The following is a 60,948-nucleotide window of genomic DNA, read 5'->3' as shown; positions in this document are numbered from 1 at the left end:
GTCCAGTTTGGCCAATGTACATGGCAGAGGGGCATTGCTGGCACATGATGGCATATATCACATTGGTAGATGCGCAGGTGAACGAGCCTCTGCAGAGACAAACACCTACAAGATCTCTATCATGCATTCCTACAACTACAATACCCACCTGCTGAAGTGAAGAAACAGATTGACAGAGCCAGAAGAGTACCCAGAAGTCACCTACTACAGGACAGGCCCAACAAAGAAAATAACAGAACGCCACTAGCCATCACCTTCAGCCCCCAACTAAAACCTCTCCAACGCATCATCAAGGATCTACAACCTATCCTGAAGGACGAGCCATCACTCTCTCAGATCTTGGGAGACAGACCAGTCCTTGCTTACAGACAGCCCCCCAATCTGAAGCAAATACTCACCAGCAACCACACACCACACAACAGAACCACTAACCCAGGAACCTATCCTTGCAACAAAGCCCGTTGCCAACTCTGTCCACACATCTATTCAGGGGATACCATCATAGGGCCTAATCACATCAGCCACACTATCAGAGGCTTGTTCACCTGCGCATCTACCAATGTGATATATGCCATCATGTGCCAGCAATGCCCCTCTGCCATGTACATTGGCCAAACTGGACAGTCTCTACGTAAAAGAATGAATGGACACAAATCAGACGTCAAGAATTATAACATTCAAAAACCAGTTGGAGAACACTTCAATCTCTCTGGTCACTCGATCACAGACCTAAGAGTGGCTATACTTCAACAAAAAAGCTTCAAAAACAGACTCCAACGAGAGACTGCTGAATTGGAATTAATTTGCAAACTGGATACAATTAATTTAGGCTTGAATAGAGACTGGGAATGGATGAGTCATTACACAAAGTAAAACTATTTCCCCATGGTATTTCTCCCTCCCACCCCACCCCCCACTGTTCCTCTGATATTCTTGTTAACTGCTGGAATTAGCCTACCTGCTTGTCACCATGAAAGGTTTTCCTCCTTCCCCCCCCCTGCTGTTGGTGATGGCTTATCTTAAGTGATCACTCTCCTTACAGTGTGTATGATAAACCCATTGTTTCATGTTCTCTGTGTGTGTGTGTATATAAATCTCTCCTCTGTTTTTTCCACCAAATGCATCCGATGAAGTGAGCTGTAGCTCACGAAAGCTTATGCTCTAATAAATTTGTTAGTCTCTAAGGTGCCACAAGTACTCCTTTTCTTAATTCAAAAGGTGTACCTTAATTTATCAAATATCTCCAGATTTTGGCTAAGTACAAGCTTTTTGTACGGAGTTTGATGAGTTGCAGGCATTTGAATATAACTCATGGGAGTCCTTCAGGAAGGCAGCCAGCCCATTCATTCCTAGCTGATCAAGTCAAAGATTAAAGAGGAACACTAGGAGAAAAGCAACTCCAGGAAGAAGCAATTTTCATGGCCTTCATATTGCCCACCATATGCCTTATGGAGATAGAGGATTTCTAATCATTTACTGTCCTGTCACCACAGGGAGCTCATGAGGCCCCTCTGAAGTATTATGGACCACTGCAGTCTAATAATCTTGGGGAAGGTCACACAAGAGAGGTAAATTCCCTTAACTAGAAATGTTTTTTTAAGAAACAGCAAGGAGATTGAGACAGTGCTTTGACATTTGTATGAATATACACTATCAGGAATGTCAGCTATAGTTCAGACAAACTTCTGAATTTCACATGTCAAAACTATTTGTCAGAACTACTGGAAAACCCACTATGCAGGCATTTCACTGACAGCAGTTATCAGTTGTAGGAATCCTCATTCAGCACCTAATATCCTCAGCCTCCTGTATCACAGAATCATAGGCATTAGAGATGGAGAAGAAACACTAGGTCATCAGCCCTTCTCCCTGTAAGATTGTTCTCTATTGTACCTTTTCTAGTGTTTCATCCATCTTAGTTTTAAAAAAATCCCAAGCAATGTCACTTCTATCATTTCCTTGAGAGACTATTTTCCAGCCTAGGTCTAGATTAATCAGTGCCCTGCACCTTACGTAGCCACTTAAACCACAGCAAGGTGAATGTACAACACTGCCATGCTGATCTAGTAGTAATTTACAGATTCCATTGGGGTAAATGACTGCACAAGGTGCAAGGCAGTGGTGAATCTGACCCTAATATTTCACTGAAGAAATCTGCCCTGATGGTCAGCCTAAATTTTCCCTTTAGTTAATTCATCCCATTACTACCATCCTAAGTAGTTTCTGTCTATTTTGGTGTGTACACCCTTGAAAAGTGATAGGCTATTATCCTGTGTCCCATTTACCTTTGCGCATAAGGAAAATTAACCGGAGCCTTAGCAGAATAAATTGTTTCATGTAATATAGTACCAGTCATACTTCTAGTATCTCAAAGCACTTTATAAAACAGTAAACTAAACAGTAGACCATCCAGTGACTGTGTAGTCAAGTCCAAACCCATTTTGTACTCAACGATAGCATTCTCATAGTCTAGGATATAAAACCTGTGTTGTTGACAATAAGAAAATAAGCCAGCACAGTGCCAATGGGTTTTGAACAAAACCATGAGATGTTTAGCTCTTTTCAATGAACCTGCAATCAATGATAGAAGGAATCTGTGTTTGCTATCCTCGATAAGAGAGAGACATCTGTTAGAGTGCAGAACACACCTACTAAACAACTGCAATATCAGAATTGTTGATAAATTCAAGTTCTTCTCTGGGAATTGAACACACAATCCTCTAACCCAGAGTGCTATCAACTGAGTCATCTAAAAATAAGACATTTCTCTCAGACTTGGCCACAATGGTGCATGCATTTGTCACCTCCAGGTTGGATTACTGCAACTCGCTACCTAGGCCTATATAGGAAATTCACAAACTGGAACAGGTACACAATGTAGAGGCCTGGGTTCTAAGTGGACCAAGCTGAACAAAACATCATGCCAGAGTTCCCAGCCTGCACTGTCTTCTCCAAGCCACTGTTATCTCAAAGATTGCTTCTTTCATAAGATTTCTATTATCCCTGAGCACACTATATGTATATCCAAACCCAGAGACAGTTCTGAGGCAATAGGAGACAGGTTCCAAAACAGTAGGTCTGACATCCTTGAACCTTGCCAAAGGAGAAAGGAAAAGTCCCTTCCTCTGTGTCATCAAGCTGAAAAATCTTTCTGCCATATCATTCTCATCAGGGCAGAAACCTAGCAGTGCATGCAAACTGGGAGTCCAGTTATACCCAAAGCAGGATCAAGAGCCAACTGCCCATGAACAGTGCTTAGACACTAAAGGGATAAGTGGTTTTATATATATATCTTGCTAGGTGGATTAAATTCTAAGTATTTTTCCACAGCCAAATAAATACTGTTGCTTTTACAACTTCAACTTAGTGGCCAAAGTGTACCCATGTGTCACCTGCAAGCACTGAAACTGGTCCCATGAGCAATGATTACTTTGCAATAATACAAGCTGTCAAAAATGTTGTAATGAGGTGTTGAAATAATATTAATCTCATATTGAGTAATTGCTATAAATGCCTTGAGGTGTAAAAATATTTGTTAAAATAAATACAATGTAGCTAGCTTTAACTGTAATTTGATATGGCTGTTCTGGTTCCTTCTAGGCTATATGGCCCCTGGTGCCTTTTCTGGGATGCTTAACTTAATGTTACCCACAGAAGTAACAACACCTTAGTGTATAGGACACAAACTTTGGGGTCAATCTGAGGGCAAAGCTTAGCTAAAGGAGGCTGCATGCAATAAATATGAATGTAGGATACTACTACAATAAATAAAATTGCCCTGTGTTGGTGTGACCAAGCATGACTGACTGAAACTGAATTTTCAAGAAATGGGATTAGGCACAGTGCTTCAGTGAACTGCAAGTGAGTAAGTGAAATATTTACTCCTGGGTTCGGATTAAGGTGGCTACTGATTCATTCTCAGAATGCTGGACATGCAGGTACTTTCGAAATGCCATGGGCCTGCCTCTGCCTGTGTGACCCTGCCCCGGCCGCACCGACATGACCTCACACACACACAGAGTATGCATGGCATGGCCATCCTAGTCAGAACAGCCTGCCTACTTCTGATACAGTGTCTGCCTCTGAACTTACTCTTGCACAAATAAATACCTCCAAGTAAAATAATATACTATAAAGTATGTTTACCTAACTACTGTGGTCCAACTCTACTGAGAACAGACTGTTGTACCATTTTCTATTCTTTACTGTTGCTATCAAAGGAATTGACTCATTGAAAACACTGCCATTTTCTTATCTTGTTAGAACTTTTTCCATAAGATTTCAGAATGTATAATATTTAGGATAGTTTGAATCATTTTTGGAGTTTGCCATTGTTGTGGTTCTTTTCCCTGATTTCATTCCTCATTGTTCACTATTTTTATGTAATATTTACTTACTACAGATTGTCTACATTAGGTCAGCAGCAGGTAAATGAAGCAGTTCCCTACTTTGCTCCACCTTCCTGTCCTAAACGGCTAAGCAGTTAAGACATTGTAGGAATTTAACACAAGACACAGCCCATGAGGCTATTACATAGAATCAGAAGCGGAACCTCTTCCTGTGTCTTTTGAGTTCTCTTTCCCCAGCAGCAATCTAATCTCTTTTTCTCAGCAATTAGTCCAGGTTTCTGGGATGGTGACTGGCTAAAAACTGCACAAAGACAAATTTAAAGAAATCTCTAAAACTTTAAAATTTGTTTGGAGGGGAAAAAACAAAACAAAAAAATCCCCAAACCAAACAAAAGCCCTTTTAGGTGAATCAGTCCCATATGGATGCAGAATATTTTGTGTGTCAAGTCTCTTCTTAAATAGAAATTAATGATGCTCCAGGCTGTATGGTCTTAAATTCAGAGCATAATAATGGGAGCTGGAAGTACTGGATTCTATTCTTTGTTCTCCAAGTATCATTACATTCAGTGCTACCATGCTTCCATATGCTGGTGTCCCAAAAGGGGGCAGAGTTAAGGTTCCTGTGTTGTGTTGTGTGAGACGTGTTATTTTAACTGTGAATTTCCTGGGGATATTAAATTTGCAAATTTAAAATGATTGTAAAGCTAATATTCATTAAAAGAATATGTGGGGGCACCTTAAACTATAAATCTTCCAATGTTTGAGTTTGAGATTTTTGAAATCTCTTGTGGAATGGTACAGGAAGCAAAAGGCATTATGGATAGAACCTTAACTCCATGTTAATTAAGTTTCATATGTGAATTTCCTTTTCTTTTTTAGATATGTGAATGAGCCTGTCTGGTAGGGCTTCTGACATGTTGGGGAGGAGAGTTTCTGTGTAAGAGGTAGACTGACATAGGGCAAAGAATTCTCAATTTGTGAGTTTACCTAATATCAGGATTTCCAGTCAAACTCAGTGGTGCACTACAGAAACCAAGAATCCTTGCTGCAGAATTTAGGTCCAGCTTTCCACTGAGCACACAGGGCCCTGCTTCCAGCGGCCATGAAGCATAAAGCTGAAGAAGCAACCAGTCTATCAGCTTTATTTTTTCAGTAATTTAATGATGTTCTGCATGTTGGGCTTTTCACCCTGTTTGCCACACAAGTATCAGTCTAGAGATCCAAGGGGATTATGATATGCTGTAGAACAGGAAAAACTGTCTCCATTGGCCAAAGGCCTGGAGAACAAAAAGCCTGGTCAGCAAAGAGACTAAGGCTAAAGTAGTAGTGAAAGGAGTGGGAGACACAATTTGTACTCTCTCTCTGATTTCCTTCCCCATCATTTAAAGCACTCTCGAGAATGAGAAAAGTGTGATGAAATGTTAAACAGCAACATGAGTTTTCTGTAGCATGCGTGCAAATGACTAGTGACACAGGATATTCCATTAAGTGATGTCCATGAAAAACAAGGACCCAGTGAATCATCCATCCGACAAGCTTGCAAAAAGAATGTTGCAGAACTCATCTCTGGACGGATATTGCTGCTATTTAATATAGTTTCCTGCAAGCCGTTCATCATATTTATGGCTGCAACTAACCCCTTTTACTATGTTCTTTTGTCACAAGTTCTCCTAGAGAAAGGCTATTCCACAGCTTTACAAAACTGTGCACAGGAGAGTAATGCATGACTCAGAGTGAATGGAGGGGGATCATGCTCACATCATGCCAAATATGTGGACCAGTCATCAAAGTGTGGGTGAAATTGCCAGCAGCAATACATCTGGTAGTGCTGACTAGCTTTGCCATGTCCATCTCCTCCAAAGCAAGTATAAAGAGGAAAACTAAAGTACTGTTTATTAAAAGCTTTGGAAAATATCTCATTATGGTAAACGTGCTTCATAAGTTGCAGCAGTAATGTAGAGTGCGGCTCACCCCAAGTCTGAATCCCCGAGTCATTGTTTTAAGACAATAGTGTGAACCTTTACTGTGAATTACAAGATCCTGGCTTTTCACTCAACATAATTTGCACATTGCTTAAACTCGATGATCAATAATTTCCTCTGTGATAACTCTACAATTTTTGGGAGGGGAGGAACAAACTAAGCATAGATTGTAAGAGCTGTGGATATTTTTCAAGTTAGTTAACAACTTCCACAAATTTGAACTGGCTGGGAGGAAAGTCAGCAGTTACAGAAATACAAGCCTTAATCAGCAGATGTTGTTGGACAAAAATTAATCTGAAAGAAAGGAGACTATTCCACTAAGATGTTTTCGGTGCATCATTCCATACACACCATTCTATCCCAGCTGTAGTCTTGGTGTGATTAATCTACTCCTGGTACAGTGTTATTTGTTTGGAGAGTTTTTCTTAGAACAAGACAGCACTGCATACAGACAGAGCAGTATTCCTCTCAGAAAATGGCTCTTATTTCCAAGTCAGTTAACACTTTGCTTGACCTCTCTCCTGCTTTTGTGGAGCTAAAGTATTTGGTGAAATGACCTAAAGGATTCAGGAAAGGAAGTATGATCCTGTGGGTACAACAAAGAACAAAGAGTCAGGAAATGTGGGTTCCTTTCCTGTCTCTGCCACAGACTTCCTGTTTGATCCTTAGCAGATTATGCAGGGCTTGAGCCTGAGAGGAGCTGAGGGCCTTCAACTCACACCAACTCAATGAATATTAAAAGGATACAATATTGCACTGGGGCATGAATCCTTCTGTGCTTCATTTTCCTCATCTTTCAAACTGAGATAATATTTACTCAGCTATTTCACAGTCATGGTGTGGTAGTTAATTCACTAATGAGGTGGTGGATTGAAGGTTATAGGCAAGAGTAAGTTGTCATTATTTCATTAATTTTATTAAAAAGAACCAAAACTTGTTCCTAACAACTACTATCTTAATTATACAAAAACCCAATACATGGAATATACTTTTTTTTACAGAAAACTTTCATGTCAAACTTTTTTCCTACCAGCCAATTTGCAAATCCAGACCTAACATATCAGCTCCTCATACTAGCAGATAGTGAGCAATGTGGGAAGTGCCATTTCTACATATCCTGCTGGTTTCACTGTGCATTCCATATAGACAATATTTTGTCACTAAAAATAAGATTCTTTAAACAATATTCTACAATTTAAAAAACTGTTTGCCAAGTTACTGATATCTTTGTTTAATATACTTATGTTGCTAGGGAGACTTTGGAGGATATTGTATTCATTACCCTTCTCACTGAAATCTTACAGTGACACATGTTCTGCACAATTTAGTCTGGTTCCCAATAGAATAAAAAATACAGTCAAGGGTAGCTGTTCCAGAATGAAGGATCAACAAATAGTGGAAGGAAATAATGGGATTACAACAAGCATACTAAAAAAGAGAAAATGTTAAATTAATTTTCCCCAAGTAACCTGTGATAATAGGGAAAAAAACAAAACAAAACTATTTTTGCCCTGGTTTTGTTATTTTCCCCCCAAGTAAGGTGTACAACACAAATATTAAATCAAATGGAATTATTTGCAAATCCCTTCTGTAAGAGCTTAATGTATTTGGGTCTAGGGTATATATGTGTGCATGCCTGGGTATGCACACATTAATGATCCTTTTTAAGTGATAGACATCCTAATGAGTAAATAATTTAATTAATATAAAAGCATTTAACAATTAATCAGTCTTATCTATTGGAAGACCTATGAACTAAATTATCTTTGTTTGGTCTACATTTAGTTGTGGATAGTTTCATGAAACACAGCTTTAGAGAGTTTTTAAATGATAAAATAAACTCTAGGCTGCTTTTCAAATAGAGGAGGCTTTACTTGGGGTACATAATCAGGAAACAAAACTCCAAACTGGAATTTTTAATTATTTAAAATTTGAACTAAGGAATTTAGAGCAATACCTGAGCATGGTTTTGGAGCAGAATATTCTTCTTCAGCCTTGCCCCAAATAACTTGAACACTGAGAAAATGATGATCTTGAAGTGCAAAATGGCATTACATTTGCTTCTAATTAGATTACATTTTAGATGATAAAGATTTCCATGTTGGGATATTGCCCAGCAAAACATTGCCTGCAATTCAACTGGACATGTTATTACTTGCTAACCATCCTAAACTGCTGTGTAATATTGTTCTGCATTATTAAGCAGGTGCTATGTTGCCAGAGGTGGCTGCATTTTATTGATGGGTGAAGACAGAGGGCTGCATCACCACTTCCCACAGGAGGAGAAGCTAACCTGTGAGTCACCGATGATCCTGTCATAATTTGTGGTCATCAGACACTAACCACAGCTACTGTCCCTGGCGCTCTTAATGAGAATGGGCATATCTGGCCATATGCCTTGCACCACGTGTTTCAAGGACCTGATCCAAAGCCTACTGAAGTCAGTGGAAAGATTCCAGTAGATTTCAAATGACCTTTGGATCAAGCCTATAGAAAAGTACCTTTTGTCCCTCTTCTAACTCTGACCAGAGGTCACAAGTTTATCTTCCTTGTCTCTGTGAATGGTCTGCAATTGTTACCACAGTAACATTCTGATATTAATATGCTCTTTAAAAATGATTAAATCAAGGTAAATAAAAGATGAACTGTATAAAATCCTATCTAGTCTAAGGTTTGGGTAACAGCGTCACAAGGACAGGTTATATTTTGTAGTTACAGTGATTCAAATAAGTGTTCTCTTCCATCCTAGAGCTCAGGTGTCATTCTCTCAGGTTTTTCTTCTTTCTCTGTTGGCATCACAGCATCTCAAGTCATTATCATCTGCATCAGTGAAGCTCACATCCATAAAGCCTTTTAATCTTTAGGTGTGAACATCTTGCATTAATTACCATTCTAGCCTGGAAATCTTCCTTTATAGTCTTATAGGGCAGGGGTGGGCAAACTTTTTGGCCCGAAGGCCACATCGGGGTTGCAAAACTGGGTAAGGAAGGCTGTGCCTCCCCAAACAGACTGGCCCCCACCCCCATGCACCCCCTCCCACTTCCTGCCCCCTGACTGCCCCCCTCAGAACCCCTGACCCATCCAACCCCCTCTGCTCCTTGTCCCCTGACCACCCCCTCCTGGGACCCCCACCTCCAACCGCCCCGGGACTCCCGCCCCTATCCAACCCTCCCTGCTCCGTGTCCCTGATTGCCCCGACCCCTATCCACATCCCTTCCCCCGACAGGCCCCCCGGGACTCCAGGCAAAAGATCTATCTGGTTTTAAGATTCTATTCGATAAGTTTATGGAGGAGATGGTATGATGGGATAATGGGATTTTGGTAAGTAACTGATCTTTGAATATTCAGGGTAAATAGGCCTAATCCCCTGAGATGGGATATTAGATAGATGGGATCTGAGTTACCCAGGAAAGAATTTTCTGTAGTATCTGGCTGGTGAATCTTACCCATATGCTCAGAGTTTAGCTGATCGCCATATTTGGGATCGGGAAGGAATTTTCCTCCAGGGCAGATTGGAGAGGCCCTGGAGATTTTTCACCTTTCTCTGTAGCATGGGGCACGGGTCACTTGAGGGAGGCTTCTCTGCTCTTTGAAGTCTTTAAGCCACGATTTGAGGACTTCAATAGCTCAGATATAGGTGAGGTTTTTCGTAGGAGTGGGTGGGTGAGATTCTGTGGCCTGCTCTGTGCAGGAGGTCGGACTAGATGATCAGAATGGTTCCTTCTGACCTTAGTATCTATGAATTTATGACTCTCATGCCTATCCAACCCCCCCTCCGTTTCCCATCCCCTGACTGCCCCCCAGAACCTTCACCCCATCCAACCACCCCCTGCTCCCTGTCCCCTGACTGCCCCCCGGGTTCCCCTGCCCCTTATCCAACCCTCCCACTCCCCACCCCCTTACCATGCTGCTCAGAGGAGCAGGAGCTCACAGCCCCACTGCCCAGCTGCAGCCAGCCACGCCACGGCCACGCTGTCTGGCAGGAGCGGCAGGCCAGAGCGCTAGTGGCATGGTGAGCCGAGGCTGTGGGGAGGGAGGACAGCATGGGAGGGGCCAGGGGCTAGCCTCCCCAGCCGAGAGCTATGGGCCCTGGCAGGATGGTCCCGTGGGCCATAGTTTGCCCACCTCTGTTACAGGGGGACTATTGAATTGTCTGGTCCAGCTCCTGGAAATAAGTTTATTAAAGCCCCCTTTTCAGCAGAAGATCCCGCTGTATTTATAATACTCCTTGACTGAGGTTTGGACCCCCAATCTGCTTTTGTGAGATGCAAACTAGTTCAACAACATCAAAAGATGCACAGACAATTAAGTTTCTTTCCTACTCAATGGTTTTTCTCCTGCAGAAGACAGCTTATTACGATTTATATGGCTACTTTAAGTAGCTGTATAGCTAACCTGAAATGTTAGTATCCCTTTTCCTGCCCAGAGTGACTATGACATCCCTTGCTTTAAGTATTTTTGAATGTTAATTAGGCTTTCACTGCCCCTGTCTATACTGTCTGCTATAAGACAGCTCCCATCCAGTAACCACCTTGAAGCTACTATAGCTTTCACTAATTATCTGTTTTTCCAGAATTCCAGTCTCTAACCCAGTCCTGTGACAAACTGGACCTAAATTATGCAGTAAGATCCTCTGGTTTTTCTGACAGTCTAGTGCAGCAGACTGGAAATTTTGTCGCTGTGGATAAATTTTAAAAATTGAGATTATTATTACATTAAATATAACAATGCAAATAGGAGGGAATGCCTTATCTTGTCTTTTAATATTAAATTTAATTTATTTTACACTGAACCCCCATTTAAAATGTGCTGCTAAAATGTGCTACTGGCAACGCATAACTGCTTTGGAAAAGTTATTAGGAGACATTAGAGGTTTTGTCAACTGGGTAGAGAACAGTCGGGTCTTTTGACAGCAGGGAAAGCATGTGAAGTGGGTAAGGATTGTGGGATAAGCATATTTGGTAGATGTTTCTGCTAAAAAGACTAGCCAGTCAAAGAGCTAACATGTTAACATTTCGACTGACAGAGTTACCACTCTCAACCCTCAGAATGATAGATTTGCATTGATTTACACTTGGGTCACATTTGCCAGATTATCTTTGCCACAGTACGGGCAAGGAACTTGAGCACTGATCCTACAATCACAACAGGTATCTGTACAGAGCCCCTAACTGCTAGTTACTGATTTGTTTTTCACTTAATTTGATTTGCACCATTTTGATCTTGGAGCCTGTCAGGCAGCCATGTCACCTGCTCCTGGCCGTTCCCCTGGCATGTCTCCTACTCTAGGTGCTCCATATGTTCGGGGTGGCAGAACCAGGTGGATGGAGGGAGCTAGTGCCCCTGCTATGGAAACTCATGCACTTCCAGGGCTGAGGGTGGAGGTGAGAACAGGACCCAGAGAAGCTGAAGCTGCCACTATGGGTCCCATGCTTGGGCTGAGGAGCAGGGAGCAAAACCGAGAGGGGCTGGAACATGTCCAGGAGCAGGTAGAAGCTCCCAGGACCCTCCTTCCCAGCCTGGAGACAGCTCCCCACCCCCACTGCTGAGTCTCAGTATCTCCACTCATTCACCGGCATATCCCTCTGCCCCACCATTCTCAGAGAGCTTCCCCCCATTCCCCACACATATGGGGGTGGTGCATGTTATCTCTTCTCTACCCAGGAGTTCCTCCACATGCAGGGGCGGGGGAGGACACTCCTCAGTCAGCTGGTTAAGCTAAGCTGTCTTTACTGCCCCTATGTACCAGCATGGCCCAGAGCAGGACTGTGATTCCAGTCTAACAGGTGGAAGCTCTATGCTACCTTTGCCATATCTGCCCATCCACTATTCAGAGTTCCACTGAGAAAGAGAGTGTTTAACGGCTTGCAGCAGGGGCAGCTGCCATAGCTCTCTAACCACATTGATCTCCCAAGAGTTTAGAGCTGGAATGTGTTTCCACTGGAAAATGCCAGTTAGTTTAAATCAAAATGTTGTGCGAGAACATGTCATTCTGCCAAAACTTCCAATGGAAACCAGGCAGATGTCCTGCCTATCTCCCCAGCAGCCTACTTGGAGGGGAGATTGGCAGCCAGGACTCCCAGAGCTTCCTGTCTCTGTGGAAGCTCACCAGGCAGGCTGCTGGACTTCCAGGCTCCCTAGGAGACTGACACCCCAGGCTGGATGGCTCCTAGGGTTTCCAGACTTCTCAGCTCCATGGGAGCCTGCTGGAGGGGGGCGGGGGTTGCTGGAGAGCCCAGGCTTCCTAACTTTTTTGAAGCCTGCACTGCAGGCTGTCACAGAGCTAGGGTTTCCAGGGCCTTGGGGAACATATTTTGTTTTGGAAACACTGAAACATCTGTGCTGTGGGAACATTTCAGTGTTCCCAAAACAAAATATTGCAGAAATTTCACTTCTGCAAACAAAGTCCAGGGTTTGACTTTTTGTCTCAATTAGGGACAGACCAAAAAAATTCTCCAAACCTTGAAATTTTTGTGGAAGTGAAATTTAGTTTTCCCGCCAGGACTACAAGATCCTGGGAAGTCTGTGTCATGTTTATATTTTGCAGACTTTTGGGTAGATAAGTGGAAAAAAATCTTTGCTACATTTCAAATTATATTTGTAGCACTGTGATAATTTTTGGAGGAAGAGCTGATACAGGAAGAGAAGTTTAAATCCTCCTGTTCTATTTATACTATATCTGAGAGGTTTTCAAATGCATGAATTGTGGCTACAGTACTTAATGCCCATTAACTGTCAATTAGGATTAGGTGTCTAACTGCCTTTCTGGTCTTTGAAAATCTCCCTCTATATTATCAAAGACAAAGACTAAAGATTGTAGATTTTTTTTACAGTAAAACAAGTTTTCTATATTTCCCAAGTCTCTCTGTTTCTTCTGTCAGTTTCATATTCTGGAAATTTTAGACCAGTGGGTGAGAAGGTACTGTGTCAGATGATCTGAGATCTTTTCCATTATGAGAATTTCCCAAACTCCATTGAACCACAAGGTCCTTCTAGAGAAAGAATTAATTCAAAATTCTGCCAAGTTCAACTTAAGGCTCCAGGTGCCCCACATGGGGGTGGGAGAATGCTGTCTTTTCTCCACCTAGGGGATTCTCCCATATGGACTGTGGATCATGTGGCATGGATCCTTGCTATCTAAAAGTGTGAGAGCAACTTAGTACTATGGAGTGGGTAGGTAATTGTTGTGATTTTTGCTTTTCACACACCATCACAATATGAAGAAACCACAAGTGCACAGCTGGATCCCAAATAACTATGTTTACTAAACATATACAAATATGCCAGGCCTAGTTACATACTGCTGGGCTGACTGGTTTCTGTCAGCTTCTAAAACAGAACACCAGAAGGCTCACAAACTACCCTATTCTTATATACTACAGTCATTTTATTGAGAGAGCCAAAACACAATTAATGGAGCTACTAGTAACTTCCTTTTTGTTACATCCATTTTGATGTTTTCCACCATTGACCAATATTCCTGTCCATTGGGACACTATAACCAAATATAACTAAAGGGACCTTAAATTCCACACCGCCTCCAGCAATTGTCCAACACTTCTTTGTAGATTTTATTTGAATGAGAGAATGTCAGGTGCTGCTTAAATAGTAACTTATAATTTTCTTTTATCGTTACACATGTGGAAGAGGAGGCTGTCCTTTGTCAAATAAGGGGCCAATGTTCTAGGGGAATTTCCTTCTCTAAAGCCGTGTCCCACTTATTCATGTAATTATATTCATCTTCCATACCAAAATTAATAAGTTCACTATTCAGTTTTGAAATTATACCTCTGGAACCTCTAGAATTCATTATCTCCTGTCACAGCCCTGATAAATCTAGCCCCGCAGAACCCTCACCAGGTTGCTATGTTTGGGTACCACCACATCGGCCCCACATGCTCTTTAGCTTCCCTAGCTTTCACTGTCTCTTTCCTTGGCCTCGCTGGCATACTACCTGGGCCCAGGTTGTCTGTCTCTTACCCCTTCATGTCTGTGTATCTATTACCCCTTCATCCCAAGACTTTCCAGTAGCTTAACACTCTTTCCCCAAGGTCTAACATTGTGGGCATTCTGGTTTACAGTTTGCCTCACCAGGGACGTGTGATATTTGAAGCAGATAAAACAGAAACTTTGCTAAAGGCTCCAGAGCCATCACTCTTTACTTTAGACAGGACAAGAAATACATATATATATATATATATATATACCAAACAACAACACACCTATACGCCATCCCCTGCCTCAGTTTCCACACCACTTTGGAATGTTCTTCAGGTTTCAGGTCAGTGTCTTTTTCAGGATTCCAAGTCCCCTCTTCTGGGCCTCTCTCCTCAGGACTTCCCCTCTGGAACATGGAGTTTGCCCTCTCTTTCCTCCAGCCAGCTTCCTTCTTACTGAGTTGGTCCCACAGTCACAAAGGACCCTTCTGCTATGAAAGCATAGCCCTGCGTTCCTCCTCCTGCCCAGATTTCCTCTACCTCTATGAGTTCCTCTGAGTTTTTAAATGCTAGCAGCAATACAGGGTTACCTTGTCCTGCATCTAGAGAAATTTCATTCCTTCAAACCTGTGCTGAGAAGTTAGAGAACACTAGCTTTATTTAGGATGCAGTTACTCCTTTGCTCTCTTCAGGTAAGATCTAGTCATGTGTTCATACTCTTTAATGATCAACCTATTCATAGACAGACATTCAGGCACCACTCCATCTCCTCAGCACACAGACCACAGTAAAGGACAGTCATAAGACATATGGATACAGACAGTTGATAAAATCAAACTAGAATTCATAAGTTGTACATAATCAGATTCCCCCCAGTCATGTCATCCCTTTTGTCGGTCTCAGTAAGTGATCTCTTGAAGCCCACAATTTTTCCAGGGATTGAAATATAAAGTATTAGTTGTTCATAATATGGGTTTGTCAGAACCCTTTTGACTGAAATGGTTAGCGAATATTTGGGTCCTGTGCTTGAATTCAGCCTCCAGTGAAACTGCTCTACCCATATAACTTAGCTCATGACTGGTTTTACATATGGCCTGTGTTTTGGATGGTGGCTCCTCTTGTTTCAGCTACCTCACTCCAAAAGGAGTTTAATTGCTTCTTACATTTCCCCTGAATGAAGGACATCTGTTACATCCACCAGCTTCAAGGATGTTTCACCCAACCCCCACTGTAACAGTTATAAATATTGAATGGTTTTTGTTCTGCATTTCCTGCCTTTTAATTAATTGCATCATTATTTTCAGGATTGCTTTTTCCTATTTTTTAAAAAATGGGATCAGTGGCTTCTGAAGGAAATGACTTCAACTGTTTTGGAAGGGAAGGAACAAGGCAGGTTTTCATTCTTATTTTGTTCCACATTTTTAAGGGTAATTGAGGCTTGTACTTGTGCTGCCTAGTAATAATGTCTAGGACCAGTAGCCCACCCTCCAATTCTGGCTTATATAATTTTCTTTATTGACCAGAGAGAACATCTTCCCCCAAATAATATCTAAAATAGAGAAATGCTGCTCTCCTGCTATCATAGTACTGGGTTAGTTACTGAAAGTGTCTGAAATAACATAATCTTAGAGAGAAGGGTTGCTTTTACCACTTTGCTTCTACCAATCCACAATATCATTAGCTTGTCCCAGAGTATTAAATGTTTTAAAAATCTTTTCAGTTGACATGTAATTTGTATCATGTGCTTTTCCCAGAGGGGCAGTAATATGGACCCCTAAGTACTTCATTAAAATTTTTGCCCAGTTGAATCTAATTTTTTTGTAGTTGTTGTCTGGTATCTTGGTTTATTATAAATGCTAGTACTCAAGATTTAGTATAATTGACTCGAAAGCCTCAGACTTCTACGTACTTCATATTTTCTTTCATAAGAAAAGAGAAGGGAATCAACATACTTTATTAAAACTTCATCCATATTTGGTGTGGCTTTGTTACCAACCTCCCCAGCTCCCACCCGTCCCCCACAATTTATTCCCAAGATATTGTCATTTTTCTTGAGTTTTTGTACGAAAGGTTCCATGACCATTGCAAATAGGAGATATCCCTGACACATGCCTCTCTAAAGGTTCAGAGGAGCTCTTACTAACTTAGAATCCCTTTATTAAATCCCTCTGGCAGAGTCAATCTATCTCCTAAATTTCATTTAACCCAGCTGAAGGCTTTCTCTGCATCATGGGTCAGTAACATTCCAGGCATCTGGGCCAAATGGATTGTTCTTACAACTCTTCATATGTTATCTGTTAATTAGTGGCTTTGATTTAACCCTATCTAGTTTCTACTAATTAATCATGGCAGCAGAGAGTCCAGCCAATTAGCCAGCCAGAATAGCTCAACATCAATATTTAAAAGGTATACAGGTCTATGATAAGCACAATCAAATTTATCTTTGTTAGGTTTCAAATCAATTAAATATGAGCTTCCATTGATTCTGAAATTTGAGAGGATTCTAGGAGACTATTAAGCAAATTAACAAGCTTGGGAGCCAAAATCCTACTGTCTTTGTTTAATGCCTCAGGTAGGCTCTTCTCTTTCCTGCTTTTCCTCTTCTACTACCTCATCTGTTTCCTCAACATTTATTCTACCTGGAAAATGCCTTTTCTGGCTGCAGGTCCTCTGGGACTTGACCTACTGCCACATCAATAGGGATCTTTTGCTAATCTCAAAGTGTAATCCCATCTTTTAAGGGTTCTTTACCTTTCCCTGCAGGCCTGATCATAAAATCTTGAGTTTTATGGGAATAGAAAAGTACAAATGGGAAGCCTCAATGGTTTGGTGATATCCTTTCTTTCTTTCTGTGGTATTTAAAAGGCCCTGTTGCCATAGTATCTGAGCACCTGACAACATCCTGTGAGGTAGAGAAGTTATCCCCATTTTGATTAAGAGGAACTGAGGCACAAGAGGATGAGTGGCATGCCCAAGGTCACACAGGAAGTCTGTGATGGGTCAGGGATTTGAACCCAGCTCTTGGCTATCACCTAATGACTGCACCATCCTTCCTCTCTCATTCTGCTAAACTCCATGCTTCTTTTTAGTGAAAGTTAGGAAAGATTTAAAAAACCTTTTTGTCCCTGATCTGCCAAAGGGATATATCATTCTCACTGACCATTGTGTTCATGTTAGTGCAGCTGAATAACCGTAGTACTAGAGTCAGACAATACAGCAAATTCCTAGACTCATAGAATCCATGACCAGAAGGGACCATTTTGATCATCCTGTGTGACCTCCTCTAACACAGGCCAGAGAACTACCCAGAATAATTCCTAGTGCCCATCTTTAGAAAAACATTCAATCTTGATTTTAAAATTGTCATTGATGGAGAATCCACGAAAACCCTTGGTAAATTCTTCCTATGATTAATTATTCTCACCGTGTTGTGGAAACTGTATACAGTGTGCTCAGTCTATCTACAAAGGAAATTCTTCTTTCCCAAGAGTTTCGTTAAGAAGGGCTCAATATTTTTAAGAGTCCTGCATAGTCCCCCCTTTGTCAGTCCTTTTCGAGAGTCCTTTCATTCTTGTATTATTTCTTCTCTCCCAGTTCTCCAAATCATCCATTTGTTGCTCCTTGCTCTCAACAATGCAAAGTCCCCTATCCACATCAGTAACTAAGTTTAAATGTTTAAGCTTGCTTCAACTTTAGTTACTCTACTTTTTATTAGCATTCCCTGAAAGAAGCTTGCATCTCAGATTGCACTGATATTACTTCAAGCAGTAATTCTCTAATGTCTGCCAATCTTTCTCCATTGTACTTTGTTTGCAAGTGGAATGTTGGCCACAGGGAGCTCCTCAGTGAGTCCCACTGCTTCTCTCTGGCAGCTTGCAAAGAAGTTTTTAATATCCAAAGAGCATTTCCGTACTAACATTTTGGCATTGGGGATCTCCAGCTGTTTGGTAGGTGGGGTTTTGGGGCCTCCCAGTTCTCTAAGTTATTTAAATTGGCACATGTAAAGTGAAGCTGTGAGCAGTCATCTTTCTGGCATCTCTTTACCCCTGTGTACTTTCCCCCATGTAGCCCCTCCACACACACAATTTGAGATTCAGTAGGTTACAAAAATAAGAAAAGAACGTTACCTGTAAAGGAATCTCTTTTCTGCTCCCAGCAACAATTCTGGTGGTAGTTTCTTTGGCAAGGAAGGTGAAGAGAAGGAAGCAGGCCACTGGCTCTGGCTCTTCTGGACCTAACATCCCCACTGTTCAATTCTGCAGGACACATGGATGGGGAAGGAGGAGAAGCTCAAAGCCCACATTTTTCACCTTTTGTTATGAGGATAAGATTGTTGTGGTTAAGCACTGAATCTCATTTATGCCTTCACTGTCTTTGCTGTATATAAGTAAGAAAAAATTACTTTTAATTCTGCTTCTCTATCTGAAGATACCAACAAAAATGATCCTTGCTTGGCGGTCATTCTTCCAGCACAACCCCCCTTGGTAGACCAAAGGATTTATTAGCTCTCTAAAAGAATGAGAGTTCAGTGTGAGACCTGGACAAGTACCTCAGTCCCTACTTGCAGTCAGTTCCTGAATTACTGGGAAGTAACTGCTCCCCATTCTGATTAGGGAGTGTTATCCACCCACTCGGTGCCAGGGAAAGCGGGGCTGCAGATTTATCAGGGCATTTTTTATCAAAAGTCATGGAACAGTCCTGATAAACCTAGTAGAAGTCACAGGTTTAGTGATTGCTCCATGATCTTTGACCAAAAAAAAAAAAAAGCCCTGACAAACGAGGGAGCACCAGCCACCCACAGCAGCACTTTCCACCTTGGGACCAGAACCCTAATCCTGGCCCGGTGAGAAGGGAGGCCTCAGAAGTGGGTGGGGGTTAGAGAGAGAGAGTCCATCCCACACTCACCCTGGGCATAGGCAGTAGCAGTTCCTGTGTCCCCCATGGCTAGGCCAGGAGGTTGAGAGTGAGCTGCCATAAACTCACCTCAGGCATGGGCAGTGTGGCTGGGTATTGTGACAGGATGATTGGTGTCACAGCACCACTCGCTCAGGTTTGGCCCTACACCCCTCTGTTATGATGGGGGGTGGGCAGCCAGGCCAAATTTGAGAAAGTGGAGCTGTGACCCTGTGTGCCAAGTTGCAATACTCAGAGCTGGCAGAGCAGGTGGGAGTGGGAGCCTAGCCCCACAGGAGCCACCATTGTGGGGTGACTGCAGGATGGGCTCACTCTCCAACCTCCCCTCAGGGCCTCCCCTCCACACGGGAGCTGCAACCCTCCCAGCAGGAAGTTGTGGATAAACCGAGGAAGTATGGTATCAAAGGACTGAACTAGAAATGTTTCCTACAACCTGGCTGTAAACATTTGTGCTGCATGAAGGTATGCAGGGAGCACCCATATGGCTTGAACTGAAACAGAGATGCTTTCCAGGATCAGAGAATATGAGCCATGACAAGACCTGCCAAGTTATAGTAGTAAGCGATGCAATCAAAATTCCATTTAGATGCAGTCCTTTTAGATCAATAATAACTATGGTGAGAAACAACATTTCAGGTGACGGGAAAACCACAATGTACTTTGCCCTTCGGTATGTATGGTTTTTCTCACTTAACTAGCACTACCTTTAAAGACCAAAAGCTCTGAAGTGGAGGAGTTTGCCTCCGTCTCATGGTGGGAGCATGAGACCACAAGAATGAGAACCCTGTGGAGATGGTATCTTTAAAAAAAATACCATTTTCCCCTTTGAATTAAAGTGGATTCTGCCTTTATCCTTGGGGGCAGATAATTCCAAGCAGTGATCATTATACTATGGGAATAGAAGCCTCTCTATATATTTATTTCCGCTCTTTTAATTTCCACGAACAGCCATGTAGAATCACAGAAATGTGGAGCTGGAAGGGGCCTTGAGAGGTCATTTAGTGGACCCCCGCCAGAGAGGCAGGACCACGTAAACCTAGACCATCCATGGCAGGTGTTTGTCTAACCTTTTCTTCAGAACTCCAGTGCCACAACCTCCCTTGGAGGCCTATTCCAATACTTAACTATCTATACAGAAAGTTTTCTATAATATCTACCCTAACTTTTCCTTGCTGCAGATTAATCTGATTACTTATTGTCCTACCTCCAGTGGACATTGAGAGCAATTGATCACCATCCTCTTTATAACAGCCCTTAACATATTTGAAGGTCCTTTCTCCATGCCCCCCCCCGGTTTTCTTTTCTCAAGACTAAACATGCCCAGTTTTTTAACCTTTCCTCACTAGTCATATTTTTCTACCCCTTTTATGATTTTGTTGCTCTCCTCTGCACTCTCCAATTTGCCCACATCTTTCTTAAAGTCTAGTGCCTGAGACTAGACAGCATACTCCAGCTGAGGCCTCACCAATCCCAGTAGAGAGGGACAATTACCTCCCAAGTCTTACACACAACACTCCTGTTAATACACCCCAGAATTATGATAGCCTTTTTCGCAACTGCATCACATCGTTGACTCATACTCAATTTGTGGTCCACTATAACCCCCAGATCCTTTACAGCAGTATAGAATCATAGAATTGTAGGACCTCGAGAGGTTGTCTAGTCCTAGAGGTGCTGGAACAATTTGTATAGTGGGGGTGCTGAGAGCAGTCAACCAAACTGTAAACCCTATATATGATGAAAACCACTTCAAGCCAGGGGTTGTGGCAGCATTTCCAGCATTCCTAGTTCCAGCACCTTTGTCTAGCCCAGTACCCTGCACTCATGTCAAGACTAAGTATTATCTAGACCATCCCTGAGAGATGTTTGTCTTACCTGTCTTAAAAATCTCCAAAGACTGAGATTCAACAATCTCCCTTGGCAATTTATTCCAGTGCTTTACTACCCTGACATTTAGGAAACTTTTCCTAATTGCCAACCTAAATCGTCCTTGCTACAATTTAAGCCCATTGCTTCTTGTCCTATCCTCAGAGGTTAAGAAGAACAATTTCTCTCCCTCCTCCTTCTAACAACCTTTTATGTATTTGAAAACTGTTATCATGTCCCCTCTCAGTCTTCTTTTCTCCAGACTAAACAAACCCAGTTTTTTTCAATCTTCCCTCATAGGTCATGTTTTCTAGACCTTTAATCATTTTTGTTGCTCTTCTCTGGACTTCCTCCAATTTGTCCACATCTTTCCTGAAATGTGGCACCCAGAACTACACACAATAGTCTGCTTCCTCCCACCATCTCTACCTGCCCCCACTCCTCCCCATCCCCCCCACACCTCCTGCACACCGCTGAACAGCTGATCACAGAGGGCGGGAGGAGAGGGAGTAGCTGACCCATTAGGTTGCTGATGGGTGCTGAGCACCCTTGGAGTCGATGCCTATGTATGCTTGCAACCCCACCCAGCTTGGTGTCATCTACAAATTTTATAAACATACTCTCCACCCCATTATCCCATTAACGAAAATATTGACTAGTACCAGACCCAGGACTGACCCCTGTTGGATCCCAGATTGACAGTGAACCATTGATAACTACTCTTTGAGTATGGTTTTTCAACCAGTTGTGCACCCGCCTTTCAGCAATTTCATCTAGACCACATTTCCTACTTTGCTTATAAGAATGCCATCTGGGACTATGCCAAAAGTCTTACTAAAATCAATATAATGAGGTTTCAGAGTAGCAGCCGTGTTAGTCTGTATTCGCAAAAAGAAAAAGAGTACTTGTGGCACCTTAGAGACTAACAAATTTATTAAAGCATAAGCTTTCGTGAGCTACAGCTCACTCATCGGATGCATCCGATGAAGTGAGCTGTAGCTCACGAAAGCTTATGCTCTAATAAATTTGTTAGTCTCTAAGGTGCCACAAGTACTCCTTTTCTTTTTGTAAAATCAATATATATCATGTCTACTTCTTCCCCGCCCCCCCAACCCCATCCCTCATTCATTAGGCAAGTAACCCTGTCAAAGAAGGTCATTAGGTTGGCTTAGCATGATTTGTTCTTGACAAATTACCCTACTATCCTCTAGGTCAGTGGTTTTCAAACTGGGGTAAGTGTACCCCTAGGGGTGGTGAGCTCTCATCAGGAAGTATGAGAGGAAAAATCCTGTAACAGCAGACAATGATAGGCATAGTCTGACTTGTGTATTTGGGGGGGCAAAGCCCCTGACCAACAGCCGCCGCTCTCCAACCACCCAGCTCTGCAGGCAGTGCTGCTGTCAGCAGCAGTGCAGAACTTCAGAGCTGTGCGGCCTGAGACTGGCAGCCGCTGACTGGCAGCTGCTCCGTTGTTTGTGGCACAGGAGGACTTTTTTTTTAATCCTGCTCCCATCCCACCCCACAATGCCCACTCCCTCCTGCTCCCACATTGTTTCTTGACTTTTTATCCCACTTCCACTATTATGGCAGCGAATCCTGCGGGACCCATGGGATGCCAGTCTCACTGCAGGGCTCTACTCTGAAGGCAGCATTGCCGCCAGCAGAAACACAGAAGTACGGTGGTAATGGGGGACTCTCTCTCTGCCTGTGCCTGGGGATGGTGGGGCCTGGTGCATTAAAGCATTCTAATTCCTTTGTGTGGGGAAGGGAAGATGCAGGGGCTGTTCATCCCCTTGTAGGGGGTATGAGGACTCTGATCTCTCTGCATGGGGGTGCATGGAGTGGGTAGGTGCTGGTGGGGAGACATCTGCTGAGAACAGTACATCCAGCCATTGCTGGGACAATGATAGAGCCCTGCAGTAGGCCTGCTTAGTCACGAACAGGCTATCATAGGTTATGCCCGTTCTGAGTGATTGAGACCAGTACAGAGGCTTCTTTAGTTTTCATTAATTACAATAAAATGACATTAAAAACTTCCAATTTAATATTTACAACAACTAGAAACTTGTTTGAGGGACTATTTTTCTGCAAAGCGAAAGTGTATATAATAATTAGTCTAATTGTATCTGGGACAACACACTTCAGGGCTTGTGCATTGTGTTGCATCACGTTATCCCTTACAGACCATTTTTCCTCTTTTCAGAGGTATATTATGACTATCTCAGATGGGAATATGCAGTAGACTACATTATTTGGAAAGGGGTATGCAGCCTAAAAAGTTTGAAAAACACTACTCTAGGTGCTTACAAATTGACTGTTTATCATTTGTTCTAGTATCTTTCCAGCTATTGAAGTGAGGTTGATTGGTCTGTAATTTCCTGTTTCTCTTTTTGAAGTTAGGTATAACTCTCTCCTTGCCCAAGATTTTGTAATCCCCAGTTAAGGGTTAATATGCTGCAGTGAGTTCCCAGCCCCAGGCTTCACCATCTCCCAGCTGTGTAGTCTTAAGCCTGTCATAATACCATAAATAAAATCCTTCATATATATTTGATCATTTCAGTAGCCCATCTTTAGCTCACCACCAGAAATTGTTCCTCTCTATAAAGGCAAAATTAATTGCCCCCAACCTGACATAGTGGAGGACGAGGTGAGCCCTCTCATGGCCTTGTATAATGCTATAGTAATTTCTTTTTCCCTGTTTATCAGAGCTTTTTTGTTGCAGCCTAGAGCCCTGTTGGCCTTCTCTGATATAATTGAAGAGTTTGTTTTTCCTCTTCATATTACGGTTAATTTGAATCCCAAAGTTATTTTAAATGTCCATAAAATTTAGGACTTTACCCATCAATGGATACAATACCTTACAATTTTTAGATTCGAAATGCAGTGATTTATATTTATTCTTGTTACAGTCCATCGGTCATTACATAGACCTTCCGTATACATTAGCAGTCATTTGCTGGTTACTACCAAAATAGCCCTGGTACCTAAGAGGAACCATAAACACTACATAAATATGTAATCTCTAATTTAAGAAGGTAAATGTCAGTGCACCTTGAGACCATGACAGTGAAGTGATGTATGCTATGAATGGTTTGGATAACAGGTTCTTAAGACTGCACAGCAACATTACTATGGCAGCATAAGGGCAGTGTGGGAACTGTTTCCAGAATGAAGGGTGCCTTGTCTCATTCCACTCAGCCCCTGAACCAGAGTGTGTTTTATTCAGCTCCTATTTTTTCATAATATAAGTAGAATAAAAGCAGATACACATCATAAGCATGGACTCTCTCCTACTCAGGCACAAGCTTATATCGGAACAGATGAGGAAGCTGATAGCTTTCAACTAAACACAAACAGAGGCATGGGTATTCCACAGAATATTCAACAGAACATTTACAGGAACCATACAAAAATAACTGGATATGTAAAAATGAGCTGCAAAACAGAGACTGATTTTTATCTCGCCTTCAGTGATCAGGAAGAAAAGACCCTTTAGATGCTATTGTCTAGTGACATTTCCGAATAGTTATAGTGCTCCAATAGTAACCTTTTTTTTGGTAGATAGTGAAGTTTGCACAGCATTCTGAGTATGTCATTAAACATTTGCCTGAAGATCTGAGTATTAGCATCAATGACAGCGTTCCCTAAACATGTCACATTTCCTCTGGCTGTCATGAAAAATTATAGCTACTGTGACTCACACTTTAATAGCAGCTATTTGTGATATTTTAACCTAGTGTACAGCCCCAGAGGAGAAACAACAGACACAATAAAGCATTTGCCAGTGACTTGCTGGAAGGAAGGGATTCAGAGTATTATTAGGATGCCAAATTAAAGAGAAAAGGCTCTTGTGTCAAATGTCAAAGGGTCTCTGTGTTTCTTAACTTCACTGTAATTTACGCCTTTATTATCTCTGAGAGCATGTACAGGGAAAGAAGAAATATTCTCTCTTATCCATTTTCTGTTTCTCTGGGCTAAGGTGCATGGCTGCAGTGATGATAAGGGTTAAGTGAAAAAAGACATGATTTGGTTACACTTTGTATTTCTTTAATGAGTAAAATACTAAGCAGTAAATATTACCTTTCAATGCATCTTAGTAATGGTAAGTTTTTCTAGCGTGTATATATAAACAAATTATTGGACAAAGGAAATGACCTAGTTATTTTTGGATGCCTTAAGAAAATCCCTATACATTACTTTATCTTTTATAATAACTATTTTTGTTCTTTTCTACAAAGGGACTTCAAGAAGATTTCTCATGTCTTATAGAGCAAAATATATAAAATAATTATATGTATGTTTGATAATCTGGGTTCTCTTCCTGCAAAACTTCCCACAATACCTTTATGGAAATCTGTACAATACGAATAGAAATACTTCCCTATTTCACAGGGGAGGCCGGAAGCTTAATTCAATAAAACACCACCCACGCAAGCCCTTACAAGGAAATGTCCAGTTCAGATCTTCCTCCTATATGCTCTTACATCACTTTCACTGACAGCTCGACCTCTCTATAAATGTGTCTTGGATATCTCCACCATGTACAGTAACACTGTTACATCCATCATACTCCCCACCATCACAGTGTAAGGCAAAACCTTAACTCTAATTTCAGGAACAATAACATACATGTCTGTCAGATAACTGTATCTGGGTAAATTGTATAATGTATTCTATTGCCCTTGGGGAACTATGATGTCAGAATTGGGGTTTTGAACTATAGGATGATCACAAGGAGCATAGTATGTGTATTGTGTTACTATATATATTGGAGTATATGAGACTTATTTCAAAAGAGGAGGAGATTGTTAATGACAGTGGTGAATGTGATGTGGGCTGGCATTTGGATCAGCTTCCCTCTCCTCAGGGCTTCAATGGAATTAGTCACTAGAACAGAGAAGCAGCAACTGCCATGCTTAGTCCTACACTATTGTACTCACTGTTATGGTCCTGCCAAGACTCACGCCCAGGTCAAGTTCTAGGGCCTGGGACCCAAACTAGGCTCTCCTTTTAAAACAGAGGATGAAGAAGAGGCAGACATTGAATCAAAAGCAGAGATGCCATCAATACATATGTTCACTATGTCCCTTCAGAATAGGTGTTTCAATGTACTTTTCCTAAGATAATGAAGAATACTATACTTCCTTCCTCCTTTGGCTCAGTTTTATGACAATCTGTATCAGAAACTACATGCTATACATAATCTCGCTCATTCCGATCATGCTTATGGGCTGGGCTGATGTTGATCAAAGCAGTCATAGGGCTATTTTGAAGACATCTCAAATACCACCTTGCAATCAGACAGCATAGTCTCATTAGTATACAGAGACTTCAGAGGCAAAGCACAACCAGCGGTAGCTCCTAGTGCAGGACTGGCACAGTTCAGTCACTGAGTGTATTCAAAGTGACTGGCTATTGATTTAAAACTGCCTGAGAGTCTGACATTTCCTTGTCAAGAAAAGAATGAAGAGATGTGTAACATTTAGTATGGAAATGACTCTCTCACTTATCCACAATATTCAGTCCATGCCATAATGACCATCTATAAACTATACTTTTACTCTTGTACTTGCCACATGCAAATGTCATGGTCAGTTATATCCTGGTGTAAGCTGAGAACGGGTAACTACCTTGCTAGTGAGGGGCAGAAGAGCAGGTTTGGAGCAGGAAAAGCAATCTATCAACCGTAAGGCAGAAGAAAGCATAAAGCATCCTGATTTATTCTTTTCTCCACCTTACTGTTGATGGATTTTCCTGCTACACATCCTTTCCCTCCTCCCACAAGGTGCAACTTACACTGATTTACACTATCTTACCAATATGTAGTTTACAGGATTGCCCCACCACTCATCCATAAAGGAGAAATCAGTGAAAAAACAATGAAAATTACCTTTCCTTGCCAATTGTGTAAGGTTAGTTTGTCTTTATTGGTTGCTTTCTTTGTTATAAGCAGTAATACTTATACATAGTAACTCAATTTGTTATGATCTAAATTTCAAATTAATAACCGTACTGATGACAAATATCCTCATGTTGCCCTGCATGTGCCACACAGCCACAGGCACCTGGATAACAATGGCAAGTGTCAGCTGTAAGTAAGTCTTATGTTTGGTGTATAGTCAGCGGTGACGCAGAGAGGGCCCAACTTTTTGTATATTTTTAGTTTTGGTGTTAAACAGTTTTGAAAGCTGGTCTTTTCTGCAGAAGCATTTTATGGGGTAGACAAGAACATACAGTTTCCTTGCCCATGATTGGCTTTTTCTAGAGTGATCAGCCTTGCTATCCATTTTGTATTCGATCTAGAAAGAATACTCAGTTCATACCCCCAAATTTGTTTGCTTTCAGTCTTGGACAATATGATGCTGTCAAACAAACAAAATTAAACCCCTTTTGGTCAGTCATCCACTCTTCCATTATACTGCTTCCAAAAAGACAGTGCACTTGATTTAGCATAACTGGCAGACTCTGCTCGAACAGATATTTTGGCTCAACGTTTTTATGTAGGCAAATGTCTTTTATGCACAAGTGAAATGTGGACCAGACTCACGCAATTTCACATAATAATCACAGTTATATGACATGAACAGAGTAGCATGAAGGAGCCTCTGCAGGACCTAAGTAAGCCCAGGTCAAGTCATTTCCTTGAACTACTCATTTTCATAAGCACTAAATTAACTCACATTTTAAAAAGACTATTCCTTTCTTATGGACTACTTTCAACAGATTTGTTATAAACATCTCCCTCTCTCTCTCTCCTACCCCTAACTCATGAGAATTAATGGCATAATTAATCAACAGAGTGACATTTTTGAAATGGCACATTTCTGAAGTTTAAAAACAAAACATTGGATGAGTCTCAGCAATTAACATAGTTTGGCAAAGAACTCCACAAAAATCTCACCATGAAAACATTGCAAAGTGGAAAGTCAAATGTTCCTCTAGTCCCACCACTCAGAGCACACAGACCTTTATTAGAAAGGCCAGGGAATTTCTCAGTCTAATATGAACTTTTTCAAGTGGCAGAGATCTATCAAATCTCTACCATGCTCATGTTCATTGATTTCTATAATAAATTCCAACTTGGATTAATTCCTACCATGGCATACTCCTGCCTCCTGCACTTTTCAACGGCCCACTGCCCCACTCCCTTTTATATCTATGTGCAGATCCCCTACCTTCATTTAGTTCCTGATGGGTTTTCATCATGCCAAGGAGAGTAGTTTTCTGTTACTTCAGCAGATCAGCTCCACTTCTGTTGGTGCACATGAATTCTCTCTCCACTGAAGTCTATGGTGTCACCATAGGACTGCCCCTAGAGGTGAGGTCTAGGGCAACAGCCCTGCAACTAGTGTAAGAAGGGCAATCATAGAGGGGATGACATCAGCATCTCTGACTACAACTGCTGTTACAAGAAGGAATTCAGATGATTGGTCTTTGTGCCACAATAAGAGACACAGGGAAGAGCAAAACTTTCCCCTCATACCCTCTACTTGTTATACCCTCTTGTCTGGTCTCAACTTAGATTGTAAACTCTCGGGGGCAGGGACTGTCTGTTCTGTGATTTATCACAGGACCCAGCACAAAGAAGTGCTACCATCATACCAATAAGAGCTCTAGGGCAACAGTGGAATTTAGTGCCCGCTGTGCCTGTGAAATTCAGGACCTTAGTCTGAGCCTGCTCTTTGCAATGGGTTTTCTTTTCAGTCCAACTTTTGTACAGTGCATCCTGATTCAGGAAAGAAGTGGGATTTACATCGTCCTTCCTGGTTCAGAACAAACAGCTGCCTCACTCATTGTAACTGAGCACAAAGCACCTGTGCCCTGGCAGTGGCCTCTGAACCACATGACAAGCACTGGCGAGAGGGCAGCTTAGTTCCCCAGAAGCACTGGAATACTCTGCCCCTGCCACCATCATCAACAGCATCTGTCTTAGGAAGGACTATCTGCACTGTCCAGTGCTTAGGAACAGGCATTCATTAACTTTGTCTCATGAAACCAGATCTCGTCAGCTGTAAACACCTCCCGATGAAATGCTGATTGTGACCTTCCTTCTAAGTAGCATGTCTCTCTCAATTTAGCCCTTTCTTTGATGAAAATGAATCTCTTAACTGAAATTACCGACATTACAGGGGATTCTGGCAACTATTATTTTATTTTGTTGCCCATATTCTAACCTGTAATGAAGTAATCATCTTTCACTTAATCCTACTTCTGGTTCTCCTCTTATATTCCAAGCTTTTGGATTTGACTCAGTCCCTCCCTGAAAACAGAACTGGTCGAAAAATCAGGACGTTTTTGGTGACAATTTGCATGAAAAATTCACATATGCACCCTCTGATGATCTGTACTCCTGTATTCACCTCTGGCACACTCTTAGAATAACCTTTGTACAGTATGCCTTGTGAGGTATTATTTGAAAACTCATAACTTGCTGGTCAATATTGCCCTGATAAAATGTGTGTGGCAAGATTATATGTACAGTTATAAGATTCCACTCTATGGTGTTACTGAGGCTATGTCTACACTAGAGAATTTACAGCGGCACAGCTGTACCAATGCAGCTGTGCTGCTGTAAGGTCTCTCATGTAGCTGCTCTAGGAGAGAGCTCTTCCATCAACATAATTAAACCACCCCCAATGAGTGCTGGTAGCTATGTTGGCGGGAGAAGCTCTCACACTGACAGCACTGAGCACACTTCCACTTATGCCGTATGTCACTCAGAGTGTGTTTTTTTCACACTCCTTAGCAACATAAATTTTGCCAGTTTAAGTGGTAGTGCACACATGGCCTAAGACATATTCTAGGGAACGGCCAAGCCAGTTCCTCAGAGACAAAAACAAGCGGATACCTCAGCCAGGTGTAAACAAGGTCAGATGGGCCATCACCTGCTTAAGTGGCTACTAACTTGGCAGGAAAAGGGATACGGGTAAAAAATCTACATCTTAAAAAGAAGCGGCTTTCGGTTCCCATCCACACAAACTTTTTGTCTCCTGAACCTCAGCTGGAGATGCTTCTTAAAGAAGGAAAAGAACTATAAAGGCAGGGCAGATGTCCCAAATCATTCCTTCCTTTCTCTCTGCCCACAGCATCGATGACACCTGAAGAACAAAGAAAGTAGCACTGGCCTGCAGGACGGACCCTGACTAGCTAGTAGGAATGCTGAAACACGTGGTAAGGGAGACTTTGCTTTGAGTTCACTCTAATTTGTTAAGTTAGGCATTAGTTGCATTTTACTTTTATTTTTCTTGTAACCAACTCTGACTTTTAGACTTCATACTTGTATTTACTTAAAATCTATCATTTTGTAGTTAATAAACTTGTTTTATTGTTTTATCTAAACCAGTGTGTTTGAATCGAGTTGTTTGGGAAACTCCATTTGGGAGAACAGAACTTGTGCATATCATTTTCTATTAATAAAGAGACAGACTTTACATGAGCTTGTATTGTCCAGGAGAGTGCTGTTGGGCAGTACAAAATGTATATTTCTGGGGAAAGTCTGGGATTGGGAGTTTGCTGGTGTTGCTCTGTAGTGTAATTCAAGTGTGGACAGCTACAGCACCCATACAATATAACCGGGAGTAATTTACATGTTGGAGGTTATGAGTGAACAGAACAGGAATGGTAGCTCTCACAGCAAAGCAGTGTAAAAGGCACCACGAGTTAGAGAGCTGAGGGGACACAGCTGTTCTTTGGTCCAGTTTGTACCCTGGGTATGTCACACCCCTTTTTTTGAGCAGGGTCAATATTTGAACTTTGATGAAGTTTTTTGACCAGTTCTCTAGCTGGTCAAAATATTGGAAGGATTTTACACTCTACCTGGGAATTTGATCTCTTTTCTGATGCACATTGACAGAATTACCATATGACTCAGCAGTATGTGTGCTATTGTACTGAAATGTATGAGTGTCCTATTTTGGCTTATGTATTTTAAGCAGTCAGTATGATTAAACTAGGTTATTTATTTACAAATTATAACAACTCTCCAACACTGCGATAGCCTTTGTATTGACATCATTACATAACCTCTAGTGTTCTCAAGTGGGAACTGCATTCCCTCACTCAATTCTGCGACTCTGGGCAATAGGCACTTGGATAACTTGTACAAGAACCTGAATAGAATTGGCATTAGACACAATGTTGGCATATCTGTAAGACACTCTGAAGAACGACTGATGTTATATATTCCAGCTGTGAATGGTGGATCATTTGTCATAACGTGAAACTAAGTTGTTTAATTATAGGTGCACCTTCAGTTCTGTATGGTCCCCAAATTCCTGCCTTTTTCTTACCATGAGAAGGCAACTTGATACATTTCTGGTTCTAGACAGTCAACCTCTCTGCTTTCTGTTTACGTAATAGTGTATTAAGTAAAATACACTTTTAAAATACAAAATGACACTTTTTTTTGTTAACTTCCATTATTGCATACAGTATTTATTAGAATTAAAGGCTTTGGAATAAAGTTACCAACACCTTTGGGGAAAAAATGGCTATGTGCTGGTTCCCCCACCAAGTTCTTCTTCTGTGGAAGAAAGTATTGCAACAAGGCTACTGAGAAGGAAGTGAGTACTTGAGGTAGTTAATCATTTGTGCAAGTGCAAGGTGTGGGATGGTAGATAGGATTCACAGGCTGTAAACAGAAGCAAGGCATTGAGAGAATGTGTGTGTGTGTGTGTGTGTGTGTTTGTGTGTGCTGAGTGCCATTACTTTGCACAGAGTACACAAGATCAGGAGAAAAAAGAAAAGGAGTACTTGTGGCACCTTAGAGACTAACAAATGTATTTGAGCATAAGCTTTCGTGAGCTACAGCTCACTTCATTGGATGCATTTGGTGGAAAATACAGAGGGGAGATTTATATAAACACACAGAGAACATGAAACAATGGGTTTTATCATACACACTGTAAGGAGAGTGATCGCTTAAGATGAGCCATCATCAGCAGCGGGGGGGGGGGAAAGGAGGAAAACCTTTCATGGTGACAAGCAAGGTAGGCTATTTCCAGCAGTTAACAAGAACATCTGAGGAACAGTAGGGGGTGGGGTGGAGGGGAGAAATAACATGGGGAAATAGTTTTACTTTGTGTAATGACTCATCCATTCCCAGTCTCTATTCAAGCCTAAGTTAATTGTATCCAGTTTGCAAATTAATTCCAATTCAGCAGTCTCTCGTTGGAGTCTGTTTTTGAAGTTTTTTTGCTGAAGGATAGCCATCCTCAGGTCTGTAATCGAGTGACCGGAGAGATTGAAGTGTTCTCCAACTGGTTTTTGAATGTTATAATTCTTGACATCTGATTTGTGTCCATTTATTCTTTTACATGGAGACTGTCCAGTTTGACCAATGTACATGGCAGAGGGGCATTGCTGGCACATGATGGCATATATCACTGACCGCTATTCCTACCTACATGCCTCTAGCTTTCATCCAGATCATACCACACGATCCATTGTTTACAGCCAAGCTCTACGATATAACCGCATTTGCTCCAACCCCTCAGACAGAGACAAACACCTGCAAGATCTCTATCATGCATTCCTACAACTTCAATACCCTCCTGCTGAAGGCCACACTATCAGAGGCTCGTTCACTTGCGCATCTACCAATGTGATATATGCCATCATGTGCCAGCAATGCCCCTCTGCCATGTACATTGGTCAAACTGGACAGTCTCTACGTAAAAGAATAAATGGACACAAATCAGACATCAAGAATTATAACATTCAAAAACCAGTTGGAGAACACTTCAATCTCTCCGGTCACTCGATTACAGACCTGAGGGTGGCTATCCTTCAACAAAAAAACTTCAAAAACAGACTCCAACGAGAGGCTGCTGAGTTGGAATTAATTTGCAAACTGGATACAATTAACTTAGGCTTGAATAGAGACTGGGAATGGATGAGTCATTACACAAAGTAAAACTATTTCCCCATGTTATTTCTCCCCCCCCACCCACCCCCCACTGTTCCTCAGATGTTCTTGTTAACTGCTGGAAATAGCCTACCTTGCTTGTCACCATGAAAGGTTTTCCTCCTTTCCCCCCCTGCTGCTGGTGATGGCTCATCTTAAGTGATCACTCTCCTTACAGTGTGTATGATAAAACCCATTGTTTCATGTTCTCTGTGTGTGTATATAAATCTCCCCTCTGTATTTTCCACCAAATGCATCCAATGAAGTGAGCTGTAGCTCACGAAAGCTTATGCTCAAATAAATTTGTTAGTCTCTAAGGTGCCACAAGTACTCCTTTTCTTTTTGCGAATACAGACTAACACGGCTGCTACTCTGAAAGATCAGGAGAAGTTGCCTAGCTAATTAAACCATCTCACTAAAATTGATTCAATGTTTAGCACTAACATAATTTTAACCCCACTGTTGGCATAAGGTATACTAAAATATATTCTGTATTTAAAAAGTAAAGCTATAGATTATGCTGTAGTGCTGTTTTTATAGAGCAGAGTGACTTTACTGTTACATATAAATGTGGTAAAACATCTACATGCTTTTTACCTACATCTTGTTTAAAATATCTACACATAGGAAAACCTAAAGGGTGAAGTTCAGTAAAAATTGATAGGAGACTAGGTTCTGTGATCCACTAGGACTGGAAAATAGCCTTTCACCTCTGGATACCTGTATTTAAACCACACAGATGGATTTGGTAATCTCCATTTAGTCGTAGTGGTCAGTTGTCCATATCAGAAAATCACTATGCTTCTTGGCACATTTAGCCCAGAACTGAATGAAGTACAATAATGAGCTATGTAGAGGAAGCTAGCATGGTGTAGTATTTGTTTGATCTACACCTGCCACTATCCACTGTTATTATCTTCATACCTCAGACAATACATCAGACCTGGTGCTATTTGTGCAGATAATACATAAGGGAAAGGAGTTCAAAATGTACACAGATGGTAGGCCTTCATTTTAAATTAAAAAATCATCCTTTGGTGATCCAAAATTTGTTTAAATAATGCCCAAAGGAATGCATGGAACAACCACGCTGTTTCATGGCCCCACCATTTCCTTAGACAATGAAGAATGATTTTTAATTTAAACTTATTTTTTAATTTAATCTGAGTTTTTACCATCTGTGTGCGCACTGGACTTTTTTTTTCTTTAACCAAGGCTCGTAGTCTCTCAGATGTGGGTTCTAGAAATATAACAGGATAGATAGTCACTAAAACTGATCAAAATTTACTTTCAAAAGGAAATTTTAATAGTGAATTAAATTATGGTGCTGTTCATTTTAAAGTAGTTGAAGCTCAAATTTTTGCAGTCTCTGAAGTTTTCAACTGAAAAGGAATGGAACATCTGAACTATCTTACGTCTTAACAATAATGCCGTGAGCTGCCACTATAATTTTCTAAAAGAGTTTTTCTTTCTCAGATTACTACTACGTATTAGGAATTCAGTCCTGAAATCCTTAGCTCATACTTAGAGAAATTTATATTCATGTGAATAATAATCCTCATTCACCCAAGTAAATGTCCCATTTCTGTCCATGGGAGTACTTGGGTAAGATTACTCACATGGGTAAGGGTTTCCAGGATTGGCCCCTGAAAAACAATACATATATATGGAGGGAATTAAGCCCTCCAGACCTGTTAACACACATGAAAAGTCCCACTGAAGTCAGATTGCTGACATGTTTAAAGTTGAGCATGGGTGTGGTTCAGGGGCACCGGAACAGGGGGAGACAGGGGGCCATGGCCCCATCACTTTTTACCAGCTGTAAGGATGAGCGACCAAGGGGAGGGGGCAGAGAGGAGTGAGGGGTCTTGGGGGAAGGGGTGGCACAGGGGTGGGGCCTCAGGGGAAGGAGCAGTGTGGGGGCAGAGCCTCGGGAGGAAGGTGTGACACAGGGGCATAGCCACGATCAGATGCAAGTGGGGGGCCCCCACTTTTAGAGAGCTGTGTGAGAAACAAAAATGTCCTGGGGAAAAGACAGTCTTAGGAAATTTAATGAAAGGAAAGAATAGTCTTTCCTTAGCTTAGCATTTTGTATTGGCACCTATCACCATTGTATTTAAGTACACTTCACATCGTTAGTTGTATTCCAGGGTTCAGATACTCTTTTTTCAACAAAGATGGGTAGATTACAAAAAAATCTAACACACCTTTAAAATATACTTGACAAATCTGATGTGAAAAATAAAATCTTTTCAAAATATTGTCATTTAAATCAAATATGGGTAAAACATGACATAAAATGGGATGTAAAAGTATTTTTTTCATCCTGCCCACCAAAAAATGTTCTTGCATTTCTGTATAGCATGCCCATAAAATTCCCCAATATAAAGCATTATGTTAATAACAGACAAGTAAATCCAGAAGCAATTTAGTCAACTGGCCACAAAACGAAAAGATGACAACAACCAGAAAATTGCTATTGTTTTATCTCTCTTCATGATGTTTTTTTCAGATGTAATAAACTGGTTTTAGTGTCCTGAAATAGACAATAAAATGGATACCTACAAAACTGACTAAGGATAGGTGGAGTGCCATTAATTAAGCAATAAGCCCTTTGAAATAGGTCATTACCGGCAGTTTTTGGTGATGGACCATTAATACTCTAACTACCAAGTCATTAATAGTGGTAAAAACCAATTCTGAGGGGGTTATTGCTAGAATAAACTATCCTTACTAATTTTTAAACCATTTTAGATATGAATTTGCACACTTTGGCTTTAACTTCTGTGCCTGCACAATGCCTTTTCATGAAAAGCTACTCTATTCACACAAAAATACATGTCTGCTACAACATTTGTGTATGTGTTGCACAGAGAGAGTTCACTCTCGAGTAGAATTAATGCATAAAACATGTGGCATAGGATATCCACTGCTTATTTTATTTTGTCTGTGATGAAGATTCTCTGTCCTATATGGTCTTGCCTATATTCTCTTTCTTCTCTGAACACTACACTGGCCTCCTTCAGTCAGGTGACCCTCCCTGAATAAAGCTCTCTTTTGATATAGCTAGCTACACACAATTGTTCTCAGATGAGCTTCTGAGGCAGAAAGATATAGTTTAAGGCTAGGTAATGCTCTCTTTGTTACTGTGCATGAAGTAAGCCTAATATTTAAACTCAGCCTCCCTCTATCCGTTAAAATATTGGCACATATGTACACATGTGTACAAATATGTGCACATATGAACAAGGCTAAATCACACAACTCAGAAACACTAAGAATAAATACAACACACAAAAATGCCTATTTCATGGGACAAGTCCCAGGCCAATATCTTACTCACATAAATATAGCTACAGTATTGTATACAAAAGATGAGACATAAAGAGCATCTCACCTCTCTGGAAAGCAAAGATCACTTGCTCTATTTCAGGGAGAATTTCCTGACTCTGATCCTATCAGGCCAATCAGGAAGAAAGTGGTATGTCTCGTATGACACTCCAAAACTCCCATCTAAGTCCCTCCTGGAAACCCGTTTTAAGCATACATACCTTTTTTGACCCTAGAAGTATATCAAAAACAATGGGCAAAATTCTGGACTGGCTATTTCTAATTGCATTGGTGATAGGAAGGGGTAAGAACCAGTGCTGACCAAGTGATAAAACCAGAGACATCTTGACAGTGCAGGGCAAATTGGCTCAGAGTGGCTGATACGGTGCTCCTTTTAAAAGGAATAATAAGGTGCATGCCCCATACCCAGCACCTGCTACACACTATAACAATAAGTGTTGGGAGTTTGGAAGCCTGAATAAGTCACTCATTTAGCAGACTATGCACCTTTCACACTGTGCAGCACCACATTATGCCCTCAAGTCTTAGGTTGCTATCCTGACCTGGTGATATATGGGGAATCAGGGTTGTAAGAGGCTCCCTATGGCTTCCTCCCATCTTATTGCACACACACAGCAGCAGCAGGAGTTTGGGAAATGGGATTGCACTCTGTCTTCTGAAACAAATAACCCCATCACAGCCATTTTCTTAGGAGACATATTTGAGCCAAATGTGTTAGCTATTTAATAATAAACCTGGCAAGTTCCAGCGAGATATAACCATTCCTCCTTCCATGTGTAAGTAAGTGACTATTTTTCTGCAATTCTTCAGAATGACAGAATGGTGTCCATGCTACTGCTGTTTTGTCTAACAAACTCCTTTGGCAAAATTGCTTCCAAATACAAACAAGCACCACCATGGGCCAGACTCTTTTAACTATCAAGTCAGAGCAAAACGTTCACTCACTTCATTGGGATCAGCATCAGACCCTAAACTGTTAATTTTATAGAAAGCATGGGATTAAATGCTATCGTCCCTCTTTAATTACATTCTCCTCACAGGTGCAGGGTACATTCAATCTTATTTACAAGAGTAGCTAGCACAAAAGATACACAATGGCAAAATTTTAGAACAAATACCACTTGCTTGTATCATATGTATTCTGTACATGTTTTGCTCCACAATAAAGAAAAGCACTAACTAGCAGGCATGTCAGCCTTTAGCATTAGGGTCTTTGAAAATGTAATTGAAATTTAGCATAAGCAACGCAAAGTTATCAAATAGCTCTTTTATGCTTCCTCAGAAACATAGGTAATGGCACCGTTTAGTGGCAGACCTGAGCTTTTGTTCCTTGTACTCAGTGCTTGATGCTTCATCTCTCCCTAAAAATGGAATAGTGACCCAGAAATGGGTTTAATGAATTATATAACAAAAGTCTGTTTTCTAAATGAAGTGCTCACTTACTTGCTTCTCCTCATTGACAATGGTGAGCTCATTTCATGTTCCCTTTTTAGCTGCTTTCTGTTTTTAAAAAATTATTGCAAAGATAATTGCTGCATTTTTATATGGAAAGAAATCAGCACTTCTGTAGATAACAACGAAAAGCATGTGATACTTATAAAATAATGGCTACCAATCAGTATAGAAATCCACTAATTATCATCACAACAGGGGAACGAATGGCTCAGGATATTGGTAACTGGACAAAGAGCCTCACTTCTAGGTCACTATTAAAATTCTACCAAGTCAATACTGACTGACAGTCACTATCCTTTGACAGCTCTTTGGTAGTTTATGTGAAATGTGATGATGGTCTAAATCAGTGGGGGCTTTATACATTTTTACAAGTGTAATAATTGCCTAAAGGGAGCACGTTTCTTCAAAATCTATTCTCTTCTCCTTTTATCAGGAAGCTCCCATGTTCACCCCATTCTGTATGTGAATCTCACTCCTCTTCCCTTATCCAACTTTTTTCTACTTTAAAAAGGAAAAATGTACTTAATTGCTTTTGTTCTCAGATGTAGAAACTTAGCTATTGAAGAGGAGTCTTGGGCTATGGGTTGATATGTACAATGGCAACATCCACATGTCCCTCGGACTAGTTATGGTCTCGGTCTATATCCATGCTCACATGCTCACATCCTAGCCCTGTATTATTCCAAGCCCACAAAATCCATCATCACAGTTGTCATCATGGGTATCAGTTTTGGTGAAGAGGCTAAATGTGAAAGGTCAGGGAGACTGATTCTCACTCCTAAAACTAATCCCTCCAGGGCACAATGGTGATGTTAGGATTATTATTACAGAGAAGGCGGCACAGTCCTTGCCCACACAGCTAACAATCTAAAGACAGATACAGTGTTGCCAACTCTCATGATTTTGTCATGGGTCTCATGATAATTATTGTTTTCCTTAAGGCACCAGTTCCTGGAGTCAAGTGGATATGTGATGATTTCAGCCTTCATTCTTAAAGAAAAAGTAAGATTCTAGCCCTTGTGACTGTAGAGAAAGCTTCAAATGTGACCCCAATGCACCCTAAAGGCTCACAAAGCAGAAGGCAAATAAAAAGAACACTAAATCTTTTATTTTTACATAATCTCATGATTTTAAAGCAAATCTCATTATTTTTGGTGAGCCTGACTCATGATTTTTGATTTATTTGGGGTGGTAATGCTTCAGACAGATAAACAGATGGAGGGTTTTAAACACTGATATAATGTCTCATAAAAGCATCCATGAAAGTTCAAATGGAAAATTCAAATTCAATAAGAACACTGTCACATGGCTAAAAAGCCATAAGCAAAGAGTAATAACAACAGTAATGTACATAGCTGGAAGTGCAGTACCATGGGGAACTCTATTAGGTCCAATATTTATTTAACAACTTTATTAATCACCATGAAGATTTGTGAGTAAAGAGCACATTAATTAAATTTGCAGATAATACTAAACTGGGAGGCATCACAAGCACCAGTCAGGATAAAGAAAAGTAATACATAAGAATTTAGAGAAAGATGAGCTCAAAATAGCAAAATGAGATTCAGCTTTGAAAAACACAAACTAATGCATACCTCAGGGGAAAAATACTCATGTTGGGGGAAACCACAAACTTAATAGGAGAGGAAAATCCTAGGGCTACTATGGACAGCAAATTAAACAAGAGCTTTCAGTATGATATAACTGTGAAAGGCCAACACAATTTTGGGCTGCAAACACACAGGTTTTGGCTCAATGGAGCAGAGAGGAAATAGACTCTATACAAATAAATATGTCTGGAATATAGTGTTCAGTTCAAGGCACCAAATTAGCAGAAAAATGTAGACAAACTGGAGAGAGTTCAGAGAAGAGCAGCAAAAATGATCTAAGGACTGTGGGGTCTGACTTATAAAGAACTACTAGTCAAGCTAATCTTGTATAGTATTGCTAATAAGGGACATGATAACAGTCAACAAATATCTGAAAAGGGTATAATCACTAAGGCCTCTATTCCCAAACTTCCCTGTGCAAACATTTAGCCCCAATGACCTCTATTAGGCTCTGTGCAGACACAGAGACCAGTTCAAACGGACCAGCTGGAATGTCTGGGGTGCAAGCCTGGAAAGCAATTACTGAGTGTAGCATACGGGGTGAAATTCAACTTAATGGGATGACAAGGAACATTGAGGGTGATTATTAGGAGCCATTTCCAGATAGTGAGATATATTAGGTTGTGGGACAGTCTCCCAAGGGGAATGGTAGAAGCTCTGACACTTGGGACTATTAAAACTAGGGGGACAAATGCGACCCTATGAGCCCCTCAGTGCTAACTGGCAAAAGATTCCCAGTTCTGTAACAGCAACTCCTATGAGGCCTGACACACTCACTACTTCTAACACATTGCTGTCATGGTATTTATTTGTAAGGAAGCTCGTGTGAGATATTAAATGAAAGCTTGTGTCATACTGGTCACCATAAATGTTGTGAGATTTGTGTACGGATGTTATTCAAGAAGTTGTATGTATTAAAAATAAGTTTGAATCATGTAACCAGACAGGGCTAATAAACAAATCTTTCCCAGACAAAGGAATTTTGATTTACCTGTCTGCTTAGGTCTCTGTTGTCAATTAAGCCGGGTAAACCAAATACAATGGAGCACATCTGCATCTGAGTTTTTACAGGAGGGACAACTTAACAGAAAGATAATGAAGAAGCATGGCACAGAGCTCAAACAGCGGCAGAGAAGAACTTTATCTGGGGGTACACTTCAAAAGGACACATCTCATTCAAAGGTTTACTGGACTATGAGGAGGAGGAATAACCACCCCTTGGTTATCCGTCGCTGAAGGAGCAAAAAGGACAACACTTTTTATATCCATGAAAACTGGATCCTGGCTCTGGGGGGCTGTTGATGCCAAGAGGTTACTTTAGGTCAGACACTTATCTTAGACAAAGATTTTAGTCTGCTAAAGTTATGTTTGGTCTCTTAGAAGCCTGTTATACTTTTATATGTAACCACATCTGTTTCCCTTATCCTTGCTTTCTATCACTTAAATCTCTATCTTTGCTAATAAATTTCTTAATTTATCTTAAGTACATGTCAGTACTGTAATCCTAAGCAAAGCATGAATTCTTACTTGAATCAAACAACCTGGTGTATGCACTCTCTCTTTGGTCATCTGGTCATCTCTGAGAGTGCCCAGTGACACAGACACTGCAGGGGAATGCTCTTCCAGGGGCCTCAGGAACCTGGGTTCACCAAGTGTTACTTGCAAGACAAAGCAAAGACTGGCAGAGCTTGGGAGGGATTGTTTGGGTGGCTTACTGATTCCAAGGATCAGGGAACTGCTACATAGTTTAAAACTAGCAAGTTTCACTTTAGCTGAGGCAGAGGGGTAACAAGGTGACTCATAGTTCTGGGAGCCCCGAGAAAGTGTCAAAACAAAACACTAGAAAATGCCCTCTAGGAGTAATCCTGCATTGGAAGGAAGATGGAGTGGATGATCTAATATGCCTTTTCCATCTCTATCTTCTATTATTCTAAGACAAAATAGGTCAATTTTACGGCTATCAGTTTTGATATTTGCTCCTTTAAAACAAAATCAGGATCTAGGGGAAAAAATGGAAAGCAGTAAAAGAGGAAATTTCTAAAGCATCAATATCCAAATACAGGAATGACTTAAAGAAAAAGAAAACAGGTGCTCTGATAGTGCAGATGTTGATAATTAAAACTTAAGCAAAACCAATCTCAGTAAAATCTATCTATCTATATCTATATCTATATAAAGACGCTAAATTGCGGTTTAGCTTATTCTGGAAGAAAATCTAAAAGCTGGGGAGAAGTATACACAGGGGAAACGATCAAAGATGATTTAATATACTTCATGCCCAAAGGTGATGTATGCCATCTAGTAATAGATACAGCAGAACTGACAATATCCAGCAGGCCTGAAAGGAAAATTGCCAAAATAAGGGAAAACAACGAGGAGTCCTTGTGGCACCTTAGAGACTAACACATTTATTTGGGCATAAGCTTTCATGGGCTATAACCCACTTCATCAGATGCATAGAGTAAAAAATACAGTAAGCAGATATAAATATAGAGTACATGAAAAGATGGATGTTGTCTTACCAAGTGGGGGGTCAGTGCTAACGAGGTCAATTAAATTAGGGTGGATGTGGCCCATTCCCAACAGTTGACAAGAAGGGGTGACATCTTCATCATCTGGACCTATGGAAAGGAAGCCCTTGAGGAATTCCAACAGGTTTTCAACAATTTCCACCCCACCAGCAACCTCGGCCTGGACCAGTCCACACAAGAGATCCACTTCCTGGACACTACAATGCAAATAAATGATGGTCACATAAACACCACCCTACTGACTGCTATACTTACCTACATGCCTCCAGCTTTCATCCAGACCACATCACATGATCCATTGTTTACAGCCAAGCCCTAAGATACACCAAATTTGCTCCAATCCCTCAGACAGAGACAAACACCTACCGGGTCTCTATCAAGCATTCTTAAAACTACAATACCCACCTGGGGAAGTGAAGAAACAGACTGACAGAGCCAGAAGGGTACCCAGAAGTAACCTACTACAGGACAGGCCCAACACAGAAAGGAATAGAACGCCACTAGCCATCACCTACAGCCCCCAACTAAAACCTCTCCAGCGCATCATCAAGGATCTACAATCTATCCTGAAGGATGATCCCTCACTGTCACAGACTTTGGGAGACAATCCAGTCTTCACTTATAGACAGCCCCCCAACCTGAAGCAAATGCTCTGCAGCAGCTACACACCGCACAACAGAAACACTAACCCAGGACCAATCCCTGCAACAAACCCTGTTGCCAACTCTGTCCACACAACTATTCAAGGGACACCATCATAGGACCTAACCACATCAGCCACACCATCAGGGTCTCGTTCACCTGCACATCTACCAATGTGATATATGCCATCATGTGCCAGCAGTGCCCCTGTGCCATGTACATTGGCCAAACCGGACAGTCTCTACACAAAAGAATAAATGGACACAAATCATACATCAAGAATTGTAACATTCAAAAACCAGTATGAGAGCACTTCAATCTTCCTGGACACTCAATAACAGACTTAAAAGTGACCATTCTTCAACAAAAAAACCTTTAAAAACAGACTTCAACGAGAAACTGCAGAACTGGAATTAATTTGCAAACTTGACACCATGAAATTAGGCCTGAATAAAGACTGGGAGTGAGTGGGTCACTACAAAAAATAATTTTCCCTCTGTTGATACTCACCCCTTCTTGTCAACTGTTGGGAATGGGCCACATCCACCCTAATTGAATTGGCGTCGTTAGCACTGACCCCCGCCCCCACTTGGTAAGGCAACTCCCATCTTTTCATGTGCTGTATACTTATACCTGCTTACTGTATTTTTCACTCCATGCATCTGACGAAGTGGGTTATAGCCCACAAAAGCTTATGCCCAAATAAATTTGTTAATCTCTAAGGTGCCACAAGGACTTCTCATTGTTTTTACTGATACAGACTAACATGACTACCCCTCTGAAACCTGTCAAAGTAAGTGAGGGACATATGCAAGGTATATATGCCAGATACAGAGGAATATATAATGAGGCTTAGAGTATATGTTGTAAATATTAAGGACAAGAAAGTTAGATAATACAAGAACATTGAACAATATTCAATAAAGTTTATAAAAGATCTTTTATAATATATCTTAATAGATATGAGTAAATAATTGACAGCAAATAATAATGTGGTCAACAAATTTAGGCCCCAGACTTGCAAATGATTGAGTACAATTTACTCATGTCAGAGGTCCCAAAGAAGCTGGTGGCGCTACTAACATGAGTAAAGTTACACACACACTTAGGTGTGTGCTGGATCAGGGCCTTAGGTTTTTTCTGTTTGCATTCACAAAGTGTCTGTGAGCACTAGATGATTTCCTCAATGTATTTGTTATGTGAAATGATTTACCAAACACTTCCTGGTCTGTAGATAATTCAGGAGCAATTTCTTTTAAGTACTTGGTATTCAGCCTTTGAAAATTCAGTTCCACTGCAGGAGTGGGGCCTAAGCATGCAGGAGTTATTGGAATAATAAAAGGGAAAGATGCAATCATTATTATTACAGACTTAGTGCTCGGATTCTGCAAAGGCTTATGCATATGCTTAACTTCATGCATTGCCAGTAATCCCACTGACTTCTATCCCAATGGGAATTCAGTGGCACTACTTGCAATGCGTAAAAGCAAGCATGTGTGTAACTCTTTGCAGGATCAGAGCTGCACCCTCCAGTCTTGCAATGAGATCTGTTCTGGTGACCCTCTACACCCAGGCAGATCTCATTGCAGGATAGGATCCTTCTGTACCAAGAGGATATAAATCTCAAAATTAAAATCCAATGTAAGAAAAACAAAAATAAGGCATTCTAGACATAAATTCTAGACATTCTAGACATAAATAAGGCAATCTAGACATTTAAGGCAGGCCAAAGCCAATTACAATAATGATAGAAATTTTCTCAGGATTCACCAGATACAAGCACACTATAGTGCACCAAAGGCTTGAGGTTCGACAATTTCAACTGTTTACTGCTTTTTACTCCTGTTTGCTTGGCAGAGCTGCAGATTCTGTTTCATTTTGTACGTCATCAACAAAATTATTTACTAAGTTCCAATCAGTGGAAACCCATTGGAAACCTATTGACATTAAGGGGGTTTCAGAAGTGTCACTAAGAGCATAATCTGAAGTCAATGGTGTTGCACACATGTCACTGAGGGCCTAATTTGGCTTCCAGATCTTTAGTACTGTTGATGATAGGTGAGATGGAGAGAATCTAAAGTTGGCAGTGAGAGCCCAGGGTGAGTTTGCAGGATTAGCAGTTAGAATATCTGTCTTTTAATTTGCAAGCTGAGCACATTGGATAAAGACATTCTTGAGAGACAATAAATATGGAACCCACCATGACAGTTTTACCAAGTCACTTTTCAGAGTAGAGCTTTTTTAACATCACGTTGGACAACCCCAGTGGCCTGCTGCCAAAATCTAATCACCATTTCCAGTCTTCAAAAGATTCCTGTGAAGTGATGTCGTACCTTTGATCCTCCTTTTGTAAATAAGTGAGGGTCAGGGTCACTTAGAGCCCAATGTGGGTGTAATTTAAAAAAGATTTGGTGTGGAGAAGTGGTAAAGGACGCCCCGGAGCCCTGATATGACATAGCCAAACCACTTGCCTGCACCTTGATCTCTCTCTCTAGCTTAGGTACTTATCTGGCCTCTATTACCACAGTATATAAGCACCACATAAGCACGTGGAAAAACTTGATTGGCAAGCATTGTAGTTGATAGAAATATACTGAGCCACAATAGTTTGTGAAAGGGCAATGTTCTGTAATAATTCACTATGAGGGGTATTATTTTCTATAATCAGATTTCATCTCATAGATTTTTTTCTCCATAACCAGTTTAATAATAACGCCCCCCTGAGGTAGGGAAATGCTATTAAACCCTTTTACAGCTGGAAACTGAGGATCAGAGAGATATGGTAACAGTTTGTGGCAGAGTAGATCTCTATTCTGTCTCAGAAAGATAGGGCTGCCCTGACTTCCTCCCTTTGAAAAGCTGCAGGAGGGGATGAGCAGAGGGGGAGGGGGAAGAGAAGGGGAGGTAATAGTGGTGGGGGTTGGTCTATGACTTGCAAGCCTCCTTCTCCCCTCCAGTCTCTTTTCCCTTATGGGAGGCGTAGGCAAGAATCCCTCACTCCAGGCCTGATCCAAAGCCCAATGTAGTGGTGAATGGCAATGGGCTTCAGTGGGCTTTGGATCAGACCTTTTGAGAGTGCTTCTAGAAACATGACAAGATAGCTGCCCCCATCTCTCTAATGATCTCTCTATATACAGTGCACTGATTCAAGTGCAATTACTGATGCAATCTAAATATATGAATATGCCCTCCACACATTAAAATATTCAGTGAGGTGCAAAAGCCTAAAGAAGAGGAATGTAATATTGTTTTTATGATTATTACTATTGTTGTTGTTTTTGTTTTGCTAATTATAATTATTATTATATTTTTATTGATACTTCTCATTGTGCCTATCTGGAAACAAATAATAACTACCCTTCTGACCATGTAAGAGTTCCAGGGGAGCAACTGGAAGTAGTGGTGAAAAAGTCAACATCAGAACCGTGTGGATGGCTCCTGTACTTTTAAAAGTAGCTTATGACTTATGCAATAAAATCATCCATTTAAGGAAAAAAATAAAATAAAGCCTGTTCATCCAGATTTGGAAGTTACTTTTTTTCTCCTTAGAGTGTGACATGCCCATGAGTATCAACCAAATCCTCACTCCTTCCCCACTCTCTGCAGTTCTCAGAGTCAATGGAGGGGAGGGTCATTGTACGGTATTACAACAATGGCCCATTTTTAGCCTCTGTTCCACTGTTTTTTTGACTCTGTTGATAAAAGGGATCATATTGCAGCGTTCCACATGGTAACTATATTAGATGGGGGGATGCACTGATCTACTGTCACACGATAACACCATTGGAGAGCATTTTAATGGGGGTTGGCAGATTTAAATAGTATTTGAGGGTCCTGGAATGTCAGACATTTCAATTTGTTATCAGGCCACTCATATCACTGTGGCAGTCATTAACCATATACCTTAATAAGGTTTCTTCTATGTAGGGTCAGTCATTATGGATGAGTAGGGGAGGGGAAAAGAAATAAACACACAGCTCCTCCTTCCAAATGAAAGACTCAGGAAGTAATACAGTGGAGTCCCTACAGAATACTGAACCATGTTTTCTAGATCTGCAAACAATCTAAGCAATATATTTGCATATCCAAAGCGAATGAGAGAATGTAGATAAAAACAAGACTAGCTAACATCCTTGTTTTACATATTGTAAACACACTCTTAATCACAAAGATGAAAAGTTAATTATTATATCACAAGTTGACTTATTTTACCACTAGGATAGGCGTTAATAACCCACTTGGGTCATCTTTGACTTTATTAGGTTTTTACACCTGGGACAGTCTTTGCATATTACAATTAATCATCATAAATCATCAAGAGCTATTTAACAGATTAACCATCTTCACCTTTCAAGCTGTAGGTAGAGCTGTGGTTTAGCTTCAAAACGAAAGGGCTACATTCTCCATATGGTCTTAGATGGGGATGTTCTTTAAAACTCTTTTCCTTTTTATTGAATCTCTTTTTTCAGATTTCTGTAAGTTTTGCCCTAAATAGCCTCAAACACACACTCATTGTATACATTTTAAAGAATGGATGTTTTGTGAAGTATACACTGCTTTCAAAACAAACAATCAGAGACAAAAGGAGAGGAAAATAAGTTTGGGACAAGACACTGTTAAAAGCACAATTAAAGGCATATTGTGAGGTCGACTTAGACAGAAGGTTTAAGTTTTGTAAAAATAAGATTTGACAAAACCTAAATTCAGTGGAAATGCTTGTATGGCATTTAAAAATAAATTCCAGTGGAAATGGTGGTTCTGTAAGATTTAAACAATTCCTAGCAGTGTTTGCAACACAGGCATTGTGGCAGTATTGCAGGGCCTGATCTTGCAAATGCTTACTTCTGTGAGTAGTCCTAAAGGTTTGATCCAGCTTCCACTGAAATCAAGAGATTTTTGTCATTGACTACTGTGGGAGCAGGATTGGGCCCTAAGGGATGCCTCATATCAGACTCAAACTCAGAGCAGTTTATTTGTATTTATTGTGAAGGCGAATGTAGTGAACAAACTGAACAAGCAACGTCAATGGTACAAAGTAAATTAGTTTTTAAAAATTCTTTCAGCTTGACTAATCTAAAGTATTCTTAATAGCATAGATAAAGTGACATGTTTCCAAAGCTCCAATAAGGCAGTTCTGTCTTTTGAATTCACTGAATGACTTCAGGTATCTCAGAACAACAAAAACAACCAGACAAATAAATTGACAATATAAATTAGTCCAGTTGGCAAGAGGATCCTTATTTACAATCTACATCCAGCCAAACTTCATTCTTGGGTTCCATCTGCAGTCAATGCCAGTTTCAACAGCTTCCAATAGACAAGTCTTTGGAATTCTATCACACATAATGTTCCAGACCGTAAAGGTGCAGTAACCCAAGGCAGCACCAAAGTTCTTAAACTTCTATAGACCACATAGGAAAATTATACGTAGTTAAAGATATTGGGCCTGATCTGGTTTTCATTTAATTAAATGACAAATCTCCCATTGACTTACATTGGAAGCAGGATCTGGCTGATGATATTTAACCTCGATATGTGCCTTTAAGAGAATTCTTTATTAAATATTCATCTATTTTTGTGGCATTCAAGTTATTCCCCTTTCCCCAAATGGCAGTTTTATAAGTTATGAAAATAAGGAAGGTTTGTCACTGATGTGTGTACAAAATTCCTATTAACAGACAGTACAATGGTTACACACTACATTTATTGAAGGGAGTATATTTGTGTTAATCAAAACATTAATCCAGAAGGAACCATTTTAGGGGACAATTGTCTGTGTAAGGTATATAAATGAGTGTAGCCTATCCTCTCTAAGAAAGAGGAAAGAATCCAGCAGAAATAATATAAATCCACATCTAATTTAAATTACACAAATCAGAGGGAGAAGGAACAAGCTGTCAACATTTGGCATTAGCTGTCATCTACAGCACAATTATTGTTATAAAATATAAAAACAATTGGAGACTGCACGAATTTTTATAGTAGCTACTAATGTACCAGCAAGAGCGGCAGGCTTCATGGCCATTCTATCACTTGACTGTACAGTACTCATGCATAGGGATTGAGTTTACTTTGCTTAGATATTTAAAACTGAAAATGTATATGTTCCAATTCTTTTGTTCCCACATGACTAATATTTTCTTAATATATTTATTTGGAGAACAAAATATCTTATTCCAAAAGGTACCTTTATTTAATTTATTTACTTCAATTTAAACAGATGAGATACATAAAATTCAACTCTACCAAGCTCTAAGCACCTTGATAAAAATTAAAACCACAGTCTGTAACAAAAACAGAATAGCAATAGCAGACCAATGCTTAATCCCACCCATCACAAGACAGACAGTTGAGTAAGGACAATACAAAACAACCCCACATAAGCTGCCACAAACATTATAAATATAAAATATAGGGAGCATGAGGAGTGGTTTCGGGCATAGGTATTATAGGCCCATGTCTAGGTATGCAGCATATGGAGGCATTAATTACAGCAGAATCTCTGCTTTCACTTTAAAAAAGTAGGTTTCTGAAGGACAAGATCAGCAGCACAGCGTTCATCTTCTTATCAAACATCAAATCCAAAAGAGACGCCTCAGGTAAGACAAGTTCATTTTGAATTCACTCCTCTGACAAATGAAACCAGAGCCCATGCTAACAGATTTCAGGCTCATTTACAAACTACCACAGACTAATGGGTTCATAAAGGACCTCACTGATGCCTTGTTGTCCCAGGAAATTTTAACATGCATATCAACAAGGCCATAGATAAGGGGCATAAGTCCCAAAACCCATCTCCACACTTGCCTTCCTAAGACTTTCATAGGTCATCTCTGGTCCAACCCACATGGCCAGTCACACAGTGGACCTGATCTTTGGCCCAGGTGTCAATATCAAGGACATCAAAACCCAGCCACTGTCGTAGACAATTTATCACCTCATTAAGGCGGTGGTCAGAGCTCTTCCAGATCCCAGGCAACAAGAAAGACCCAGGATCCTGATTTGACCACAAAGTCTCATGGGCTCCACCAAATTCCCAGACTCCCCTGCAAAGGACAAAAACACTCCACGCACAGGATGAGGATCTGGTGAATCATTATCTTAGTACACTAGCCTCAGCCATTGACACTCTGACCCCTAAACGGTCCTACCCACTGTCCACAGAGATCTCCTTGGATTTCTAACACTTTGTGCCAGATGAAGACAGAGGTTCAGAAACACAAGTGCTGATGGCAGAAAATGAAGGCTGATACAAACAGAATAAAATGTGTTCCTTACAGCTTATGCTGAGGCTGTATTAGAGGCCAAGAGAACTTTCCTTCTAGCCTTCACTTGAAGCTGCCAAATCATCCATCCATCCCAGGGAGCTTTCCAGGGTGGTAAACCACTTCAAAAATCCTCTGTGCTTGGCATCAGAACTGAGCACCAAGCACTGTGAAGAACAATCACCCTGCTTCGATGAAAAGATCACACACATGGGGGATGGCTTCCCAAACAACCTGGATCTGCTCCACCTGCACCCACCAACCAACAGCCCACAATCACGGGGATGGCCCAGTGTTTGGATGAGATCAGCTCACAGAAGAGGAACAGCTGGTTGAAGCTGAACCCAAGCCAGACAGAGATAAAGCTGGTGGGCAGAGGAAAGCATTTTAAAGAGTTTGTAGCCATGATGCAGTCACCTTCGGTTGAAGATACACACCCACAATTGGTCAATTCAGTCCATAGTTTAGAAGTGCTCCTGAATGCCTCTCTGATGTTAAGCTCTCACATAGCAATATCCATAAATAATGCTTTCTACAATCACCAATTAGGTGGGACACTCCATCCCATCCTAGCGAACAATTACTTGCCCTCAGATATTCACCTGGGCATGAAGCCTTTAGCACTTAGGAAACTCCAACTGGTATAGAACACTTCAGCAGGACTCCTAAGTAACACACAAAGTACATTAAACCTGTCCTCTGTGCCCTATATGATCTCAACTCAAGTTCAAGTTCTCAATCATTATCTTCAAGGCACACAATGGTCTGGCCCCAGGGTATCTAAAAGATAACTAAATCTCCAGGATGAAGATTGTGGACAATAACTTCACTCTTCTGGCACAATGGAATATTGTACAATGAGGTAAAAGCTCATCTGTGCAGGAGATGGAGCTTTCTCAGGGGCCAGCCTGACAGCAACCCGGATAGGAGTTGTTGAGCCTCATTGCTAGAGCAGGTGTTAGTAGCCAGGAGTTGGAGCCCAGCATCAGAAATGGAGTCAGAGGCCAGATACCAAAGCCAAGGGTCAGCACCAGAGTCAGAGGTCAGGAATCAGAGCTGAGGGTTAGAACCAGGTTACCTGGAATGAGGCAGGGAAGGGGTATGGCTGGCTCCAAGGCAGGAGCAGAGTTGGAACAAAGCTGGGAACAAGAAGGCACAGAAGCTATCACAGCCATGAACAATGCTTTGAGCAGCTGCTGAACTGCTGCTGGGCTTAAGAACCAGTCTGCTGACTCTTCCAACAAATCAGACACTGTAGCCAATTAGGCAGCCTACTATAGGCCAGCTATGCTCATTAGGTTGGCTGGAGACTGGCTCTGCTGAAGGCCCTGTTCTTGACACAGAACCATGGAATGAACTCTCTCAGGAACTGAGGTCCATCTCAAACCTCACCATCTTCCACTCCAAGCGTGCATTTCTTTGATGTTGTCTTCTCTAACACAGACATCTATCTCTCTGTATAAAAATAATTTATTACTATTATTATTATTATTATTATTATTATTAAAAATCAAAAACAAAGGACCCCACTGCACACACTTCTCCCTTGGGGAGGGGATGAGAGTACAAACAGGACAGATGGTAGTCATTGTTTAATGAACTGCTGGAAGGCATTCAGATGCTACAGGAATGGGCATGGTAGAACAAAATATTTAGAACAGAATAGCCCTCATGATTATGAAGAAAAGCTTGAAAATATGACTTTAGTGCAACCAATGCAGCGATGTCTGCCTGAGTCTGCAGATAGCCTGAAACAAAAGGTCTAACTATTGTGGATTGCCTCATTCATCTCATTGTGATTGTAATTCCAGGATCCATTGCTATACAGGGGAGGGCCCACCAACAGAGGACCCCTACCCCAGAAGAGGACTCTTGTGTATGAAAGAAGGATTAAAGTTCAGCAGCCATGGCCCAGCTGTCACGTAAATATATCCAAACTGAGTACTTGTGGCACCTTAGAGACTAACAAATTTAATGCATCCGATGAAGTGAGCTGTAGCTCACGAAAGCTTATGCTCAAATAAATTTGTTAGTCTCTAAGGTGCCACAATTACTCCTTTTCTTTTTGCGAATACAGACTAACACGGCTGCTACTCTGAAACATATCCAAATTTCTGCTGTAAATAACACCAACCCTATAACTCTGCAAATGAGAGGCCCTGGTACTCCCAAAGGAAAAGGGGGCCCCTTGTTGCCAGTTCCAGTGGCGGAAAAGGGGTCACATGCTGCAATCCCTGCCTCTCTGTGGAGGCAAGGCCCATGGCACAGGGATAGGGCTGGGGCAGGGCTGCAGGGTTGAGCTATGGGAGACACCATGTTGTGATGTGCCTAGGGCATCAGCTCGGGGGTAACTGTTGTCTTTGGTGTGCTTTATTTAGTAATACTAGTTTTTAAAATCAAAAGAAATTAAATCACAAAACACAACTTAACCCTGTACAAAAGGACTGTGGATAGATAACATCATTTTAAAAGTGATACCTTAATTATATGGCACCTAGTTATATATGTTAATGATATATACTGACCTATCTGAGCATCTTTTGTAACTGAATAGTGATATTTCTGCCTGAAATTCACTAGCAAAAACCAATTGAACAAGGGAGGCATTTATTTTATACTATTACTGTATACAGTTGAGTGTGCCCAGATCTGAAAGTGGGTAGGCAAGATATGTGTCCTAAGCACCATTTTACAATGGTGGTTAAAGATTATTCTCAATCTAGCTGAAAACAGGGGAGACAACATATATCACTGTCCCTTTTTCCAGTACCAATGTACAATTCTTATGTCAGTGTCACCTCTCTGCTGAATAGAAGACATCCTGGGCCTTGCTTTAGTATACATATATACTAGGGTTGTTGATTAATCGCAGTTAACTCACGTGACTGACTAACAAAAAAATTAATCATGATTTTAAAAAATGAATCACGATTAATTGCAGTTTTAATCACCCAGTTAAACAGTAGAATACCAATTTAAATGTATTTAATATTTTTGGATGTTTTTCTACATTTTTATGTATATTGTATTCTGTCTTGTAATTGAAATCAAAGTGTATATTATTTTATTACAAATATTTGCTCTTTAAAAATGATAAAAGAAATATAATTTTTCAATTCACCTCATACCAGTACTATAGTGAAATCTCTTTGTCATGAAAGTGCAATTTACAAATGTAGATTTTTTTGTTACATAACTGCACTCAAAAACAACAATGTAAAACTTCAGAGCCTACAAGTCTGGAGAAAGGGGTAAACATGATCTGGAGAAAGGGGTAAACAGTGAGGTGGCAAAGTTTACAGACGATACTAAGCTGCTCAAGATAGTTAAGACCAAAGCAGACTGTGAAGAACTTCAGAAAGATCTCACAAAACTAAGTGATTGTGCAACAAAATGGCAAATGAAATTTAATGTGGATAAATGTAAAGTAATGCACATTGGAAAAAATAACCCCAACTATACATACAATATGATGGGGGCTAATTTAGCTACAACTAATTAGGAAAGAGACCTTGGAGTCATCGTGGATAGTTCTCTGAAGACATCCACGCAGTGTGCAGCGGCAGTCAAAAAAACAAACAGGATGTTAGGAATCATTAAAAAAGGGATAGAGAATAAGACTGAGAATATCTTATTGCCCTTATATAAATCCATGGTACACCCATATCTTGAATACTGTGTACAGATGTGGTTTCCTCATCTCAAAAAAATATACTAGCATTAGAAAAGGTTCAGAGAAGGGCAACTAAAATGATTAGGGGTTTGGAACGGGTCCCATATGAGGAGAGATTAAAGAGGCTAGGACTTTTCAGCTTGGAAAAGAGGAGACTAAGGGGGGATATGATAGAGGTATATAAAATCATGAGTGGTGAGGAAAAAGTGAATAAGGAAAAGTTATTTACTTGTTCTAATAATATAAGAACTAGGGGCCACCAAATGAAATTAATGGGTAGCAGCTTTAAAACAAATAAAAGGAAGTTCTTCACACAGCGCACAGTCAACCTGTGAAACTCCTTGCCTGAGGAGGTTGTGAAGGCTAAGAATATAACAATGTTTAAAAGAGAACTAGATAAATTCATGGAGGTTAAGTCCATTAATGGCTATTAGCTAGGATGGGTAAGGAATGGTGTCCCTAGCCTCTGTTTGTCAGAGGGTGGAGATGGATGGCAGGAGAGAGCTCACTTGATCATTACGCAAAAAGAAAAGGAGTACTTGTGGCACCTTAGAGACTAACAAATTTATTAGAGCATAAGCTTTCGTGAGCTACAGCTCACTTCATCGGATGCATTTGGTGGAAAAAACAGAGGAGAGATTTATATACACACACACAGAGAACATGAAACAATGGGTTTATCATACACGCTGTAAGGAGAGTGATCACCTAAGATAAGCCATCACCAACAGCAGGGGGGGGAAAGGAGGAAAACCTTTCATGGTGACAAGCAGGTAGGCTAATTCCAGCAGTTAACAAGAATATCAGAGGAACAGTGGGGGGTGGGGTGGGAGGGAGAAATACCATGGGGAAATAACAGGTTTCAGAGTAGCAGCCGTGTTAGTTTTACTTTGTGTAATGACTCATCCATTCCCAGCCTCTATTCAAGCCTAAGTTAATTGTATCCAGTTTGCAAATTAATTCCAATTCAGCAGTCTCTCGTTGGAGTCTGTTTTTGAAGCTTTTTTGTTGAAGGATAGCCACTCTTAGGTCTGTGATCGAGTGACCAGAGAGATTGAAGTGTTCTCCAACTGGTTTTTGAATGTTATAATTCTTGACGTCTGATTTGTGTCCATTCATTCTTTTACGTAGAGACTGTCAGAGGCTCGTTCACCTGCGCATCTACCAATGTGATATATGCCATCATGTGCCAGCAATGCCCCTCTGCCATGTACATTGGCCAAACTGGACAGTCTCTACGTAAAAGAATGAATGGACACAAATCAGACGTCAAGAATTATAACATTCAAAAACCAGATGGAGAACACTTCAATCTCTCTGGTCACTCGATCACAGACCTAAGAGTGGCTATACTTCAACAAAAAAGCTTCAAAAACAGACTCCAACGAGAGACTGCTGAATTGGAATTAATTTGCAAACTGGATACAATTAACTTAGGCTTGAATAGAGACTGGGAATGGATGAGTCATTACACAAAGTAAAACTAACACGGCTGCTACTCTGAAACCTGTTATTTCCCCATGGTATTTCTCCCTTCCACCCCACCCCCCACTGTTCCTCTGATATTCTTGTTAACTGCTGGAATTAGCCTACCTGCTTGTCACCATGAAAGGTTTTCCTCCTTTCCCCCCCCTGCTGTTGGTGATGGCTTATCTTAAGTGATCACTCTCCTTACAGTGTGTATGATAAACCCATATGTTCATGTTCTCTGTGTGTGTGTATATAAATCTCTCCTCTGTTTTTTCCACCAAATGCATCCGATGAAGTGAGCTGTAGCTCACGAAAGCTTATGCTCTAATAAATTTGTTAGTCTCTAAGGTGCCACAAGTACTCCTTTTCTTTTTGCGAATACAGACTAACACGGCTGCTACTCTGAAACCTTTGATCATTACGGTTCACTCCCTCTGGGGCAGGTGGCATTGGCCACTGTCGGTAGACAGGATACTGGCCGGGCTGGACCTTTGGTCCAACCCAGTATGATGGTTCTTATCTTCTTGGTGCTTGGAGAGGGAGAAGTGTGGTGTTCTTTCTGCCTTTGTTTCTGGTAAGAGTCAGTTCTTGAGGCAGAGTTGCTCATGGAACAGGGTGTTGGTATTGGGCTGAGGTTTCTGAAATAAGCAGTTGCCCTACATGCTGTTTGACCATCTCTGTTCAAGGACTAGTATATATTAAGGCTGTCAAGTGATTAAAAGAATTAATTTTGATTAATCACTTGATTAATCGCACTGTTAAACAATAATAGCATACCATTTTATTTAAATGTTTTTGGATGTTTTCTAAATTTTTAAAAATATTGATTTCAATCACAACACAGAATACAAAGTGTAAGGTGCTCACTTTACATTTATTTTTCAGAAACAAAGGCAGAAAGGAAGGAATGTCCTGGTTTTGTTGGCTTGTCTCAGACAATTATATTGAAACTTAAGTTTTGACTGAACATTAATATAGATTTGACACCCAACCAGTGTCAAATTGGGTGGCTCTACCAATTTTGCTGCCCCAAGCAGTTGCCACCGAATTGCTGCCACCACAACAGCAGCGGAGCTGCCGCCGAAAGCCGCCACAACGGGAAGAGCGGCGGAGCTGCCGCCAAATTGCAGCTGCGGGAAACGGACTGCCGCCCCATTCTAAATGCCACCCCAAGAACCTGCTTGGAAAGCTGGTGCCTGGAGCCAGCCCTGCACCGGACCCAATCCTATTTCCCTGCTGCCAGAAATTCTTCAATTCTTCAAAGGACAATCCCCTTCAATGTTATTCTCTCCAACTCCCACCACCACTACCACCACACACAGCACCCAAAATGCTCCCCACTGTGATAGGGAAAAAGATATCCTGGTTTTCTATTCCTGAACTTTCTATTCTTTCTACCAAAGAGAAACAGCAGCTCTGTTTCTGAGGTGAGCTGATATCACAGCAGATACAGTTCTGGCAAATGGGGAGCAAGGGGTATATTCCCACCTAACTAAAATACCCTGCAGATGTGAGCACTTTATTCCCTGAGTTATCTGACAATGGACAGTAGTGAGAAGGGTCTTGCACCTTTAAACCACCACAATATGACATAAGAATGAAATGTATCCAGTATCAGCCTGCAACTAAGAACAATTGTTTCAAGGTCATTTTTATGGCTCTTTTAACGTTGATGGCACACAATATTCCCATTGATTTGTGGGAATTGCACATAAGGAATGAAGCATTAATTCCCAGTTCAGTTTTACCCAATCACATTTTGGAGACCTCAGCCATATGTACACACAGCTGACTGGCTTTAAAGGATTTAAATGCCAGGAAAACAAAGCAAACATAAAATCCCTCCTGGCCAGAGGCAAAACCCTTTCACCTGTAAAGGGTTAAGAAGCTAAGGTAACCTAGCTGGCACCTGACCCAAATGACCAATGAGAGGACAAGATACTTTCAGATCTGGAGCAGGGGGAACAAAGGATCTGTCTGTCTATGTGATGCTTTTGCCAGGAACAGATCAGGAATGCAGATTTACAATTCCTGTTAAATTAGTAAGTAATCTAGCTAGAAATGTGTTAGATTTCCTTTTGTTTAATGACTGGTAAAATACGATGTGCTGAATGGAATGTATATTCCTGTTTTTGTGTCTTTTTGTAACTTAAGGTTTTGCCTAGAGGGGTTCTCTATGTTTTGAATCTGATTACCCTGTAAGGTATTTACCATCCTGATTTTACAGAGGTGATTCTTTTACCTTTTCTTTAATTAAAATTCTTCTTTTAAAAACCTGATTGATTTTTCATTGTTCTTAAGATCCAAGGGTTTGGTCTGTGTTCACCTGTACAATTTGGTGAGGATTCTTATCAAGCCTTCCCCAGGAAAGGGGGTGTAGGGCTTGGGGGGATATTTTGGGGGAAGACGTCTCCAAGTGGGTTCTTTCCCTGTTCTTTGTTTAACACGCTTGGTGGTGGCAGCATACGGTTCAAGGACAAGGCAAAGTTTGTACCTTGGGGAAGTTTTTAACCTCAGCTGGTAAGAATAAGCTTAGGGGGTCTTTCATGCAGGTCCCCACATCTGTACCCTAGAGTTCAGAGTGGGGAAGGTACCTTGACAGGAGTGCTGGCTAAAGCACCCATTTATTACTATGTGTTCTACTTTATGAAACAAATGTGTTTCTGCACTCATTTAATCACCAGCAACCTTCCCATAACTAACTCTTTACTTATGAGCATGCTAACTAGGGCTGATCAGAGCTGTGAGTAGGAAACGTAATTTTGCTCTCCAATTGCCCTATTCATTATCCTCCTCAGCATTTACATTCTGCAAAACATTAGGATGTTGCATATAATGTGATCATTTACTATATGGCTGTGCCTGCCAAATGCAATGAATAAAATAGAGTCTTCTGAGAGAGTTATTCTACATACAGGAAAAACACCGCTTGGTTTAATGGGGTTTAAAAGTTATCAAGTGCAGTGAAATGTATATAGAACATATATTCTGTGTTTTCAGTTTTCTTTTATGTACAGAATAAAACAGACTAATATTTACAGACCACATAACTCATCAAGAAACATATTGCTTCTCTCATCCCTTTCAGGGCAGAAATAATTGTCAGTTATATTTGTGCTGGTACCGCTATATCCATGAACAGGTTGAAGGGGAAATATTTTTATCTACTATGGGTATTTTTCTTTCTATTCAGTTTAATTTTAGATGTAAATAAACATGACAGGCATTAGCAGACTGGGGAACCTAAACCTGTAGAGCCTTCCCCTAAAAAAGCTTTGATCTAGCTCAGAAGACGGACGGAAAGATGCATGTGTTTGAAGCAGCAATAATTTTTGAGGGGAATGCTAGCTTTTCAGAAGGTCCTTTCCCCCTGCCCCCTCTCCTCCCACTGATTGGAGCCAAGATTTAAAGACTTTAAAACTCACAATTGATTGACAGAAGTTATATTTTTATAAAATGCAGCATTTGTGAAGAAATCTCTTCATATGCTAGAGACACAAGCATGGGGTACATGTTTGCCATGGTGATAAAACACAGATTGAGGAGTCTGAAAACCTTCCCATTTGACTCTATCTTAAGCTTTTCTATAGCGATCACCACCACAGTATACAAGCATGTATTGGGTGTGAATTAATGTTCATGGGTAGGACCTATGAAAATGATCTTTAAGTAAATGACTTTACTTCTAAAAAATTAGGTGTAATAACAGCAGCACTGTTCAGTTGGTGTGGGACTGACGGGAAACATACTTCTCATGGCTATTAGTCTGGATGTAATCAGCCTTATACCTCATGTACACCTGAATTATTCATTCATTATACTATTTCTCATTAAACAGCTTCATGCTTTAGAGCTTGTTCAAACAAAGACTGCAAGTGCAGACACCATACTAGCACTAGAAATTACACTGAATGTTGACTGTTTGAAGGTAGATGCTGCATTGAGAGAGTAGCTGTTCTTCAGTGGGACATTACATTGAAGTTCGTTCTATCATACAGGTGGGAGTTAGAGAGGCCATGTGGAGTTGGTTAAGAAACACTAGCCAAATAATTTTATTTGCTCACAGTATTTCACGGTATTTTCCAAATAAATCATTCAGCAAACAGATGGTTTAAATTAAAAGTCCATGTCACTTTTGGAAAAGAGTAGTGGTAACTCCAGTGACTGATCCGATATCCCTTGTATCAATCAAATAGATTTCAAATGCCCATGACTACATATTAATTATTGCAGGCATACATTGGCTGTTGTATTACCTATACAGTCACTGCATTACCAGTGTCTAGCTCATCACTGTAAGGCACTTTAGAATATCATGAGTATGAAATGTGTTCTATGAAAAAAAACAAATCCTATTCTGTTCCAGAACATCATGTGGAATGCGGAGCAGAGGTTAGTCAATACTATTCAACCCAAATGAATTACACTGGCATTGGCACTGGGGCTTCTGGACACTACTTGTAATATAAATATATGATAAGAACAACAACAATAATACAGAATAGCATAACCTTTCTGCCACATGGAGTCGGCAGCAACAAGGGCTGGTTTCAATATCTATTCTAGCGGTTCCTTTTTAACAATAAAACATAAAACCGGCTCAAGCCCCCACCCAGTAACCTGGAAAAATTGCACCCCATCCCTGGGCACCTCTAGGAGGCAATACTTCCCCACTCAGAAGCACTTGTGTGAAGAAAAGAAACTTTTAATAAAAAGGGGAAAGTAACCCAGCATTAACTTGGGAAAAGTCATAAACATTATTCAGAAGCATATAACCATGAACAAAACACCCATTCCAGAGTACATTGGGCAGTGCCCTTGCCAGAAAGCCCAACCAACAAAAGTTCCTTCAATGTGCCATTCCCCTCCCGCACACCCCACTCACAGTTGTTGTCCTTGGTCAGAGTTCAGAGGTGCATTCACGTGAGTTCACCTCTCACAAGGGTAGCGGGGGAGGCACCTTGGCTTGTTCTTCTGTCAATTGGTCTGTCATCACTCGCTCAGCTTGTTGGCCGCTCACTCCACTGTCAGCTGCTCTGCTGTTACTCATTCCACCATTGTCCTCTCTACTGCAACTGTTGGGGTGTCTTGAAGTCCTACCACTTAACATGACTTTCAGCTGTTAGTGGGGGGGCCTCTGTGCAAGTGCAAGCTGGGCAGTCTCTTTCAGCAGAGACATTGTCCTACTACAGGTCTAATACATAGACCTGGTTATCAGTGATTTCAGCTCTAGTGATCCACAACAAAAGACTCTCAAGTGAGACTTAATCATTTCTGTTATTACACAGTGGAGAGGAGGAGGGTCAAATGGTGTCTAGTATTCTTAGGCAGGGCCCATACCACCAGGTAGAAACATACTGCCCATACTCAATCTCATCTTCTCTGAGCTTTGGCACCCCTACCCCCTTTATTAGCCCTGCACCCAATAACAGAATGACTTGCAACCCAACACCAGCCAAAACTGATCATTTGAGCAAAGCAGATCTTTCCTGCTGTGCACCTAGCCAGAGTGCATGTGTCTATGCAAACAAGGTTGGTTCCTGAACCTTCTACCCTATCTCATCACTACATGTCGGGGAGAGCTCATTCAGACCCTACTTACACCAACATTTCACAATGTGAGGCTCTCTTTTAACATGGGAAAAAGGAGAAAATAGATTCTTCTGAACTGTTTTGTTAAAAAAAAAATGAATATGTGCTAGGTTAGCTCAGTGACTTAGACCTTGTCTACATGGGGAAGTTTTTTCAGTATAATATAAGGTGTGAATTTAAACTGATATTGTTATACCAATATAACACACACACACATTAACACTCATATTGTGGTATAAGAGTTTCTTTTTACAATTTAATGCATGTTGTTTGGGAAATAGTTTAAGATAAACCAAAAAAAGTCATTCTTATTCCAGAATAAGAATGTTCACATGGTGGGATTTGCTGATATAACGATATAACTGGTAAAACTTTCCCATGTAGGCAGGGCCTCAGAAATAGTGAA

The 60,948-nt window shown here is 40.8% G+C and overlaps 1 long non-coding RNA gene across 1 annotated transcript; it reads right to left on the bottom strand.

The window, feature by feature from the left end:
* Positions 1–14,082: 14,082 nt before the first annotated feature.
* On the bottom strand, positions 14,083–28,382 carry LOC122456221. The gene is made up of 3 exons (XR_006274968.1): positions 28,224–28,382; positions 18,396–18,524; positions 14,083–14,900 (listed from the first exon to the last, which is right to left on the bottom strand). It is a non-coding gene; the product is annotated as an uncharacterized LOC122456221 (long non-coding RNA).
* Between the last annotated feature and the right edge of the window lie 32,566 nt (positions 28,383–60,948).

The sequence above is a fragment of the Dermochelys coriacea genome, chromosome 1 (assembly GCF_009764565.3).
Source record: "Dermochelys coriacea isolate rDerCor1 chromosome 1, rDerCor1.pri.v4, whole genome shotgun sequence".
NCBI lineage: Eukaryota > Metazoa > Chordata > Testudines > Dermochelyidae > Dermochelys > Dermochelys coriacea.
Note: the sequence above shows the minus strand (reverse complement) of the source record. Positions and strands in the feature narration are given on the sequence as shown.